Here is a 72,089-nt window from a genome sequence, read left to right as displayed (position 1 = left end):
TAATTATTTTCTGTGTTTGTGAATTGTGTGCGCTGTAGCCACACATGCATCAACAAAGTAGCGCCAAGCGTGCACCTGTGTCATAAGTAAAGCACCAGATTTCTCATCTGTTAAAGGGTGGTCTAACCCCCAAAGTGCACTCCAAAAAAATAAATAATTCTTTTCTATGTTTGTGAATTGTGTGCGCTGTAGCCACACGTGCATCAACAAAGTAGCTCCAAGCGTGCACCTGTGTCATAAATCAAGGGCCGGCTGGCTCATCTGTTAAAGGGTGGTGTAACCCCCAAAGTGCACTCCAAAAAAAAAATCTTCTTTTCTGTGTTTGTGAATTGTGTGCGCAGTTGCCGCACGTGTATTAACAAAGTAGCAGCGCCAAGCGTGCACCTGTGTCATAAATCAAGGGCCGGCTGGCTCGTCTGTTAAAGGCTGGTGTAACCACCAAAGTGCACTCCAAAAAAAATAAAAATATATTTTTTTCTGTGTTTGTGATTTGTGTACACTGTAGCCACACGTGCATCAACAAAGTAGCGCCAAGAGTGCGCCTGTGTCATAAATCAAGGTCCGGCTAGCTCATCTGTTAAAGGGTGGTGTAATCCCCAAAGTGCACTCCAACAAAAGAAAAAATTCTACTTTTCTGTGTTTGTGAATTGTGTGCGCTGTAGCCGCATGTGCATCAACAAAGTAGCAGCGCCAAGCGTGTGCATGTGTCATAATTAAAGGGCCGGCTGGCTCATCTGTTAAAGGGTGGTGTAACCCCCAAAGTGTGCTCCAAAAAAAGAACAAATTCTACTTTTCTGTGTTTGTGAATTGTGTGCGTAGTAGCCGCATGTGCATCAACAAAGTAGCAGCGCCAAGCGAGAGCCTGTGTCATAAATAAAGGGCCAGATGGCTCATCTGTTAAAGGGTGGTGTAACCCCCAAAGTGCATTCCAAAAAAAATAAAAAAATTCTTCTTTTCTATGTTTGTGAATTGTGGGCCTGATTCAGACCCGGTCACGAGTGCTGTGCGCTCGCAACCGGGTCGATGGTGGGCCAGTGCACATGCACACGACGGAGCTGGCTCCGTCATGCCCATGCGTGAGACCCGGATAGCGACGGGCACTCCGTCACTCCGGGTCTCGCAACAAAGGGGGCAAGCTGTCGATGTTGAGTGACAGCTCGCCCCCTTTGGTGGGCGGGCTAGGGGAAGTGGCTGCCCAAACGGAGGCGTTCCCATGTGAACGCCTCCATTTGGGGGCGGCCCGACTGACAACACGAGTGATGTCAGTTGGAGAGATGTCAGTGGGATGTCAGTGGGAGAGATTTCGGCTGTTAGAGCCGAAATCTCTCTGGAGCTTGCGGCAATGAGACCCTACCACAAGGGTCTCATCACAAGCCCGATGGTTGCGATGGTCTTGACTGTGAATTGTGGCCCTGATTCAGAGCCAGATGCTCTGATAGAGCGCTCGTTCTGAATGAGGGTGTTTTTTTGTGTTTTTTTTGTGCGGCCTCATGGCCGCTCGCATAGCTGTGGGTGACCACCCACAGCTATTGCGATCGGCCAGGATGATGGTCGTGATGGTCAAGACCATTGCAACCATTGGGCTTGCGACGAGACCCTTGTGGTAGGGTCTCGTGGCCACAAGCCCCAGAGAGCTTCTGTCTCTAATAGAGCCGGAAGCTCTTCCACTGACATCACTGGTGATGTCAGTGGGGCCGCCCACAAATGGCAGGAATTTGCATCCGGCTGTCGATTTTGATCGACAGCACGCCTCCGTTTGTGAAGCCACCCCCACGCCACGCCTCCAAAATGGTGCGAGCTGTCGATCAAAATCGACAGCCGTCCCCTTTTGGTGCGAGACCTGGAGCGACGGAGCGACCTTCGCTAGCTGGGTCTCGCACATGCGCACGTCGGAGCCAGCTCCGGCGTGCGCATGTGCAGTGGCCTAACATCGACCTGCTTGTGAGCGCATAGCACTTGCGAGCAGGTCTGAATCAGGCCCAGTGTGCGCCAAGCTTGCGCCTGTGTCATAAGTAAAGGGTCGGCTGGCTCATCTGTTGAAGGGTGGTGTAAACCCCAAAGTGCCGGTAAAGAGAAAAAATATATTTTCCTGTGTTTGTGTGCGCTTTAGCTGCACGTCCATCAATATCACATAACTGGAAGACAAAAATTTGTCTGATAAAAATAAAATAGGGAAAGATCAAGAACCACTTCCTCCTACTGCTTAAGCTGCTGCCACTAGTCATGACTTGGACGATGAAATGCCATCAATGTTGTCTGCTATGGGCGATGCCCAATGTCATATAAATCCCAAATGGCAAATAAAATCCCAAATGGCAAAGTTCAGGAAAATGACCTTAAAAAATAAATTAAAATCTTCTGAGGAGAAACGTAAACTTGCCAATATGCCATTTACGACACGGAGTGGCAAGGAACGGCTAAGGTCCTCCCCTATGTTCATGACTAGTGGTTCAGCTTCACATGACGATGGAAGCCCTCCTCCAGCTACAAAAATCAAATGAGTTAAGCTGGCAAAAGCACAGCAAAGAACTGTGCTTTCTAATTCTAATATCACAAATCCCCATTGAGAGTCCAAGTGTGGTGACGGTTGCAATGCCTGCCCTTCCCAACACTGGATGGGAAGAGGTGGCTCCTTCCACCATTTGCACACCCTCTGCAAGTGCTGGAAGGAGCACCCAGAGTCCACTTGCTGATATTCAAATTGAAGATATCACTGTTGAAGTACAACAAGTTGAGGATATTGGTGTAACTGGCACTGAGGAGGAAGTTGATGAGGAGGATTCTGATGGTGAGGTGGTTTGTTTAAATCAGGCACTGGGGGAGACAGTTGTTGTCCGTGGGATGAAAAAGCCCATCATGGTCATGCCTGGGCAGAAGACCAAACATTCCACCTCTTTGGTCTAGCAATATTTCTATCCAATTCCAGATAACAACTGTCTTGCCATATGTACCATATGTAAAGGTGGAATAATTAGGGGTAGGGAAGTTAACCACCTAGGAACATCCTCCCTTATACGTCACCTGCAGCGCGTTCATAAAAAGTTACTGTCAAGTTCAGAAACTGTGGCTAAGACCGTAAGCAGTCCAGGGACACCTAAATCCCTTTTCCCTGTTGTATCCAAGCGCCTGCAAAACACACCGTCAACTCCCTCCTTGTCAAATTCCTCCTCAGTCAGGATCGGAAGTAGTCCTGCAGGCCATGTCACTGGCATGACTGACTCTCCTATCCGGGATTCCTCGGGAGGATCCTGCATTGCTACGCCAACTGCTGCCACTGCTGCTGGGAGTCGTTTATCATCCCATAGAGGAAGTAGGAACACCACTACTTCTTTTACTAAGCAATTGAGCCTCCAACAGTCCTTAGCGAGGAGGATGAAGTACGACAGCAGTCATCCGGAAGCAAAGTGGATAACTGAGGCCTTGACAGCTATGTTGGTGTTACACGTGCATCCGGTATCCGCCATTATTGCAGTGGGAATTAGACAATTGATGGAGGTAGTGTGTCCCCGGTACCAAATCCCATCTAGATTCCACTTCACTAGGCAGGCGATACCAAGAATGTACAGAGACGTCAGAAAAAGTGTCCTCAGTGTCCTAAAAAATGCAGTTGTACCCGATGTCCACTTAACCACGGACATGTGGACAAGTGGAACAGGGCAGACTAAGGACTATATGACTGTGACAGCCCACTGGGTAGATATATCGCCTTATGCAGCAGCGTCACCAGTTGCAGCATCTCAGAAACGCCAGCTCGTTCCAAGGCAGGCTACGCTGTGTATCACCGGTTTCAGTAAGAGCCACACCGCCGACAACCTCTTAGAGAAACTGAGGGAAATCAGCGCCCAATGGCTTATCCCACTTGGACTCTCCTGGATATTTGTGATATCTGACAATTCCACCAATATTGTGTGGGCATTACATCTGGCTAAATTCCAGCACTTCCCATGTTTTGCTCATACAATAAATTTAGTGGTGCAGATTTTCTGAAAAACGACAGGGGCGTGCAGGAGATGTTTTGGGTGGCCCAAGAAATTTCTGGCCACTTTTGCCATTCAGCGACTGCATGCTGAAGGCTGGAGTGCCAGCAAACACTTTTACCTGCCCCACAATCACCTGAAGCAAGAGGTTGTGAAGTGGTGGAATTCAACCTTCTATATGCTTCAGAGGATGGAGGAGCAGCAAAAGGCAATTCAAGCCTATACATCCACCTATGACATAGGCAAAGGAGGGGGTATGCACCTGACTCAAGCGCAGTGGAGAATGATTTCTGTGTTGTGCAAGGTTCTCCAGCCCTTCGAACTTGCCACACATGAAGTGAGTTCAGACACTGCCAGCTTGAGTCAGGTCATTCCCCTCATCAGGCTTTTGCAGAAGCAGCTGGAGAAAGTGAAGGAGGAGCTAAGACGGAGTGATTCCGTTCGGCATGTGGGACTTGTGGATGAAGATCTTCATTCACTTTGCCAGGATTCGAGGGTGGTCAATCTGTTGAAATCAGACCACTACATTTTGGCCACCATGCTCGATCCTAGGTTTAAAGCCTACGTGGTGTCTCTCTTTCCAGCTGAAACAAGCCTGCAGAGGTGCAAAGACCTGCTGGTGAAAACACTGTCAGCTGAAGCGGAACGTGACATGTCAACACCTCCTTCTTCATTTTCTCCTGCAACTGGGGCTGCCAGGAATCAACTTAGGTATCCTAAGCAACCCACTGGCAGTGATGCAGGGCAGACAGGACCAAGTTTGGACATCTGGTCAGTACTGAAGGACCTGGCAACAATTTCTGACATGTCTACTGTCACTGCATATGATACTGTTGCCATTGACAGAATGGTGGAGGATTACATCGGTGACAGCATCCAAGTAGGCATGTCAGACAGTCCGTACCTCTACTGGCAGGAAAAAGAGGCAATTTGGAGGCCCCTGTACAAACTGGCTCTATTTTACTTAAGTTGCCCCTTCTCCAATGTGTACTCTGAAAGAGTGTTTAGTGCAGCCGGGAACCTTCTCTGCAATAGGCATAGGAGGTTGCTTCCACAAAATGTGGAGAAGATGATGTTCATCAAAATTAATTATCAATTCTTCCAGGGAGACCAGCCTCCAGACAGTACAGAGGGACCTGTGGTGGTGGATTCCAGCGGAGACGAATTAATACTCTGTGAGGATGAGGATGTACACAACATTGAAGAGGGTGAGGATTCGGTGGATGAGGAGGATGAGAATGACATCTTGCCCCCGTAGAGCCAGTTTGTGCAGGGACAGATTAATTGCCAGCTTGTTTTGTGGGGGCCCAAATGAACCAATAATTTCAGCCACAGTCGTGTGGCAGACCCTGGTGCTGAAATGATTGGTTTGTTAAAGTGTGCATGTCCTGTTTATACAACATAAGGGTGGGTGGGAGGGCCCAAGGACAATTCCATCTTGCACCTCTTTTTTTTCTTTGCATTATGTACTGTTTGGGGCCTAGTTTTTCAAACTGCCATCCTGTCTGCCACTGCAGTGTCACTCCTAGATGGACCACGTGTTTGCGCCGCCCACTTGTGTCGCTTAGCATAGTCATCCAGCTACCTCGGTGCAACCTTTTGGCCTAAAAACAATATTGTGAGGTGTTCAGAATAGACTGGAAATGAGTGGAAATTAATGTTATTGAGGTTAATAATAGCATAGGAACAGAAAAACTCACAAATTCTGTGACTTTAGCTGTTTTTATGCTTTTTTCCAAAAAAATATAGATCCAAAACACAAAACCCAGAACCCAAAACACGGAAGGGTGGTTTTGGCAAAACCAATCCAGATCCAAAATGCAAAGAAAGATCCAGTTCCAAAGCCAAAACACAAAACACGAAAAGTGGCCGGTGCACACCCCTATTTATTATATTCATATCTGACCTTAAACATTTAAACCCAGTAAGTAGACACAGACGTCAAGTATAACAAGCCAGCAGAGTGAACCTACTGTGTGATTTAGATAATGTGGATCCTTCCCTCTCCTATTTATGGCCGGCCAGCCCTAATTTCTTCCCTGTAATCAGATTTAGTGGAATTTGAGTAGGTGTTAATTATTGGATAGCATCAGAGGGATGTTTGTGGGGGGCCAGGCAGCCCTCCATACAAGAGAACAGGGATACCAACCCAGTGTGATAGCCACACAGCTGTACCACATCTAATTGAAGTCCCCAGCACTGTTGATTCTTTGTGAGCCTGGACCTTTATATATCTTTACCAGCTGGGCTTTATGCCAGTCTAAGTATATGTAGCTTTGGCCTGTCTGAATACAACTCCGATGACCACGGCCTAATACCCAGGATCACCTTTTTATCTAAAGAGGGACTCAGGCTTATGACCTGCCTACTTCAGCACAGTAGGGACCTGGGTCTAGTGTCCAGTCACTAGTTGTGTATCAATGAGCTGAGGCTTTAAGCCTGCCTACCGGTGGAATCACAAAAGTGACCTGGGCCTAATGCCAAATCACTATATATTTTTAGGGCTCAGGCTTTCGACATGCCTAGTGGTAGGGCACAGTAGTGACCAGGCCCTAATGCCCAGTCACTATATTTATTTAATACAGCCTCAGGCCGTTGGATGGCTACTGATGAGCCCACAGTGAGTGACATGGTCCTAATTTATAAAGAGTCACTTTATGAGAAGGGGGCTAAGGCCCTTGGGTCTATCTAATTAGGGCACATTAGTGACTTGGGTCTAATGTCCTGAGTCACTTTATGAAAATGTTTTTTCCTGATGCTTTCCGCAGTCTTCCGACCTTTTCAGCAGCCACTGGAACTCTTCTCCATTGTTCCTCTTCTTCACTGTCCCACTCAGCGGTATCTAATATAATACGCTGTGACTGGGTGGAGCTATGACATGGCGAGCCATTATTTGCTCGCCACTGCTACTCCTGACTGGATGATGGCCTGCGAGCCATGATTGGCTCAAGGACGGTGTCATAATTGGCTCAAGGGCGATGCCCCTTTGGACAAGCTTGAATCCTGGCAGACGTTTGCGCCTGCTCGATGCGCCACCTCTGAGAAGATGGCATCCCTCCACCGCATCTCACGATAGGCCATTGATATTTTTCAGCCAAAGTCCCATATGAATATTAATCCAGCCCTGGTCTGACCTCCTTTCTTTTTTTGCTACTTCATTCCTGCTGTTAAATACTGACTGTTATTTACTCGATTAATTTTTATTAGCTATATCCATACTTGCCTACTCTGTAAAAACATCAAGGAGGCTCCCAAATCTAAGGTAGCTCTCTGGTGGTCCATAAGCTTAAGATTTCCCATGTTGTACTTAGCAAGTTCCAGTCCATTAAACCATTTGTTGACTGGGTTCATTCAGGGTTAATTTTAACAATGCACAATGGCGCCAAAAGCAACCATAACAGGACGAAACTCACAGAGCACTTAGAAAAGAGGTTATGGAGATTTCCCAACCATGAATTGGGGAGGGTGAATGACCTGCATGGTAGGAATGTGCAAACAGTCTTTACTTTCTGGATTACCCTCGTATATCCATATCCATACACTTTGTCTACTATATACATGGGAGCTGAAAGTGGTTAGCTTTGAGGCCACACAGTAATGAGGTCATCAGGAATCTATGGACATACAGTATATTTCTAAGCACATTGGGGCTCATTCTGAGTAACTTTACACCTTGGTAAAACTATGTTGCAATGCACATAGGGTAGATTTAAAAAGTGCAGACAGATTTAGATTTGATGGTGCTGTGTCCGGTATGCAGTCGGGAAGCCGGTGGACGTAATCCCGACAGCTGGCTTTCCGACTGTCATATCCCGGGAAGGGTCTAAAAAAAGGCATCGATATGCCGACGTCTGTCATTAGACATACACCGGGAGCCCGACGCCCAGCATCCCGATCGAAGGGACACCGGGCACAGAGCGCGGATAGCCGCAGGGGGGGAGGGTTAGGTTTAGGGTTCCCGGGGGGGACTTAGGGTTAGGCACCCCCAACCCGGGAGGTTAGGTTTAGGCTAGGGGAAGGGGGGGTTAGCGTTAGGCACCCCTTGGGGGACTTATGTTTAGGCGTCGGGGAAGGGGGGGTTAGGTTTAGGCACTTAGAGGGGGTATTAGGGCTAGGCACTGGGGGGGAAAGGTTAGGGTTAGGCACCCGTAAGGGAGGGTTAGGGTTAGGGGGTAGAAATAGGTTAGTACATACTAATGTATCAAAATTACATCCCGATCGGGATTTCCTCCTCTGCCGGGATGCCGCTGCCGGGATTCCAACCACCGGGCAAGGATCCGGCGGTAAATCATACCGATTCCCTGTGTCCATACTCATATCTAAATTGTAGTGTAAACATAAAGCTGCCTAGCATTTGTGGACACCATGCAGAAAGCAGCCAGTATTTACCTTACATGCAAAAAAATAAATGTATCTGTACCCCTTGCATTGCAACATGGTTTGTTCCAGATGAAGAACTGAAGGCAGAATATTCAGGAAGTAGGCTGGCCCAAGTGTCAATCAAATATTGTGTGTCTTTGTCTTCTTTCCCTACTCGGAGCTCCCTGTCTGGCCGATATCGGTAGGGGAAGTGTTGGTTTTTATTAATTTTTCTTCACTAGATGGATGAATTTAGCTGTAAAGTACATCAGGATTTTTTTTTTGCTTTTTAACTCTCACTGAGTTCACTTTTCTGTTCCTTTGTCTGTCCATACCTCCCACCCCACCCGCCTGTTGTTAGTCTTTCCCCTTTTTGTATTTTGTCCTTGCTCTCTCCTTGTTTCTGCTTTTTGCTGGAGGCTTTTGTGTTCGGTATTCTTGTGTTTTTATGCTTTATCTCCTGTTTGGTCTCTATTTTCCTCCCCGTGGCTTGCAGTTTGGGTATTGGCCATTACTCTTTTTTTGGGGCACACTGTCTGAGGCAATGAAGTGTTCTGGCTTGTTTACTGGTCAAGGTAGTGTGCATTGATTTGGTTGGCTGTGGTTCCTGGGCTGTTGTGGTGGGATGCAAGAGATGTATTACTTAAGTTGACTTAAGTTGTTTCTTTGTTTCTATTTGGCCTATGATGGGTTTGCTCTTGCGCATCCCTTGGTACGCTTCCACTATACCTGTCTCTATGGGTCAAATGGCGTCCATTTTCATGATGTGATGTGCTGGTTTTTTGGGGGGTTTTGTTTCATGTTCTGGATGGTTTCGCTTGACGTGTGTCAGGGGTGTATTTAGGGATCTGAGCGCCCCTGGCAAGGTAATGGACTGGTGCCTCCCTCACCCCCATAATTTCAGGAAGTGCCCCAAGTAGTAGTCCCCCCAGTAGTATTCCCCTCTATGCAGTGCCCCCAGTAGTAGTCCCCTCTATGCAGTGCCCACAGTAGTAGTCCCCCTTATGCAATCCCCCCAGTAGTAGTCCACCTTATGCAATGCCCCCAGTAGTATTCCCCTCTATGCAGTGCCCCCAGTAGTAGTCTCCTCTATGCAGTGCCACCAGTAGTAATCCCCCTTATGCATTGCCCCCAGTAGTAGTCCCCCCTATGCAGTGCCCCAGTAGTAGTCTCCCTTATTCAGTGCCCACAGTAGTAGTCCCCCCTATGCAGTGCCCTCAGCATTAGTCCCCCCAGTAGTAGCCCCCCTATGCAGTACCCCAGTAGTAGTCCCCCCTATACAGTGCCCCCAGTAGTGGCCACCCCCCATAACGTACCCCAAGTTGCGGCCCACCCTATACAGTCCCCCCAGTAGTGGCCATCCTTTCCATAACATGCCCCCAGTAGCGGCCCCCTCTATACAGTGCCCCCAGTAGTGGCTACCCCCCCATAATGTGCCCCCAGTATCGGCCTCCCCTATACAGTGCCCTCAGTAGTGGCCTCCCCTATACAGTGCCCCCAGTAGCGGCCACCCCCCATAAAGTGCACCCAGTAGCGGCCACCCCTATTCAGTGCCCCTAGTAGCCACACTCCCCCCCGTGATGTGCCAGAAAAAAAAAACACACAGAAAAAATAAAGCAAAATACTGATCCCCGCTCCTGACGACGACCGCCGCTGTTCACTTCTCTGGGCCCGCTCTTGCTCTGCACTATGGGATGGGAGAGACGTCATGACGTCTATCCCATCACATGCTACGGGGGGAGCCGGAAGACGGAGCTCATGAGTGATCTCCAGCTGGCTTCCTCCTTGGACGACGCAGCAGCCAATGAGAGTCTGTCTGACTCTCACTGGCTGGCTGCTTTAACAAATACACAGCCGCCGCTGGTGGCTATCTGTTTGTTACTGCGTAGGGCAGACCATTCTCACTGCGGTCTGCCCTACACTTGTGGGGCCCGGGGGACTAGCGGGGCTAGTTCAAGCCCCTGGGCTAGTCCACCCATTGGCTGCTGGTGACACTGCCAGACAGCGCCCCCCCTTTGGCCGGCGCCCCTGGCGAATGCCATCCTGGCCAATGGGTAGGTATGCCCCTGACGTGTGTATGGCAGCGGTTCTGTAGCAGAACCCCACATTGGAGGGAAAGCACTGTAGAAGGTAGAACAGCAGACCATGGGGTCTATTCATCATCACTTATTTTTCATAAAAGCATGTGAAAATTACACATGCATGTACACCCAAGGGGGGAGGGGAGTGTCGGGATCGTACACCCGCGGGGCGGGCAGATTGTACACCGGGGTGGCAGTGAAGTCCACAGCCTGTCTTCAAGCTTGCACAACTTGAAGACAGGCAGTGAAAAGTTTCTCACTTACGAAAAACTGCTTCGTAGAAACAGCAGTTTTTCTGAAGTGATAGTTTAGGGCAGGAGGCATGATGAATACCTCCTAAACTGTGTTTGAACTCGCAGAAGTTCAAACCATAATTATCACATGTGATAACTATGTTTTGATAAATATGCCCCCATGTGTGAGTTTTGAGTTGTAAGTTCAAAGTTATATTTATTTTGGGGTTCACTCACCTTTGTGACTATTTTGTAGCTGCACCACCTTTATGGTGGCAGCAAACACCTCCCTTAGGGGAAGGTTAGTCAAGTTTAGAAGGGGGAGTTGAATATCCATGTTATGGTTGTGTTTTTGTGCACTTTGTTAGTTCTGGCTTACAATGCAGGTTCATTTACCTGCATTGTAAGTCAGTGCATTGTAGGTTTGAATTGTGTTCTTGCCTTTCCTCTCTTGGCCACAATACTTTCTTTAAGTACTCCCTAATATTTCATTTACTGATATTTAAATAATCAGGTGACCTAATTTGAATCCAACCTTTGTGTCTGGGTGTTTATTTGATAGTAAAGGTGCCCATCCACTAGCAGACATGAAAACGACTACACGATTACGACATTGTAATCTTGCAGTCGTTTGTCAGTCTGTGATGAGCCTGCACTGAACGAGCAGTCATTCAGTGCAGGCTCATAAGTCATCTGCAAACATGCTCAACCTGACGTTTTCGTCAGGTGGACCAGCATGTTTGCACGATGATAGATGTCAAAACAACTAGCGGGCACGCATATCGCAGGTCATTTTAGACATTTTTGCAAATGATTTGCAAACGATTTGCAAACAATTGAACGATTGAACGATCGTTATCGTTCAATCGCTCAACTTAATTGTATAGTGGATGAACACCTTAAGTTATATCAATGTTAGTGTTATTAATTATTTGATTGACATGAGAGACACTCCCATCAGACAATAGTAGGTGTACCAAAGTTACTTGGTTTTTTGCTTTTCTACCAATCCAGAATCATTGCATGCTATTCAACTGGGTGTACAAGACCTCTACTAAAGCACTGCAGTCATTGGTCCTCATCTGGAATCAGCATTCTAACTGTATTTGTGTGGTCTTGATGCTGTTACAGTGCTATACCTTTATTACGCCTATTCCCTTGCTTTTCAGAATTTCCCTTTTTTTGCATAGGGGTCAGTAGTAGGCTTACAATCTGAATTAAATTTTCCTTAAAATGTTATTAAAGTGGGAATGATGCCTATATATCGAGATGTGAAAGGTTCATTTCCTCACATTTTCAGGACAGCAAAGCTTTAGGCAGTTTGCTATTTGCATGGTTTCCTGTCCCACTTATAATTTAATATCTATATAACAAGTGAGAAAGTGTGTCTGTCTGTTTGTACTTTATGCACGGCCAGAGATTTGAACATAGATCCACCAAATTTGGCAGGGTGGTGTAGTTTGATCAGAATTAGGTGTTTGCCTAGGTTTGAACATTGTCTGGGCCACACACTGCCACACAAACCCTAAAAATAGGGACACTCAAATTACACAGGTTCCGGGGCTGGCTCAAGTAGAAGTTGGTAGTCTGCCAAAAACCTGTGTAAGCTACAAAAGTATCCTTTTAACCTCACAGTCTGAGCAAGTGTCAACTTTATGACTAATGTGAGTTCATTAAATACAGAATTAGTCCTTTTTAAAGTGACCGTATATATTAGTCAGCCCTCTGTCTTTGCATGCAAGGTTGTAACTAGGACTTTGTGGACCACATAGCAAGCTTGTAAAAGGTCCCCCCCAGAGGTAAAAATAACACAGACATTTGCTCCCACACAGAGCCAATTCAGGTTATGCCACACAGTAGTACCCCTTACACTACACAGTAATGTCCCTTACACATTATATCACACAGTAATAACCTTTACAGTTTATGCCACACAGTAATAGTGCCTCATATAGCACATTATTCCACACAATAGTTGTGTTCCTCACACATTATGCCACACAGTAATGCACCTTATAACACATTATTCCACATAATAGTAGTGTGCCTCACACATTATGCCACACAGTAATGCACCTCCCTGTGCCCCTTCAGCAGCCTCTCGCCTCTCCCTGTGTGCCATCTGCTGACACCCAGGGCCCCCTCGGGGGCCCTGACTGGACCAGCCTTCTTGTGTGCATGACTGGGTGCAGGGGGAGCGGCGGGCCACAGAGGCAGCTCGGGCACCATAGCAGCCACACCTCTTTGACCCACGGTAGTTACACCACTGTTTGTATTCATGTTAGAAAACAGTGGGGTCCTTTTCAGGATCAATGTAATGGGGTTATAGGCGAGGACAATGTAAACAAATAAAGGCTGCAGGTGTACTTCAGGGTCCAATCTTCAACCTGGGCAAGGCCAAGTATCCCAGCTAGTACAAAATACAAGTAATAGTTGTTTAATCTTGGTGACAGCACTATAAGTCCCTGATTTACCAATTTGTTGTACCTCTTATGTCAAATTGAGCTTTGCATTTTGCCCTAATTTTGCCTCTGCATCCATTTGTTTAATTTCTCTGCTAACTCTCCTGGAGCATCAATTATCTGGTTTAGAAATTCCCACAGTGGGTTAGCCCCTGTTGTACTACACACACTATTTATTCTGGTCACAACTTTGCGGGTTTTTTAGATGCATCATAATAATATTATTTATCCAATTTGTGTGTTCTTGCCAACTGCCAAGTGCCATTTTGCCTTAAGTCTGATAGCTAGCGATATTGCATGCTCCACGGTAATTGTTGGCTGTGGTTCCTGTCCTATGCTATACCCATTCAATACTAAAATACATTATGAAATCATGTACCATCGAATGAGTTACATTGGCTCTGCTTCTCTTTCACTGATGCTTTGAAGGTCCTACACTTAAGTCCCTTATTATTATTTAGCTTTTCTTTAGTTTCATTTTGTGGTTTAATATTTCCCACTTGGGGTGGTTTATTTGGTTTATATTATGTTTTTTTATTTTTGCTATCCTTCTGGCCTCATATTTCTGGTCTAACAAGTGGTGTGAAAGGTTTTTTCTTTGCAGCACTCCCAGGCCTACATAAGTCTTAAGCAACCGGCTTCCAGTAGCACTTTCTGCCATTTAGTTTAGGACTTCTTGCTTTCTGAGGTACTGGTGTTGCTTAATTATGTAAACGCTTAATCTAGAGGGATATTTCTTGCTGCTTCCCTGGGTTATTTAACTCAGGGATTAGCCTTTTGCAGAGCCGTAAGAAGAAGGGCCATGGCCTCATTGGGAAAGGCCAGGGAAGAGATAGGGGAGACCAGGAGCTCCTGGGCATAAAAGAAGAGGAAGCTACAAGTGAGAATGAAAAAAAACTGAAAATTGACAGCGGTGCCCTGTGCCATGACAAAAATTGCACTACCCTAGTTACGGCCATTGGCCTTTTGTCACTGCTTCGGTGGGTGCCCTCTTGGGATTTTGCCCTGATTTTGCTTGACTGGGAGCCTAAAGAAAGAAGGTAAAAATAGAATTTAAAAATAAAAAATGGCATCCCTGCAGGTTTTATCTGGTTTTTAACTTGGCCCAAGTTACTCACCCCATCTGTGTTACCTCTCCCTTCCTACACTCCATGCCTTTTTTCATCTTCCTGATTTCCTGTAAATTTCTTTAGTGGGCTTTGCTTCTGTGTGTATGTTATCATTTGGTGTCTTATCCTTTGAGTTAATATGCTCTTGGCGGTTCCATTGCTTTATCTTGGGAGGCTGGATTCGGTTTAGCAGACCTATTTATGTGTATATTATTATCCATTTCTTTAGATGGTTGTTTGGTGTGCATGATTAGAGGTCTTCGTGTATGACTGTTACCATGTTCTGTACTATTGTCATTGCGGTAACGTGTGCTTACCGCATTCTTCTGCCCTTCATATTATATACTATCAAAGTTTTTTGTTAAAAAAAAAGATTCCACATTTTTGAAATCCCGCAAGTCTCTTCCCTTAGCCGGCTGTGGTGATTTCCACCTTGTTAAATATACCAGCGTTGCCTACCCTCCCGATTTGGCCGGGAGCCTCCCGATAATCGGGTGCAGCTCCCGGTCCCCCGGAAAGGCAGGCAAGCCTCCCGGGGGCCGCCGTTCCACCGAGAGTACTGCAGAGTCAGAGCCAGCTCGTGTGCCGTTCCTGTGGAGAGTATGAATGGGGGAGCAACAGCATAGGGGCACAGTGTGGTCACCGGGACCCGGGACCATCATGGCTGAGCCTGCCATTATGCAAATGTCTGGCCCAGGTGGCTCAGATGTGGAGGCGGCGTGATGTCAAAGGTCACACAGCCGCACAGTCAGATGCAACTAGTGACTGATCACTGAGGCTGCTACTGCAAGTCAGTGAGCTGGAGGCAAGGGAGGGACCGGATGACTGGTACAAATAGAGCTCCTCCTACAACTTTCTATGCAGTTCACACACAGGTGAGGTCACTCAGTTTTCTGGTGGGGGCTGAAGGGGCAATGATTTAATGTCTGTGTATTTTTTTTTTACCATGTGGCAGACATTGTGTGTGTTTTTCTTGTGCCGGACAATGTGTGTGGTTGTTTTCCAGTGCCGGACAATGTGTTTTTTTTTCCTGTGATGAACAAGGTGTGGGGGTTTTTTTCTGTGGCCGACAATGTGTGTGTTTTTCCTGTGGCAGTTTGTGTGTTTTTCCTGTGCCGAACAATGTGTGTGTTTTTTTTTCCTGTGGCGGACAATTTGTATGTGTGTGTTTCCTGTGGTGGACAGTGTGTGTTTTTTTCCTGTGGCAGACAATGTGTGTGTTTTTCCTGTGCAGGACAACATGTGTGTTTTTCCTGTGGCAGACAATGTGTGTGTTTTTTTTCCTGTGGTGGACAAGGTATGGGGTTTTTCCTGTGGCGGACAATGTGTGTGTTTTTTTTTCCAGTGGCGGGCAATTTGTGTGTGTTTTTCCTATGACGGACAATGTGTGTATTTTTTTCCTTGTGGCGGACAATTTCTGTGTGTGTTTTTCCTGCACCAGACAATGTGTGTGTGTTTCCTGTGGTGGACAATGTGTGTTTTGTTCTCCCTGTGGTGGACAGTGTGTGTGGTTTTTTTTTCTTCCTGTGGTGGACAATGTGTCTTGAAGACACTGTACTTTTTATTTGTCTGAGGAATAATTTGTTCAATTAAGAACTAGGAAATATTTTTGGATTTTGGGGAGAGCTCCAAATTTTCTTGCACAAGGTGCTAGTAGACCTGATTCCTGCCCTGTGCAGTGAAGAGTGCTGAAGATTGCCAGGAAATAGGTAAGACTTTTTTTTTATAGCAGTGGCAGGGAGGGATCTAATATATGGAGCAGGGTCTGGATTTATAAAGCCAAGCAACCCTGGAATTATATTAGCCCATTCACTGCCAAATGTGCGCATTTATTAGGCAAGGACCGCCAGGAACCCTGTCCATATCTTTTCATTGCACAAGCTGAAAGGACATGTGTGCAGTATGTTAGCTGTTGTGCGCATCTTCTTTGGGATTATGTGCCTAAAACCATGCCCCAGTGGTGGTGTCATTAAATGGTGGCAGAACAAGAAGCACTCAGGACCTTATTCAGAGGCGGCCGTACGGTCTACGACCGCACAGCCGCCTCGATGTTTGGCCAGTGCGCATGCACACGAGGGAGCCGGCTCCCTCGTGCGCATGCGTGAGACCTGCTACGACCGACAGCGCCGGTCGTAGCGGGTCTCTTTCCAAAAGGGGCGAGCTGTCGATGTTGAGTGACAGCTCGCCCCGTTTGGAAGGCGGGCCGGGGGGGTGGCAGCCCAAACGGAGGCATTCCCATGGGAACGCCTACCGTTTGGGGGAGGCCCCACTAACATCACAAGTGATGTCAGTGGAGAGCTTCCGGCTCTGACAGAGCCAGAAGCTCTCCGGGGCTTACGACAAGTGAGACCCTACCCTAGGGTCTCGTCGTAAGCCCCGATGGTCGCGATGGTCTCTGACCATCGCAACCATCACCCGAGCGGTCGTTAGAGCTGTGGGTGTAAACCCACAGCCTAACGACCAAAACAGAGGCGGGCGGTCAGGATGCATCCTCCGACTGCCTCTGAATGAGGGCCTCAGTCCTTCACACCATGCATAAGTCATTTTGTATTCCACAGTTTCAACTATCATGTGTGATTGCTACTGTCATTATGACTAGAGATGTGCGCCGATCCCCGTGTTTTGGTTTTGGTTTTGGATCTGGATCTCCTCTGATTTTGGATCTGGATCTGGTTTTGGATCTTTTTCCTTGGTGTTTTGTTTTTCAGTATTGGTTTTGGTTTTAGATCTGTATTTTTTCCAACAAAATATATAAACAGCTAAAACCACATAATTTGGGCCTATTTTTGTTCCTACAGTATTATTAACCTTAATAACAATAATTTTCAGGCATTTCCATGCATTTTTAACCATCTCACAGCTCACAATATTGATTTCACTATTTTTTACCAATATAGGCCAAAGGCTGCAGCGAGCTGGCTGGCTAAAGTAAGCAACAGAGCAGTGGCACAAACGCACAACAGTTTAAAAAATATAGGACATCTATGAAACATTGCCACACAGCAGTGGCAGATAGGATGGCAGTTTAATAAACTATTATAATATCAGTCGGCAATGCCCCAAATTGTGTCAAATGTAAAGAAAAGAGGTGCAAGATGGAATTGTCCATCCCACCTACTCTTACGTGGGATATTAAAAAGGAAAAGCACAGTTTAACAAACCAAGCACTTTAGCCACTAGGACTGACACTTTTGTGGCTGAACTCTTTGGTTTGTTTGGGCCCCCACAAAACATTTTTTGGAAGGACTACCTTCAATCATTGGTGGAGATTGTATGTGCTGGTCCAATCTGCTGGTAGCTGATACTGGACTGCTTGTTATTAATTTACAAATTATTAGAATTTTGTTAAACGAATTGCATGAACTCGCTGTAAATGACGTAACAGGGAGGAGGTACCTAGATGGTTAACATCCCTTTCTCTGCTAACTTTGGCTTTACAAATGGAACAGATGCCTTCACAACTGTTGTCAGAATTAAGATTAAAATAATTCCACACCCAAGATGTGGCTTTTCTGGCTTTTTTATCATGAGCAAGAACTGCTGCCACTGGTTGCTGATTTACGCAAACCACATCCTCATCATCAACATCCACATTAGCGTCAGATAGGACACAAATTTCCCCCTCATCTTCCTTTTGCACTTCCTCCACACTGTCATCCTCATTTTTTATTATTTCACCAGCTAATACTAGCACAGCCATCATGGCTTCAGAGATCCGCTGTGAAACTGTGTGACAGCTGTTATACTTACTTCCTCTATCAAAGGATTGTTTAATAGTCAATTGTTTTTTAAAATTACTAGTAGTAGTTTTCTTGGTCCCTTTCTGGGATGAAGAACCACCCCCAGGAGCAGCAACAGGCGTAGCACTCAAGGATCCTTCGGAGGAATCAAGGATAGGTGAGGAGTCAGTCATGCTTATGAAATTGGATGCGGGACTACTTCTGATCACGAGTGAGGATGTTGATGAAAATGCCGGTGTTGGTGGTGGAGATTGCAGGTGCTTGGATCCAGATAGAAGGGAGCAGCTAGGTGACACTGGACTGATTGTTGTTCGTTTTTTGTCTCCAAAGTTTTAGAATTTGAAATACCCTATCCAATTTGATGAATGAGCTGCATGTGATGTAACAGGGAGGAAGTTCCAAGATGGTTAAGGTCCTTGCCTCTACTCACTGTTACTTGGCAATGGTTACAAATGGCTTGGCAAAGGTTGTCCAGATTCGGGTGGAAATAATTCCACACAATGGAAGTGGATTTTTTTTGGTCCTTTGCCCAGGCATGGCAACAATGGGATTTTTCCCACAATGGGCAACAACTCGCCATCAACATCCTTATCATCATCAACATCCTCATGAACCTTGTTGTTATCGCCAACTAGATAAATATCCTCCTCATCCTCCTCGTGCAATTCCACAGAAGCATCCTCAATTTCTACTTCAGAAGGCACACAAATGGTGGAAGGAGGATCCTCTTCAAGTACAGTATTACTAGAAAGGTCAGGCTCACACATGGCAACAGCGCACAGTTGGTTCTGGTGTCTTACTTGTCTTAACAATTTTTATTTTTTGTACCTCTCCTACAAGTAGAAGGGCTTAAATTATCAGTAGAACCATCAGTCATAAATACAGGCCAATGCCTTATCCTTTCCTTGCCACTTCGTGTAGTGAAAGGCATATTGCCAATTTTTTGTTTCTCTAAAGCTGACATAGGTTTACATTTTTTTGCTTTAACAGGGTAAAAGTAAATTTTTTTAGCCTGACTTTTTGGCCTGACTTAAGCCCTGGTACATCAGCCTTCATAGATGACGTTGACGGCCTTGCATCATCATCATGATGTCATTTTTTTTTTTTGGCCAGCAGCCCCTTGACAGACAGCAGCACAGCACCCCTGAGCACCTACACCGATGACAGGTGTGGCTAACACACACAAAAAAAACTTGGGATGAAGCCCTGAAAGAGGCAGCAGCCCCTTAACAGACAGCAGCACAGCACCACTGCGCAGATGACAAGTGTGGCTAACACACAATTTTTTTTATTATTTTTTTCACACTGGGGGTGGGTGAAGAGCACCCCTGAAGGACAGAGCACCCCCTGGACAACACAGCACTACAGCCAGCCCCTATGGACAGGACAACAGCCAGCCAGCCCCTATGGACAGGACAACAGCCAGTCAGCCCCTCTATAGACAACAGCTATCCAGCCCCTCTATATACAACAGCCAGCCCTTATGGACAGGACAACAGCCAGTCCTTATGGACAGGACAACAGCCAGCCCTTATATGGACAACAGTAGCCAACCCCTATGCACAGCGTCAGTGCGCAACAGCAACAGCACGGATCACAGATCCCAACTCCCTCCCTCCTCCCTCTTCACTCTCCACAGCCGGAATGAAAAATTACGGCGATCGCGGGGACCTTTATAGAATCCAAAACAGTGGGATGATGTCTCGTTTTCAGATCCGAGTCAGGTGGGAAAACCCGAGTCGACTCAGCTCTGCCTCAGATCCCTGTAGTTCTGGTGGGTTCGGTTCTCAGGGAACCAAACCCGCTCATCCCTAATTATAACATGGGTAACTGTATATACAGTATGCATTACTCTGACCTAGTGATATGCTTAGGGTAGCAAGTGTTTCATGTAATGAGGAGCACTCTTTCACAGTGTAATAAATTGTTTTCTGCACTCTTTACCCAGTATATGAATTCTCCATCTCTGAGTGTACAGGTGCACTCACTGAGTGAGCTTGTCTTATATCATCACTTAGTACGAATACTATACTTTATATATCTCAGAGAGTGAATTAGGGGCAAAAGTATCACAATCTGCATTTTTAAAGCAGATGTGATATTTATTGCATAAATTCACAACGTGCAAATTAATATTTTCATGCAAATGTACCATTTTGCTTTTGCCAGGAGATGGGCTCCAACAAGCACCCATCTTGGTGGAGAGTTGGAAGCAGCGTGATAGCGTAACTCTATCACATTGCTTCCTGGTTCGGGTCCACCGCAGTCAATGCACATACACGGCCGTCGCCTGCGTATGCGTCACAGTAGCTCATTAGCTATAAGAGGCGCACACCATCTGGAGATGGCGTTACCTATCAGGGGTAAATCCGACTGCATAGCAGCCCCATAGGAACATATGAGGACTACATTTGTGGTCGGAAATCAGAGATATCTGCTGAAATCCCTCCGTGGTACGTCTGGGGAATGCTAAATATTTGCAGGTACCTTACCAAAATGATAAATAGGCCCCTTAGTGTAAACAAAGAAAGAACTATTAAGGTACTTACCTTTGCACCTGTCCTGCCCCCAGGACCTGTTGCCGATCGTGGGAACTATTTAAGCACCAAATAGATGAGCCTAGGAGGAGAAAGTTAAGTGACTGGAAGCCTTTTCCCATCAAAAGTCAGAACATAAGGGGGTGCACTCTACTAAGATGAGTCAATAGTCATTACTGGCAAAAGCACTTCAGCCACCTATAGCGTGCTCATATGCTCAGGCAATGGTATTTGTGCTTGTGCCAATGCATGGTTGAAACAGTACAACAGAGTGAATACTCACTGGTCAGCTTCTTGTTGCCTTGCTCATTGCACCTGTACAAAATAACAAACACTGCCCATCCATATAACTATTCTATGCTTCCTAACCTATTGCAATCGGACATTGATGCTGTGCAACATTTTGGTGTTGTAATAGTTAATGCAGGCATTACTGCTGTTCTGTTTGCCTGCTACAGCACACAGACTGAGGAGCAGAGAAAGTCCACCCAGCAGGAGCGTTTCTAAAGAGGAGGGGGCCCGTGTGCAGCCTCCTCTCTGTCCAGCGGCCTGCAGCGCACTGAGCTGTGCGTGGCCAGCGCCGGAGTTATAGACTCTGGGCACTAGAGTGTGCCCACAGTCTATAGAGTATGCACTGGTCACCGGGAAAATGGTCGCTGTGGTCATTTTCCCTGACTGTGCATGCGCAAACGATGGGAAAATGGTTGTGGCGGCCATTTTCCAGTAGTATTTACAGCGCCGGACCCCCGCGCCGACGTGGGACTCAGGGGAGGTAAGTAATACTATGGGTGCATGGTGTGCGGTACGGGGCCCCCCTGGAGCCAATGGCCGTGTTCCCCGCACACCCTGCACCCATTATAGATACACCCCTGCCCCCCCCAGTGCTTACACAGATGCACTGCTGAGTCAACAGCAGAGCTCATCCACCAATCAGATAGCGCAGCAGAAAGAGAACAGTGTACTCTCCCTCCTTCTGCCATTTGCATGGGCTCCAGTCCAGTCACCAGCAGCAGTAATCGTAAGTGGAAGAGGATTTGCAAATATTTCAAAGCCCACAATTTCAATTAAATTTCTAATTACTTTTAAAGGGCATTGTGGGGTCTGATGGCATGTGTGGGGGAATCTGATGGCATGTGGTACCCAGTGGAAGCCTAATGACATGTTGGGGATCTGATGTTATGTTCAGGAGTCTGATTGCATGGGAAGAAAGTGCCATGGCATGCAAGAGGCTCTAATGGAATGTGGGTTGATGTTGATCTGATGGGCATGTAAGGGGCATTGTGGGTATTTGTTGATTTTTAGGACTTAGTGCATATTTACTAGATGATTGTTATTTATATCCTGATATGTAAAAGATCTAGATATTTCCTATCTGCAGATTGTGAATAACTAACCTTCCTAAGCAACATCTGCAACCAAGGAAACAAACTGAACTGCTTATGAAGGATTGTAATTGAAAATTCATCTGTCAAATGGCAGAAACAGTATATGTCTGAGTTTTAATTAGAAAATGTCAGGTCCAAGTCATAATCCCCAGCATAATGATTTTAATTAGGTAATATATTTAAATATTATTATCCTTTAAATTACATGCTCAAGTTTTCTTAAATTTCTCTTTTATTTAACATATTATGCTTTTATTTTCTGGTACTACAAATGTACATGGTGTTTATTATTTTTCTTTTATGTCTTAGGCAGGGCCATCTTTAGAGAGGAGGGGGCCCGTGTGCTTTCCCTGTTCGGGGCCCCCTCCTCTCTTCCCGGCAGCCGGCAGCTGGCAGCCGACTAACGTGGCTGGCCAGCCACCGGAGCATTAGTAGACTCCGGGCACTAGAGTGTGCCCGGAGTCAACTGCGCATGCGCAAAACACTGGAAAAATGGCCACGGCGGCCATTTTTTTGGCTTTTTCTACAGCGCTGACACTCAGCGCGGGACCTCGGAGAGGTAAGCTTTAAGTAATATGGGTGCAGGGTGTGCGGTGCGGGCCCCCCTGGACCCGGGGGCCCTTGTGTACTGCACACCCCGCACCCATTATAGATACGCCCCTGGTCTTAGGCACATTCTCTTTGATTAGGTGCAATGATTTGGTGGAATCTAAGTATGTAATTAATGCAGAAAGATGCAACTGAATAATTTTGTTTACCAAATTCCTTTCTGTCTGAAAGTGCAGAGAAAGAGGCACAAATTACCTGGCATGCTGCTTTCTTTGGATTACACTATTCATATACCCCAAGGGAAGTGGTTGTGGAATAAAATGTAGAAAGTGGTTATAAAAATGTGTGGTTTTATCATAACCTTAAAAACATCTCAGGTTATTGGGATTAGCCATTGCCGCTTTCCTGCATGCCTTCAATTAGCTGCATAAAAGAAAAACCCACAGCTTTAGGACTGAAATAGATGGACTGAAGTGACGCAGATTCCATTAGATGAAAGAGCAGATTCCAGAAGTCTAATTAAAAGCAACTGAGAAACTAGTATTCGATACAGCGCTTACTCACCTGAACAAATAAACTGAGAACTGAAACAGGACTTCAACACAGAAATGTGGGAAGGAGGCAAAAGGTTTTGCTCAGGTCACAGGAAGGCCCAACTATGCAAGAACACTAAATCTGTATGTTTTTTCACTGCTTGGAGTCAATGGCAGTTCAGCCAGTGAGATGAGGCCAACAGGGTTATTCTATAAAAGTGGAATTGCTAATGTATGGTCTTAAACTGTTTACAGTATTCATTTTTAATGTTTTACTTAAGACTTTTCACATACTGGGGCTGATGCAGGGTTGGTAGTAAAAGTGGGAGTAAATTACTCAAAAGAAAAGTACACAGAAAAATAGCTTATTTCTGCATATTTGCCTGCAGCAGCACACTGCTAAGAAAGAAGCCCCCACCCACAGGGATCATGGGGTGAGCGTGTGTCTGACAGCGTAATGGGTGCAGGTGGCCTGGCCTCAGAGGTGGCCCGGGCCCCATAACAGCCACACCCCCTGCACCTACTGTAACGACACCTATGCTCCTCTGCATCAGCAGCATTTGCGCCATCGTTGTCTGTGTATACTTGCACCTGCCTTAGAGTAGGATTAAATGATTTGCCTCCTAACAGGTGTAATGTGTTCATGTTCTGGTTTTAAAGTTTGATGTGCAATATGTGCATGGAGATGCCTACGCTAACTTAACTGATGTGCAGTGCAAACTAAATAAAGGTATGCTATGCAAATGGGCATATGTTCAACTCTGCATCAGCCTCAAAATGTAATCAGGGGAAAATATTCCAGTATATGTATTCATTGGACCCTGAAAACACAAATTATGGTGAAAAAGAAAATAATAACAGATAAGAAAAAGCTACATAAAGCAGCATAGTGTCTAAGAGGTCTTCTGCTATTATGGTTGTGCGAAATCTTGCCCCAACACTCTTCCACTGCATTCATAGCACAGAGGTAAAGCTGACATCCCATCCTTTGTGTGCATATTGTATATTTTGCACCAAGACATGGACACTGGTACTTCTGGTTTGTACTGGCAATAGATAGTTTGGCACCATACAGAGGGGCTTATTTATCAATTATTATTTGCATGATATTTTTGAAATATAGCAACTGTAGCTGTGTTCCCTGGCTACATACATTCAGGGGATAATTATTATTTGTGAGTATCCTTCAAAAACACCAATTTTCTGTGATTACCCAAAATAATAATTATCTCTTGAATGTAAGTAGCCAGAGACCGTAGCTAGGGTTGCTACAGTATATTTCAAAAATAAAAAACCAGGACACATTCGCACCGCACCCTATTACATAAACTCTATAATATGGGAATGGATCCCTGTGCACTGCCGCTGACATCGGAGTGTGACAGTGGACTTGTTGGAATTGATTTAAATCATAATGGCACAGCTGCGCGAGTGCATGAATCATGCTCGCTGTTTATACTTATTGATGTGTATTTTGTATACTGGATTCTTCTGTTGCTTAGTAACCGGATAGCATGATGACGCGACTTCCGGTTCCTGTCAGCGTCAGCAGCTGCATTCCAGCATGGTGATTAGACGGCATGTGGCATATGTGTACAGGTAACTGAGGTATAAATGAGATTTTCTTTTTGCACTGTTGTACACTGCCTGGTTCCATGAAATGATTATACAAAGACGACGTTTAGGCTGTGATGTTGGAGTCTTGAGGAAGGTCCTCTGGGACTGAAACTTCGACATAATCTTTAAACCCTGGCTTTGAAAAATTAAATAGCTTGAGTTTTACCTCTGGTGAGTGCCCTCTAATTTTTTCATACCTGAGAAATATAATTGGATTTATAATTGGACCATATTTTTGTTTTTTAGGATAAGTACCCCATCCATAAGTATACGGACTATGATGTGAGTGCAGGCTACAGATTGACTTTATATATACATTTATATACATTGTGATAGGATCACTGGTAAAGTGGTCTGTGACAGCGACATTTATCCCAGATTCCTGTCTTATGTGTTTTAAATCCCCAGGAGAAAGTCTGCAGTGTAGCAGGCTTGAGTCTCGGTTTTTTGAAAAGCCGGTTTGGGACCTGGGGGTTGTGGGTGAGAGGAGAGGGAGGGCTCCACCCACGGCCACTCCAGGTTTTGGTTCTCGCAGCCTGGTAACAGGTTGTTAGGGTTTCCACCTGAGAGTGGCCAATATAAGCCTAGTGTGTTGAGGGCTGATTGTCTCACCTGGGAGAGCAGACAGGGAGTTTGCTCAGAGACACTTGAAAATCTAACTGTAAGTGTTGTGCTGTGCTTTTGTTGCTGGTGAGGGCATTAGGCCCTGCCAGGTTCTGGTAGTGAGGGAACTACCTGTGAAGTTAGTGCCCCGACAGGGCTAGGATTTACGTTTATGTTTTCTTTGTGTTATTTCTGACATTGCACAATAAAGACTGGCGCCGACCAGCTTGTACTAGCATCCAGTCTGGCGTACTGTTTCCCAGCTGCTGTGTGTGAAAGGAAGGAGTCATCTACCCAGTAGAGGGACCCCCTAACCTAACTGTGTCACAATATGGTGGAGAATGCGGGCACCCACACACTGAAGTTGCAGCGAGAGGAAAACTTTCCGTTTAAAAATTAAAGGGACAGACACCCAATTTGTGAGTGTGGAAATAACACTGTGTCCTTGAAGTCCCATAGAGGAGGCGTCAGCCAATGCTCAGAGAGGCAAGGTTCAGCTTCCAACCAACAACCCAGAACAAAATGGAGGAAATTATTAAGTCCTTGCTCCAAGCTACAGGAGCTCAGCAGTAGACGAACAAACTTCAGCAGGAGACGAACCAACTTCAGCAGGAATCTACCAGGGCTCAGCAGGCAGCTACAGCAGCTCGGCAGGAATCTACCAGGGCTTAGCAGGAATCCACCAGGGTGCAACTGTTGGCCTTGGAGACAGCCCAGAGGCAACAACAGGTCGCCATCGAGGAAACCCGCCAGGCCTTAGCGGAAAACAGCCAGGCCATAAGAGACGTGGTACAGCACCTGGTCGCCCTGCCCAGAGATGTTACTACTGGTCCTCCCACCACCACTGACTCCGTACGAGCCAGTCACTTCCTCCAAAAGATGACTTCGGGCGATGATGTGGAGGCCTATCTCGCCGCATTTGAAAGAATGGCTGAAAGGGAGAGTTGGCCCAAGGAACAGTGGGCAAGTCTGGTGGCACCTTTTTTGTCTGGGGAGCCACAAAAGGCCTCTTTCGACTTATGCCTGGCTGATGCCAAGGACTATAAAAAACTAAAACAGGAGATCCTAACTTGCTTGGGAGTCACCTCCTTTGTTCGTGCCCAACGGGTCCACCACTGGGAGTTACATATGGACAAGCCTCCACGTTCACAGATGCATGACCTCGTCCATCTGTCCTCAAAATGGCTACAGCCCGAGACGCTGACGGGACCACAGATCGTGGAAAGGGTCGTGATGGACCGGTACCTGCGAACGTTACCTGCGACTCTGTGCAAGTGGGTGAGCCATGCAGACCCTAAGTCCGCGGACCAGTTGGTCGAGCTGGTGGAGAGGTACGTGGCGGCTGAGGAGCTGAGGAGTATGCCCCACCAAGCCCCGATGGCGCACCGGCAAACTCCCACAGACACTGGTAAGACTGTTCCAGGGGAGAAGGGTGCTGGGCGGTGGGATGTACCTAAGACTGAGGGTGTAGAACCTGGAGACAGGCCTGCTAGGCCAGGAAGGTTCTTGCCCCGTAAACGACTAGACATTAATATGATTCAGTGTTTCCGGTGTGGTGACTTCGGCCATATATCCGCTAATTGTTCACTTACAACTGAACCTATGCAATGTGATACTGCTCATGTCTACCGCAGGGGGTCTTTCTTTGCACAGACAGCCTGTACGGCTGACCGGCAGGCTGAGACTGATAAGCACATGTGTGTACTCACTGTAGATGGCAACCGAGTGGAGGCACTGTTACACTCTGGTAGCTTGGTGACACTTATAAAAGCTGAGCTGGTGAACCCCTCGAGGCATAAGGGGAAAACTGTTGATGTGACCTGCATACATGGGGATAATCGATATTATGTTACTGCCGAGGTGAACATCGAGACACCATGTGGCTCTGCTATAGTTTCTGTGGGTTTGGTGCCTGGTCTGATGTACGATGCAATATTGGGGAGAGACTTTGCTCACTTCTGGAAATTGTGGGAAAGCCGTTTTGTTTCAGAAGTGAACAACCCCGGTCCACTTGAGAAGGTTGTCGATATAGTGGAGGAGGGAGTTTCTTCTGAGTCAGAGTTATTCCCTTTTCCTACTATGGTTGGCGAACTAGAGAATGCGGAGCGTGACGGTGGCCCGCCAACTGATGTGCCTCCCATTGAGGTGGGAAGTGTTGTAGGGCCAGTTGATCGTCTGCCTGACTTAGAGGTCAGAAGAGAGGTCTTTGCCATGGAGCAGTTGAATGACCCTACTTTGGTAAAAGCCAGGGAGAATGTAAAAGTAGTTGATGGTAAACCGTTAGACCCTGATAGTCCTTTGTCCTATCCCCACATGGTAATGTGTCAGGATTTGTTATATCAGGTGACTAAGAAGGGGGAAGATATTGTGGAACAACTAATAGTTCCCAAAGCCTACAGAAGAACAGTGTTGGATCTGGCCCATGGTCATATAACGGCAGGCCATCTAGGGGTAGAGAAAACCACTGAGCGAATAATGCAGAGGTTTTTCTGGCCCAGGCTTCATAAAGAGGTATCTGACTTTTGCGCATCCTGCCCTGAGTGTCAGTATCATGCTCCCAGACCACATTTTAAGGGTCCACTAGTTCCATTGCCTATTATAGAGGTGCAGATAGTGAGAGAGCACCTGGAACAGGCTCAACAGGCACAGCAGAGGGTATACAACTGCAATGCTCGGTTACGCAGCTTTGCTCCTGGGGACAGAGTGTTAGTGTTGGTTCCCACTGTGGAAAATAAACTTTTGGCTAAATGGCAAGGCCCCTTTGAAATCTTAGAAAGAGTGGGACAGGTCAATTACAAAGTTTACCAGCCGGGGAAAAGAAAGCCGGAACAGATATACCATATAAATCTGTTAAAGCCCTGGAAAGATAGAATGGTACTGTCGGCCGTCCGAGCCCCTCCAGTAAAACCAGGGCCCTTAGTTCCCGAAGTGACAGTGGCAAAAACCCTGTCGGCAATTCAACAACAAGAGGTCAAGGAGTTTCTGGTCAGAAATAGGGTGCTGTTCTCTGACGTACCTGGGAAAACCTCGGTCGTTAAACATGACATCATCACTGACCCAGGGGTTAAAGTTAATCTAAAGCCCTATAGGTTACCAGAAGCACCAAGAGCATCGGTGTCGAAGGAAATTAAAAATATGCTAGAGTTAGGGGTTATTGAAGTATCACATAGTGAATGGTCAAGTCCCATTGTGTTGATTCCAAAGCCCGACGGGAGTGTGCGTTTCTGCAATGACTTCCGAAAGTTGAACAGTGTTTCAAAATTCGATGCCTACCCGGTGCCACAGTGGAGAAGGAGGCGTTGGCCATAAAGTGGGCGTTAGAGGCTCTCAGGTACTACTTGGTTGGAAGAAACTTCAAATTGATCACTGATCATGCCCCTTTGAAGTGGATGTCCGAAAATAAGGACAGTAATGCGAGAATTACGAGATGGTTCTTGGCGTTACAAACTTTTAAATTTTCAGTGGAACACAGGCCAGGGGGCCTGTTGTCTAAAGCAGACGCGTTGTCACGCGTTCATTGTTTGGGGGCTTCAGTTGTTCCGCCCCATAGGTCGAAACAAAGAGGGGGATATGTGATAGGATCACTGGTAAAGTGGTCTGTGACAGGGACATTTATCCCAGATTCCTGTCTTATGTGTTTTAAATCCCCAGGAGAAAGTCTGCAGTGTAGCAGGCTTGAGTCTCGGTTTTTTGAAAAGCCGGTTTGGGACCTGGGGGTTGTGGGTGAGAGGAGAGGGAGGGCTCCACCCACGGCCACTCCAGGCTGGTTCTCACAGCTTGGTAACAGGTTGTTAGGGTTTCCACCTGAGAGTGGCCAATATAAGCCTAGTGTGTTGTGGGCTGATTGTCTCACCTGGGAGAGCAGACAGGGAGTTTGCTCAGAGACACTTGAAAACCTAACTGTAAGTGTTGTGCTGTGCTTTTGTTGCTGGTGAGGGCATTAGGCCCTGCCAGGTTCTGGTAGTGAGGGAACTACCTGTGAAGTTAGTGCCCCGACAGGGCTAGGATTTACGTTTATGTTTTCTTTGTGTTATTTCTGACATTGCACAATAAAGACTGGCGCCGACCAGCTTGTACTTGCATCCAGTCTGGCGTACTGTTTCCCAGCTGCTGTGTGTGAAAGGAAGGAGTCCTCTACCCAGGAGAGGGACCCCCTAACCTAACTGTGTCACAATATATATATATATATATATATATATATACAGAGACAATATGGACCGGCACTTCAATTTGAAAAGAACAGCTACTTGGTTGCCCTCAGTGTCACACAAACAAATAGCAAAATGATCTGCGGCACTCCAAGATTGATGATAAAAGGCAATTTGTATTGAAAAAAATGTGAAACATACACCAACGTTTCAAAGCCTCCAGGCTTCTTTGTCAAGGTCAATTCACATAACATACAAGAATTCAAATGCATTCGCTTACCTTAAATAGGCAGAAGCACACGCTGAACTGCTGCAGACCGGGGAGGGGGGACGCTCTGCGTGTTCCTGGACGGCCCCAGATGACATCATCACCGCGCTGCCGGGTTACCAAGGCAACCGGCCAAATGCCAGAAATAGTCTCCCCGGTCTGCAGAAGCAAGAACAGGACAAAAAATAATCTTATATCGTGGTGCAAAAAATGCATTAAAGTAAATAAAGTATTATGACACCACATAGCATCACACATAGAGTGTCTACCATTTAATTAAATAAATATTAATCAATGCACTCACGAAAATATGAGCAAAATCCCACAAGGTGGAAAAGGACCCACATCGTAATAATGAAATCATGGAACTAGACCTATATTATCTGACCATATATACAAATGAAGACATAACTGCACCCTTAGGTCAAATCAAATCTCTTGTAGATACATCACGATCTTAGAGAGTTCCAATTGATTTTTTCATTCAATCCTAAAGGAGCAATAGTGCTGAGTTGATGGATCCATCTGGTCTCCAGTGTTAGTAGTTTTCCTGCTCGATCACCGCCGCGCAATGAGGCTGGAACATGATCTATAACCATGTGTTTTAATGAGGTTGGTGGGTGGCCTAATAGTAAAAAATGTCGTGCTACCGGCTGGTCTGTAGATTTTTTTAGCAATGCTGATTTGATTGCTGGGCGATGAACAGCCATCCGTTCTCTTACTGTACGTGTGGTTTGGCCCACGTAGTACAGTCCACATGGACAAATAATGATGTATACAATAAAGGTGGATAAACAATTCAACACATTGTTGATACTATAGCGTTTATCTATCTTATCTATCTTTTCAATACAAATTGCCTTTTATCATCAATCTTGGAGTGCCGCAGATCATTTTGCTATTTGTTTGTGTGACACTGAGGGCAACCAAGTAGCTGTTCTTTTCAAATTGAAGTGCCGGTCCATATTGTCTCTGTGCATGTTTTGGAACCAAGGTTCCTCTCGGGACAAGGCACTCACTATATCTACACGTTGCACCAGAGTGCACACGCGGATATCGGGACTTTTTACAGCATGGAGCATACCGCATCAGCATCTACATCTGAGGATCCGATGGGCTGTAGAGGGTTCTTCACTACCAAGGGCTCTTTACATAGCTTCACGGAAGAGGAAGCCAACAATATCTTATTCAAAGAATCATGGCCAGCATTAGATAAAGTAGATGGACTTGAGGACACATACCATCAATTAATCAAGCTTAAGAAAAGGGAGATTGACTACCTACTTCACGGCATCTCACTCTCCGAGTAGTACCGTGATCAGATGATCCCACGGGGATTCAGAGTTCGCAATTCACCCACCATTGGCCGTTATAATCCGGACTTTTGCCGCAAGTGGGTGGGAGTGCTAAACAAGTGTAGCATGGATCTCATGCTCCTTGTTATCGAAGAATCAGGCCGAGAGCTTAATTTGACCAGAAGTAAAATAGAGCCATTAGAAAATAAATTCTAAATAGATTTGGAACATGATCGCCAAAAGGATTGGTGGAATAAATTACAATCCCTGTGTGAGGACCATCGTAAAGAACTAATTAAATTTAAAAAGAACAAACGTATGACTGTACTCAATGACTATGAAGACAACAAAGTCTACAGGTGGTTGACACGGACCGATCCACGGTTACCACAACAGGGCACCTTTAAACCCCGCCAGGGATGGCGCCAGAGACGTGAAAACAGAACAAGAGAGGTTTATACCTCTAACAGCGACAGCGAATTCGCTACACGAGGATCAGATGAGGCCTTAGAAACCCAAGCGGTCCCTTTGGGGGGACGCCAACAACATTATCATGGATCCCGTAACAAAAGGACGCCCACCCATCGGGGCCAACAAAATGCCAGGACGAAGAGGTCCCAGCTCCCGCAAGAAAATTTAATTTACAACCTTTCATCTCGAATACTCACTCCTGAGGAGACGCAAGTCCTTAATAAGGGGTTAACATTTGTACCTTCCAAACCGTTCAACGACTTCATATGGAGTATTGATTTACATCGATTTTCTAGAAAACTGCGATTACAGGAATTTTTTCAGTCTCATCCTATATCTTCTGATCAAGGGCCTCATGACACCTTTTTGTCAGCCAGAAGCGAAAGTACTTTCGACCCTCAGTCATCTAATGCTTCTTTGAAAACTTTCACAAGACTTATTGACGACTCAGTGCATAGATATATTCAAACTCCTATTCGGCAACCACCCAATTTATCCAAAGCAGAAAGAACGGCACTTAAGGATCTTAGTTCTTATAATGATATCATCATCCGCCCTGCGGACAAAGGTGGAGCAATTGTGGTGCAGGATGTGGAACAATATCGTCATGAACTTGAAAGACAACTTGCTGACACTAACACGTACAAGAGTCTACGTTTTGATCCTACTCAACAATATAAGAAAGAGCTTGACTCCATTTTGGCCACAGCCAAGCTGGAGGGTCTCATTTCTGATAAATTATTTAAGGCGCTTAGTGAGGACTTTCCGGTGGTCCCCATCATTTATACTGTGCTGAAGATTCATAAGGATTTAATTTCTCCTCCCGGTAGACCTATCATATCAGCAAGAGGTTCATTATACCAACCGATTTCCAAATTCCTGGACTCCATTCTTCAACCGATTGTGACACAACAACCTACGTTTATTAAAGATACGACTAGTTTCTTAACTTTATTGAATACCATCAGTGTTGTGCCAGCCAATACACTTATATGTACCATGGACATCAGTAGCCTACCATCTGTTTTGACATGGAGTTATTTATGAAATTACTAGAATTAACTCTAATCAGAAATTACTTTATGTATAATGGGGCCTTTTATCAACAACTGTCTGGTTGCGCAATGGGGAGTAATGTCGCCCCCTCTTACGCTAATGTGTATATGCTTCAAGAAGAAAAGAAATTGTTCTTTTCAAATCCATCCATCTTGCAACATATTTTACTATTCTCACGCTACATAGGAGCTTTTTGTTCACTTTATGTCTGAGGTCAACGCAGCAGATTCACCTATCAAATTCACATTTCAATGTAGTTTCTCCTCGTTGAACTATCTTGATGTACAAGTGTCCATCATTGATGGCAAGATTTCTACAGGTGTATACTGCAAACCTACAGACAAGAACACGTTACTTTTGGCTAACAGTAATCACCCAAAGCCTCTTAAATATGGTGTACCTAAATCGCAAATGATGAGGGTGGCACGTATTACAAGTGACCTGCATCAAACCAAGGTAGAAATCAACAAGATCATTGATAAATTTTTGGCGAGGGGATACAATTTACTACTTCTTAATAGAGCCAAAGACGAGGTTTTGAAAATGCCACGAGAAACGTTATTAAGTCCGGTTATCAAAGACAAGAAAAATGTCATCCCATGGAAGATGGAGTTTCAACTCAGCAGCCCAGTGGTTCAGAGAGCCACTAAGGTCCTGTGGCCCATCATCAAAACAGATAAAGATCTTCCTAGTTTGAAATATAAAGTACCTATGGTATGTTACACCAGAGGTCGGAGCATTCGGGACCTAGTAGTCCACACTGACATAACTGATCTTACATCTAAAGCACATACTAAATCGACATCATTCTTACATAGATCCCCTGGCTGTTATAAATGTCTTCACTGCACCACTTGTTCCCACATGATCATCGGTGATTCTTTCAAGCATCCACATAAAGATAAACGCTATAGTATCAACTATGTGTTGAATTGTTTATCCACCTTTATTGTATACATCATTATTTGTCCATGTGGACTGTATTACGTGGGCCAAACCACACGTACAGTAAGAGAACGGATGGCTGTTCATCGCTCAGCAATCAAATCAGCATTGCTAAAAAAATCTACAGACCAGCCGGTAGCACGACATTTTTTACTATTAGGCCACCCACTAACCTCATTAAAACACATGGTTATAGATCATGTTCCAGCCTCATTGCGCGGCGGTGATCGAGCAGGAAAACTACTAACACTGGAGACCAGATGGATCCATCAACTCAGCACTATTGCCCCTTTAGGATTGAATGAAAAAATCAATTGGAACTCTCTAAGATCATGATGTATCTACAAGAGATTTGATTTGACCTAAGGGTGCAGTTATGTCTTCATTTGTATATATGGTCACATAATAAAGGTCTAGCTCCATGATTTCATTATTACGATGTGGGTCCTTTTCCACCTTGTGGGATTTTGCTCATATTTTCGTGAGTGCATTGATTAATATTTATTTAATTATATGGTAGACACTCTATGTGTGATGCTATGTGGTGTCATAATACTTTATTTACTTTAATGCATTTTTTGCACCACGATATAAGATTATTTTTTGTCCTGTTCTTGCTTCTGCAGACCGGGGAGACTATTTCTGGCATTTGGCCGGTTGCCTTGGTAATCTGGCAGCGCTGTGATGATGTCATCTGGGGCCGTCCAGGAACACGTGGAGCGTCCCCCCTCCCCGGTCTGCAGCAGTTCAGCGTGTGCTTCTGCCTATTTAAGGTAAGCGAATGCATTTGAATTCTTGTATGTTATGTGAATTGACCTTGACAAAGAAGCCTGGAGGCTTTGAAACGTTGGTGTATGTTTCACATTTTTTTCAATACAAATTGCCTTTTATCATCAATCTTGGAGTGCCGCAGATCATTTTGCTATTTATATATATATATATATATATTTATTTTTTAAACTCACATTATGATGTAGATGATGAAGTTCTCTTGCTGTCATTTTGAGAATAAGAGACTCTTTATTCGCTTTGACAGTTGTAAAAAAAACAAACAACTGGTCATCTTCCCGGGAACTTAAAGATGCCTGAGATGAAAATTGTTGTTTCTTTGATTTAATATGGACCGCAATGTCAGATCTCCCACCATGGCCAATTGAAAACACATCACAGCACATTGAGCATAACATAGTTTCAGGAAAGTCATTACGCAATTTATCAGTTAACTGACATTTTCTCTTTGATAGTGGCATTCTTAATTAATTATAAATTAGAACTATAAGCTTAAATGCAAAAAAAGATTTACTATAAATGATGGGAGACAGTCTTTTGAGTCAAAAGACCCAAGAAGACCCAAGACCAAGTTGAAATACAAAATATACATATTTGTATCCCTTATTGCAGGGTAATAGTGTAGTTCATATTTTACTAGCGTATGGATTCTTTTGCTGCTTTGTACAACAATTAGTAGTATAAAAATGATTTGACAGAGTAAAAGCTCGTAAATATCGGAATAAAGAGTGGGGGAAGGGATCACCGCACTGATCTAGAAGTACATCAATTTGGTAAGGAAAGTCAGTAATACTATCCCATTTAAATCAATAAATGTATTGGTAATTTAGTATTAATCTCAGGGATTGTGGTGGTAACAAGGAAAGGTTCTGGGGAGACCAGAAAGGACTCTATTGGGGAACACTCTAATAGCAAATTAGTACAGGTTCAGTTAAAACATAACTTTTATTATAAACTGCCAGAAAATAAATAAAATGGACTCACAGAAACAAATATGCACAATATAGGAAGGTGATTAGGTGTTGATATAAACAAATGATCAACAGTGAAGGAGGCATTTGGATAATATCTGTTATGATAGAAGATGAACTCCTGCACTGTCAAATCCTAAACAAAGTGCCCTACACCAATAACAACCGCCTTTCCTGGAACACACACTTGTTCGTAGGTGCTCAGCTTCCGCCTGGACTTTGCATTTAAAGTCATAGCAGTGCAGGAAGCACAGGTATCAAAATATAAACATAGGAATGTGACACTCAAAGAACTCTGTCTAAAGCTAATTGATGTAGTAATACAAATAGCACACCTAAAGAGTGATTACGAAAATACTATCCTGCAGTTAATGTCACTGCAAGCTAGTACCAAACAAGGTTTCAATTTAGCTACTATAATTAGACAGCTAACAAGAGGGTATGCAGTTATAAGTTCTATATACTAATAATATATACATTCTTAAGCAATAGTAATAATTCCAGAATGATAATTCAAGAAACCTGAGAGTAACTGCAAAACTCAGTAATTTCTTTAGATATACAGCAACTACAGCATAAGACATTTCAAAACACATGGATTATCCAGAGTAGAATAATAGCCAGGTGTACATCTGCTAGAAATAATATGTAATAGAATTTATCCAGGACACTTAGCAGATGAAGAAGCCTGCAATCCTTCCTAGACAGCTTGCAAACAGCTAGAATCAGTGACCAGGCAAGACATGGAATCAAGTGGGAGACTTAGCCAGAACAGAACAACCCACACAGGCCCAAGAGCTAGCACCTGATTAAAACTGCTGGCAAACCGATCACAGTCGACCAGGCCAATGCCCAGGTTGACATCATAACAACAGGTGAACAAGTCAGCAACCATTCCAATGATTCAGTCTAGACTCGACCAGCTGAGTACAGATATAACAGTATCCTTGGTCCCCTTGGGGGTGGCAAAGTATTACAAGACAATATTACAATCATATAAATAGTCAGGGATGTGAAGAACTGTATTACAAAAGGTTCTGCTGCCCCTTATCTTGCCAATGGTATCGGAGAGGAAGTGAGAGACCCCTGTTTATCAGCAACCCCTAGAAACTAGAGCTGATATACGTTCCTGTGTGAAGCTGTTCGTTTCTGCTTTCAACTGTCATGCCCAAAGGTATAGGACAGTTGATGAGAGAACTAATTGGGTGCAGTGGGAGCTGATAGGAAACAGAGAAAGTTGTGACAACCAGGTGGAGTGTCCAATAAATCGACAAGTATAATATATATTACATATCAACACCAAGTGGTTGTTGTTATTCTAGGAATAAAATCAGATAAAATGAAATGGAAACAATGATAATAACTCAATTAGTCTGGGAGGTACTAAAGGAAAAATGCATTTTCATATGTACTAAGCAGAGGGCAACGCCAGGTTTTTCTGGCATTATCCTATAGAAGCCTATGGGATTCTTACCGCATCCTGCTCCCCGACACTTCGCCTTGCCACCCTGCAGTCACCCAGCACCTCTCACTACCAGTCCCACTTACCTCAGCCTCCTGCGTGCTCCTCCTGGGTCCCTCGCATCCTTCTCCTCCTATTCTTCTTCCGTGTGCAGAGAGGAGGAGGAGGAGGAGCCTGGGACTTCCTGCAGAGGTCACCAGCAAGAAGCTCTCGGGGCTAGGAGGGGGAGGAGACCCACGGAGACCCCCTCACCCGGCGTTGGCTGCTTCGCAAAGGGCAGCTCTTATCGCAAGAGCTGTCCTTTGCGATACTAATCGCTTTTGTAAGTACATATGCGAAAAGTAATTTTGCAGTGACTGGTGGGATGTACACCGCAAGGTTAGTACATCCCGGCCTTAGCACCATATATAATATTCTTGTTATATAGAATCTTATTCATATACTGTCTGAATCATTAATAATGTAGTACATATAAAGTGCAAGGTGTGTAGTAGCAAGATAAACATGTGTAGATAATCTTCAATAATTTGCTTCAAATTAGTATAGCAAAATGAGACAATGTCCATATCATATATTGATTGAACCATATGGTTCAATCAATGAATTGCTCACCCTATTGTATTATACAGATTGTTATGTAAACCTCCACAACCAATTTTTTCCAGATATGGCACTCGGCACATTATGGAAATTGTAATATTTTGCCGTCCCCCAAGGATACCAGCCAGATGACTCCTACACTGTTTTTCGGTTGTTTATGTAAACACCTAATCACCTTCCTATATTGTGCATATTTGTTTCTGTTAGTCAATTTTATTTATATTTCAGCAGTTTACAATAAAAGTTATGTTTTAACTGAACCTGTACTAATTTGCTAAAGTGCTTCCCAATAGAGACCCTTTCCTTGTAAAAGCATGTAAAGCCATGTACAACTTGAAATAAAAAAATATATATTTTTTATCCCTTATTGTAGGGTAATAGTGCAATTTATATTTACTAATATATGGAGTCTTTTAGCTGCTTTGCACAACAATTAGTAGTGTGAAAATGATTTGCCAGACTCAGAGTAATGCTGGGTACACACGGAAAGATCTGTACCACCAACGACTTGAAAGATATCTTTCAGTGAGTCATCCTGCCACATCTCTGAACAGGCAAAGTTGACGATATCGTCCAGATTGGACTGCATGTGCCTACGATCATAGATATCGTTGCCATTAATGCGGGAATGCGCATCATTGGTCGTTCACTGCAAAAAAATGAATGATATGAACGATATATCGTTGAATGATATCATTATCGTTCATAGATATTGTACCGTGTGTACGCACCTTAAAAGTATGTAAAGCCAAATACAACTTGAAATACAAAAAACCCTACTTTTTGTCCCTGGTGCACAGTCAGCAGCCTCAGCAGTGCAGCCTCTCTATTAATCTATGCTATCTGTCTCTCTCTATCAATGCTCTCTGTCACAGGGGCCTATTCATCATCACTTATTATTCACAAAAGCATGTGAAAATTAACATTTTCACATGCTTTTTTGCGAAAAGTAAGTGTCGGGGATATTCATCAAGGTCCGAAAAAGCATTTTTTTCGGAACTTGATGGTGTTACTGAACTCCACTTTCAGGTGGCGTTCAGCCCCCGATAACCTTCACACGGCAGCCTGTGAAGATTACCATGGCAGCCACACAGCACAGGGATCTGTTCAGATCCTTTCCTGTGGTGTCTACACTGCCAAGATGTGGCCCGGCTCATAGAAAGAAAGAAGACAGGTGAGCCGGGCTAAGGATAAGGAGGGGGGGCGGCCGCCCGCGAATGGGGGGGGTCGGACACCCGCAGCGAGGGGGGCTGAATCGTGCAACCCGCGGGGGGGCGTGGGGGGGGGCAGTGAAGTCTGCAGTTAAGTCTGCAGCCTGTCTTCAAGCTGTGCATGCGCATTGAAGACAGGCAGTGGAAAGTTTCACACTTCCAAAAAACTGCTTCGTAGAAACAGCAGTTTTTCGGAGGTAAAAGTTTAGAACAGGCGGTATGATGAATGCCTCCTAAACTGTGTTTGAACTCGCAGCGAGTTCAAACCATAATTATCACATGTGATAATTATGTTTTGATGAGTAGGCCCCTCACTCTCTATTCTCTCCCTGGGTCGCTCTCTGTGGACAATGGTACATGGTCTGGGAAGGGATGATCTTTCCAGATCAACACGTAAATCCGGATTGCCCGTGATGTGCAGGAAGAAAAAGATGGCTAGCCACTGCTGATGTCATGATGTAATAAAATATAGCCAGCCACCGTGGACCACTGCTACTTCACCAGACCATGCAGGATCATCCTACGCGCCGATTTCTCTTCTGCCCACCGCCTTCGGACTATTCCGCCCTCCAGGAACCAGGACATTTGTTCATCCTAAAGACAGTTATCAGGACGCCAGGAGATAAGGCTGAAAATGGGGATGGTCCCAGGAAATCCAGGATGCATAGCATCCCTAACTGCAGCAATTATTAGAGATAAGTTACTATAGGGGCTGCTTTTTAGCTGCAAGAATTCAACCAGAACTGGGATTCCAGGCGTGGGCTGGTTGACATTATGGCATAATTAATACATTTAATGTGATTAAATTATTACTGAGCTCACATCTACAGTAGTCCAATCTTAAACAAATTTAAACATCAAACACTTTTTCCTTTTGTGACATTCTTCTCCTCATCGTGCTGAGATGGGAGCAAAGCAAAACAGAAAGTCTCATTGGCAAACATATGGAAAAAATATTGGCAAACCATATTGAACTGCAGGTAGGGAAGATTTAAAATGTGCAGAGATATTCAGATTTGGGGGGGGTCCAAACTCAAATCTACATATCAGTGTAAACATAAAAGCTGTCCAGTATTTGAAGGCTTACATGCACCCCATGCATTAGAACATGGGGCCTAATTCAGAGTTGGGAATAGAGTAAGATATAGCAAGTAACTGTGCACCTGGACAAACCATGTTACAATGCAAGGGGTGCAAATACATAACTTTTTTTTGCATGCAGGGTAAATACCAGCTGCTTTTGCATGAAGCCCACAAATGATGGACAGTTTTATTTTTACACTGCAATTTAGATGCCAGTTTGGACACACCCCTCCCAAATCTAAATCTCTCTGCACATTTTACATCTGCCCCACCTGCAGTGCAGCATGTCTTTACCAAGATGATCAGTTACCTGCTCTATCTTACTATATTCCCAAATCTGAATCAGGCCCATGGTTTGTTCCAGATACAGTAACTTGTTTTTTTGCTTTGCTCCAAATAGAATCGGCCCCCAAATGTTCCCATTAATAGGGAGAGGACATAGTACCTCATTCAGAGGTGCTCGCAAAATGCGAGCTCTCGCTCTGAATGAGGGCGGCCGCATCTATTTTCCGGGCCGGCCTCCTGGCCACTCGCTAGGCTGTGGTTGGCCAGGTTGATGGACGCGATGGTCAAGACCATAAGCGATTTTTAGACATTAAGCATACGCAAAGGCACACAAGCAAAAATTGGTTTGTCATTACGCTCGCACAGAGGATTCACTCACACAGTGAGTGACTAAGCGTTTGGGGGAGGTAACAGGGGGTGGCTAGGGAGATGCATATGTTTCGGGACTGTTTCAATGCTGTTTAATGGGTGTGTATAAAATATAAATTAGCTCTCAGCGTGTCACGAGAGATGCAGTGTTTGAGACAAGTCAGACTTCACTCAGAAGCTGCGTGGCTGGCCGATCTGCATCATGTTCCCGATGTTTACACTGAGAAAGCAGCAGTGGACATCCCTCAGTTCAGGTGAGCTTTGGAACACATTTGTATATATTTGCAATTGCGATCCGTAAAAGTTTGCAGTTACGAATGCATTAGCCTAAATCTTGGAAACAGGCCCTATGTCCACAGTGAATTACCCCTCCACCCCACATGCTGGACAAGACACCCATGTTGGCTCCCACTTAACAATGGAATCCTCAACTAGCTGAACTATGTTTTCCCATTTTAGCCCTCTAACACCTAACTACCTCACGTGACAACTGTCCAATAAGGTAGTCGTCTTTGTGGCAAATTGTGAACAGGCCACTCAGTAAATAATGGAATGACCCACAATTCAGATTTTGGAAGCATTCCGGGGGACATCTGTAACAGATAACCTGACACAGGAATAACAATGCACTCAAACTCAATGAATACCCATACTACAGTACATAAAACATATAATACAAATAAAAGGTGGAAATAGGGAGAAGGATGGGAAGGTGTGAGCGTAAAAAGATGGATAACCCAAATTAAGGTAAAAACCTGCAAGCAAAAAAAACGTTTGGGATGCTCAGCTAGTCCAGTTCCATGTAAGGGTTAAGAATTTCAGGTCAAATCCCTTCACATTCCCTCAACAGTGGCGAGTCCTGCATTAATCCCGCAAGGAGCGCATTGCAAGCCGAACGCTGTGTTGGTAGTGAATATACTTACATGCAGCAGGCTTCCGTCTAACAAAAGCATGAATGGCAGGATCCTGCCTCTGCTACGCATGTAAATTAGAGATGAGCGGGTTCAGATCTCAGAGATCCGAACCCACCCGAATTTTGCAGATCCGAGTCGGTTCCAAGCCGGCTCAAGTTTTCCCTCCTGACTTGGATCTCAAAGCAAGGCAAAACGTCATCATCCCGCTGTCAGATTCTCACGGATTTTCGATTGTATAAAAGGTTCCGTGCTCGCTGCCATTTTCATTCAGGCTGTGGAGAGTGAAGAGGAAGCAAGGGAGGGGCTGTGCTCTTGGTGTCCATAGAGGTGTGCTGTGCTGGTGCTGACTTGCTGTGCATAGGGGCTGCCTGCTGTTGTCACTTGTCATAGGGGCTGGCTGTTGTCCATAGGGGCTGGCTGTATTCCATAGGGGCTGGATGGGTTCAGGGCTGTGCTGTGCTGTTGTCCATAAGGGCTGTGCTGTTGCCCACTCTGTACTCTATAGGAGCTGTGCTGCAGACAGAAGAGGGGAGCTTCAGTGGCTCCTGTGTCACTGCAGTCCATAAAGGGGTGCTGCTGTGTTGTCTAGGGGGTGCTCTGTACATCAGAGGTGCTCTCTTCCCTAGTGTAAAAGAAAAAAAAAATAATCAAAGTGTTTTTTTTCTGTGTGTGTGTGCGCATTAGCCACACTTATCAACAACGTAGCTGTGCAGGGGTACTGTGTGTATTGTTTATCATGGGGGTGTTGCCTTGTTCAGGGGTGGTCTCCCCCCCAGTGTAAAAATAATTAATCAAAGGGTTTTTGTCTGTGTCTGTGTGTGCTCGTTAGCTGCACTTATCAACAATGTAGCTGCGCAGGGGTGCTGCCTGTGGCTGCACCAATTATCAAGTATCAACTATTCTCACTTCAGCCAGTGGCTGCGCCAACTATCAATTCTTACTTCAGCCAGTGGCTGCACCAATTATCAGGTATCAACTATTTTTACTTCAGCCAGTGGCTGCGCCAACTATCAATTCTTACTTCAGCCAGTGGCTGCACCAATTATCAAGTGTCAACTATTCTTACTTCAGCCAGTGGCTGCGCCAACTATCAATTCTTACTTCAGCCAGTGGCTGCACCAATTATCAGGTATCAACTATTTTTACTTCAGCCAGTGGCTGCGCCAACTATCAATTCTTACTTCAGCCAGTGGCTGCACCAATTATCAAGTGTCAACTATTCTTACTTCAGCCAGTGGCTGCGCCAAATATCAACTATCAATTCTTACTTCAGCCAGTGGCTGCACCAATTATCAATTGTCAACTATTCTTACTTCAGCCAGTGGCTGCGCCAACTATCAACTATAAGTTCTTATTCCAGTGGCTGCACCAATTATCAAGTGACAACTATTCTTACTTCAGCCAGTGGCTGCGCCAACTATCAACTATCAATTCTTACTTCAGCCAGTGGCTGCACCAATTATCAAGGATCAACTATTCTTACTTCAGCCAGTGGCTGCGCCAACTATCAACTATCAATTCTTACTTCAGCCAGTGGCTGCACCAATTATCAAGTGTCAACTATTTTTACTTCAGCCAGTGGCTGCGCCAAATATCAACTATCAATTCTTACTTCAGCCAGTGGCTGCGCCAAATATCAACTATCAATTCTTACTTCAGCCAGTGGCTGCACCAATTATCAAGGATCAACTATTCTTACTTCAGCCAGTGGCTGCACCAATTATCAAGTGTCAGCTATTCTTACTTCAGTCAGTGGCTGCGCCAACTATCAACTATCAATTCTTACTTCTGCCAGTGGCTGCACCAATTATCAAGGATCAACTATTCTTACTTCAGCCAGTGGCTGCACCAATTATCAAGTGTCAGCTATTCTTACTTCAGCCAGTGGCTGCGCCAACTATCAATTCTTACTTCAGTTAGTGGCTGCACCAATTATCAAGGATCAACTATTCTTACTTCAGCCAGTGGCTGTGCCAACTATCAATTATCAATTCTTACTTCAGCCAGTGGCTGCACCAATTATCAAGTGTCAACTATTCTTACTTCAGCCAGTGGCTGCGCCAACTATCAACTATCAATTCTTACTTCAGCCAGTGGCTGCACCAATTATCAAGTATCAACTATTCTTACTTCAGCCAGTGGCTGCGCCTACTATCAATTATCAATTCTTACTTCAGCCAGTGGCTGCACCAATTATCAAGTATCAACTGATCTTACTTCAGCCAGTGGCTGCACCAATTATCAAGTATCAACTATTCTTACTTCAGCCAGTGGCTGCACCAATTATCAACTATCAATTCCACCTTCAGTCAGTGACTGTATCAGTTATCAACTATCAATTCTTCAATCCTCAAGGGGTACCACAACTATCATCTTTGCACATTCCTCAACTCTATCACTCAGTTTTGATTCCGCCTAGGAATCGTGACAGCCAGCTAGCTGGATGCAACCTTTTGGCCCTTAACTAGATGAAAAAAAATCAATATTGTGAGCTGTGAGGTGGACAAATTGACTGGAAACGAGTGGAAATAAATGTTATTGAGGTAAATAATACTGTAGGAACAAAAACAGACCAATTTTATGTGATTTTAGCTGTTTTTATGAATTTTTTTAGAAAAAATCCAGATCTAAAATCAAAAAACAAAACACGGAAGGGTGGTTTTGGCAAAACCAATCCAGATCCAAAACCAGAGGAGATACATATCCAAAACCAAAACACGGGGGTCGGTGCACATCTCTAATGTAATTGTCCATATGCAAATGGAATGTGTTACCAAGATGTGTCTAAACCTAGAGCCAATATTCAATGCTTATTTTGTGCTAAAGTTACGGGACAGACATCAACTATGACCTGGGCAGGTACTACTCTTTACCCAACTAATCCATTTTGGATTGATAAATCTTGCAAATAAGGGCCCCATTCTTTGCCAGGAGTTCTGAAAATGAATCCCTGTCATAGAGAATACCAGCTTACACAATTTTGTTTCAAACTCATTTAAAGCCAACCATGGCAAGCAATAAATAAGTAGACCACCTCCTTTCTTCCTTGACCTAGGCCAACTCTTTATAGATTCATAGTCAAACCTGCAAGTGCCAAGTCTGTGACTGCGACTCAGCACACCATCTAAATATGCTCCAAAACCAACGAAGCCCAATGCGTTTGTATATAACTGCAAAATAGGGCGCTCCATACTGTAGGTGGGCTCTACTAAATACTAACCCCAGTATAATCCTTCAAGAATGACAATGCATAGTCAGATCATGCTTGAATTTCCTAGACAACCTGCGGTGAAGTGCAGTAGCTGTGACTCTTTCAAGCTGCAGAAAACTTTCCTTATAGATATAACCCTACATGAGCAATACAGTAAACCTAAAAGAGATTGTACTTCCTCCAACTCTACCTTGTTAGCCGGCAAGCAACTAACAATCAGGGGAATTAAAAGGGAAAGAGGCCACAGAGGTAACCGAAAGCTGTGCCTGTGATCTGACATGCTGCCGGACAGCTGAAAGGAGGAGAGTAAAATAAGGCAGTTGGCTGGCGGAAAGCAGAGCACTGCAGGAAAACGGGTGACTTACTGTAATTAGTATCTCAGTCAGTCTGATTTATCCTTCTGGGATCAAGCATGGATAGCCTTAAAACCTAGAATCTGTAATGGCAGAGTTTGGAAACCTCTACCATAGTGTGCTCAGCCTTCCCAGAAATTGTCTCTCCTTCCCAGAAATTGTTGCTACTGTACATTCTCAGAGAACAAGCCGCAAAGCATTGCAGCAAATGTCGCAAATATGGTAGTGACATTTCCATCCATTGCTGTTGTAAACAGTATTGTAGTTTTCATCAGTGGAACACTGGCCATCTACTGTAGCACTTAGGCTGTTTATTGCATGGCATGGAGCGTCTCATGTCTTATTGCGCAGACCTGAGGTTTTGTCGCAGGTTTTACATGCCGCGGCAAGATCGCCCGTTTGGCACGACTTGAGCAACGTTGACTTAGGATACATCAGTACATAAACGTCATGTCATATCAATGAAGCATTGAAAGTAGAAAAGACTTATCCATGGTTCCCTGCTCACTCCTTCAGCATCGGTCACAGTGCAGATAGTGCCTAATTCAGACCCGCTCACGAGCGCTGAGCACTCGCAAGCGGGTCGATGTTGGCCCAGTGCGCATGCGCACGAGGGAGCCGGCTCCATCGTGTGCATGCGCGAGACCCGGATAGCGACGGGCAAGCCGTCGCTATGGGTCTTGCTACAAAGGGGGCGTGCTGTCAATGGTGAGTGACAGCACGCCCCCTTTGGTGGGCGTGCTGGGGGCGTGGCTGCCCAGACGGAGGCATTCCCATGGGAACGCCTACCGTCTGGGGCTGGCCCCACTGACATCACTGATAGAGCCGAAAGCACTCCAGGGCTTGCGGCAACGAGACCCTACCACAAGGGTCTCATCACAAGCCCGATGGTCACGATGGTCTTGACCATCGCGACCATCTTTTTGGCCTCTAGCTATAGCTGTGGGTGGTCACCCACAGCTATACGAGCGGCCAGGAGGCCGCTCTAAAAACTAAGAGGGACGGCCCTGATTCAGAGTGAGCGCTCTGTCAGAGCATCCGGCTCTGAATCAGGGTCATAGTGCATTGTTGGGAAGTATGCCTGGTAAAGTGACTCATTCACAAAGGAGCTGTCTGAGCATGCGCCAGATCCAAAACACACCCAATTCGTTTTGTCATGCAAGACCAAGTCAGGGGTGGACAAAGTCCTGGATTAAAAAATGCATTTGTAAGTACACTTTGTGCAATGGTCCCTGCTCCACATGTCTTTCCACATGTTTCTTAGAGCCTCTGCAATCATTTTATTTCAATTTTCAACAATACTGCCCATTTTGGTTCAACCCAACCAGCCAGTCATTTGCACTTTGAGATTTTTATCTATTTTGGATTAACCCCTTCATGTCCATTATTTAACATATATAGCTCCTCTGCAGATTTCTGTTTTTTAACATATCCATGTCCCCAATTATATATACATTTACATAGGAACTTTACTTATTTGCACATGTCTAGCACACCATTATATACAGCATAATGTGTATAGTAGACTAACCCCCATACAAAAGGCATTTCTAACAGACTGCACCAGACCCTGCCATAAACATGTTGAAGTGACTGGGGGCCTGATTCTGCAAGGATCGCAACACAGTCTCACTGTGATGATATGCTAATCCATTGCGATCGCTATGCCGTCGCAGCACAACATAAGGACGCCCAACTTACCTTACACACATCCGTAATACTTAGTAAGACTGCAAAACCATCAGTAACATCGAGTACAATTGCAGCCTCACGCACACTTGCAAAAGGTCTGACCTTACTCAGAAATTACTAATCTTCCTGTACGCAGTAAGAGCTCAGGCTGAGTATGGCATTGCAGTGCCTAATTTATGCACGCCCCTGTAATGGCGTTCAAACGCACTGGCATGCCTGCATTTCACTGACCATCCCCCTTCACCTCCATCAAATGGTACTTCCTGTCAATCACTCTGCGATGGGTCTGCGTAGTCACTGCGATCGCAGTCCTGATCACAGTGGCTGGTTAGCGCACGCGCACTGTGATGCATACGCATGCGCAGAACGCACCAATCGGCCGATAGCCTGTGTAATCGCAGTGCGATCCTTGCTGAATCAGGCCCTGTGATCGATGCCTTGTTACTATGTTTCCACCCTGTTTAACAGCCACATTCAGTGCTTTATGAGGCAGCAATCTCCATGCATTTAGCCAGAATATGCATTTCTTGTAATATGTCTAAATGGGACATATGTCAAAAATTACCTCTCCAAAATATTGTTCTTGACTCCATGGTAGTGCAGATGAGTTTTTACCTCCCCCTCTCCTTTTTACCATGAGGAGTAGTTACCTTCTACCATTAATGAATACGTAGTGTCAGGGATCTGGCTTTTGTGGACAGTGGACAGGAACCGCTGGGCTGGTCTGGCTGGTGGTGGAGTATATGAAGTTAGGTGATCTGAGAATGATCCACCTCATTCAGTAGTTACTATAAGGAACTTGACAAATAGGTGTGCTGTCGTGCAGTATTAGCTGGTGAATGGCACTGCAGGTTGGCACAGTAACCAATAGGAGTAGCAGGAATTATACACTACAAAAGGAATGCTGACGCCTGCTGGAGCAGCTAAGTAGTACTGTACACACAAAAGATGGAGAGCTGGTATTCACACAGTTGAGAGATGGTGATTGAAATGAGAGTGAAAAGCAGGTAGATTGCTTCACATAAGCAGTGGTGTTCTTTGGAGAAAGCGCACAATAGATGGAATTCTGGTGCTTGCTGAATGTTACACAGAAGAAAAGGTATTCTCTGAAGAGAGCGCACAGCAGATAAGATGCTGGTACATGCTGAATGCTACACAGAAACATGGGTGTTCTTTGGAGATAGCACACTAGGAGAATGCTGGTGCTTGCTTATTGCTGCACAGGAGTACAGGTGTTATCAGAAGTGCTTAGTGTGTGGAATGCTGATGCTTGCAGATTGCTGCACAATAGCACTGGACACACAGGGAGCACAAAAAGCTTTGGAAGTTGCTGAGACTGTTACCAGGTAACCGGTCACAAGTTAAGTTGTTCTAGCAATGTACTGCTGCACCACAGAATTTTTAGTAGGATGCCCAGGATCTCCAAATGTTTTGAGGTTACACCAAGGTTTAAAGTCAGGATTTTTTAAACCTAAAATAGAGGAACTGTGGGTATATTTACTAAAGTGCAGGTTTTTATAAGTGGAGATGTTGCCCATAGCAACCAGTGTGCCTCTGATGGTTTTAAATAGGGATCCAGCATTCTGTATAGCAAAGCCACAGGTAAGACCTTTATGCATTTACAACTATATAGCAAGTCAGTTGTGGGGTGAACTTTGGGGCGTGGAGCCCCTTGAACTGCTCTGGCTGGACTTCTTTGGGGCATCACCACTTAACACTTATTTTTAACACTTTATATCACTTTATGTTTGTTTATGTTACATTTTCACACATTTATTTTTCATTTTTCTAACACTCACAAAAGAAAACATATATGTACATTGATAAACAAATACACACGTGTACATATACACCTGTACATATATATAGGACTACGCCAAGGTGGTGAATATATGTATCAAAAAATTTTTTGCGTGGATGTAAAGGTATTGGTTGACTGATAGCAACTTAATATAACATGGCTTCTCTCAAAAAAATAATAATATAATTAATATCAACATAAAACACATAAAAAACACACACATAAAAAACACACACAAAAAAACAAACAATACAATACAATTTTTAAATATATGCAATGAGATAAAAATTATTGCTGGTTCCACTTGTGGTTCAGTGTGTATAAATGGAATGATAATCCTTATTAGTCCAAGAAACCTTTGATCCTTAAAAGTGTTGAGGGTCTATCATAATAAAAGATATAAAGGTATCACAAAGTTTCCAATCTGCTCATCGGCCGAGGTAGCCAAACAGTGTTGTTCTCTTATCCGTAAGTATACTTGTAAATCAGCATATGCTGTTGTGGGCTGAGACAGCCTGTGTGTACTCCGCACTGGGTAACCTGAGCTGGCTTTATACCATATGCTCTGTGCTCCCGTGGGCTGTTCGTCCTCTGGCAATGTGGAAAACTCCGGGATGCAATGTAGGTAGCGACCGCTACAGAATGGGTGTCAACTTGATTACCGGGTACACTGATCTAGGTACACTGTGCTCTGCACGCAGGGTCGGACTGGCCCACAGGGGTACAGGGGAAACCCCCGGTGGGCCCCACTGCCTGAGGGCCCACCCCCTCCTCTAGGGATCAGGTTCCAGACTGTGCACTTGTATTATATTGCACAGGACTTTGGTGTATTTTCTACAATGTATTGCTATTATTAGTTAGGTACATTATTATGCATTCACTAGCAATATTTACCATATCTATATATTTTAAGGGACCCGGACCCAATTTGCAGGCTGGTCACACCCCAAAGTATGGGCCCCAATCACTGCATTCCCCTGGTGGGCCCTTCACGCCCCAGTCCAACACTGTCTGCATGAGTAATGAGTGTCCTTGTAATTAGGCAGATCAGTGGCACAGATCGGTAACTGAACAGAAGGTCTTGGACTCACACAAGTGGTTAGGTAGCCCCAATATCTACATGTTTCACTCCAAACCTGGAGCTTTTTCAAGACGGGAATGTTATTTCAGTGCTCCCTTATAAAGAGGTTCTGCATTTTTTAATTAACCACAGTGGTTCTTAATCATAAGGTCAGCTGGTAACTGGACTTTCAGCAACCTAGGTAGGTGAGCCTAGCACAGGGACAGTAGTCGTTCGACACTAACGACTACATCTATACATTTTTTTTATTTTTCTAACACTTCCAACACTAAGCAGCCACTTTCCCTTACCTAACACTTCAACACTTCACTGCTATTTTTTTATTTGTGTTGTGCTTGGGGTGGTTTGGCTGGGATGGTTTGGGGGTGCCCCACGCCCCAGACATGACCACCCATAATGTTAGGGACTTACCCGATGATGTTACCTTGACATTGGTGGGTAAGCTCATAACTTTTTCCAAGTTAATGCCAAAAACCTTGTATATGGTTGTATGGTGCATCTGCTCTCCCCCCTTTTTTCTATGTTGAAGTACTAACTCTCAGCTAGGTAGCACATCTCACTAGAAAGAGCTAGGGTGTGCAGTCCAGGCCCTCTTCCGCCAAAATATTTTCCATTCCTGTCCTACTCTGGTCCAAGTCAGTTTACCTAACTTTGTCTTCTCCAGTCTGGCTGCGGTCATAGTCCTGGGTCCATGACAAATTCAGGAATTTTACACATAGCATATATTAACCTCGGAGAGCCAGGCGTGCAGGCACTGAAGGGTATGGACACAACATTGGGGCAAGTTTATGCAAAGCCCTTGTGAAAGAGTTGTAAATATAAGGCAACCTGCCTTGGTCCCGAGGAGGAAGACAGAGTAATCAGCATGGAGCCCAGGGGGAAAGCTTCAGAGGGACAAGGTAAGTCCACATAACACTAGGTGTTGTGCCGGAGTACTAAAGCTGAATGTCAAGTGGTCACTGAAATGCCAGAATGGGCCTTAGAGTCCAGACACCATAGGAGTGAGGAAGCAGAGGGTCCGTGGGTGCAGCAGGCCATGAAGAGAGCCAGTTGATCACCCTTGCCTGCAGCAAAGTTAGACCCTGCTCCCACTGCGGTGCAGATCCGGGCTATTCCCGGGTCGGCGCCAGTCACACTGCACACAGGTGCAGTGGAGCTATTCTTCTTGTGCTTGGAGATGACATCATCTCCAAGCGCAGAAAAATCAGGAAGTTCCTATGCTGTAAACGGGACCCGAGTCGGAAGACCTGGGTTACTCATTTACACTGTAGGGTTACACTGCATATTCCCATGTTAAACTCTGCAAGCTACCTGGGTTGGATTGCCGGGTCATTCAACCCGGGAATCCAACCCTTTCCCCTTTCACACCTAGCAGCAACCTGGGTTAACCCTGCAGTAAACCGGAATTTTCCTGCTAGTCTGAGGGGTATTAGAGAAGGTGCTCTGTAGCAGAGCCAGAGCTGTAAGAGCAGGTCTCGGCTCAGAGAGATGGAGCAATAGCAGGTAGCACCGGGACACTCCGCCATAGGGATATTCATCAGCAGCCGATCAGTGCAGAAGGCAGTGGGAGCCAGAGCATCAGGACTGGAGCAGGACTCCAGGGTTCCAGGGTAGCTATCTACCTCCAGAGAGATGCCAGCAGCAAGTCTCCTGCAGGGGGCAGCTGCAGCAGGATCAAACTCGACCAGGTCCAAAGATGGTGGCAGCCTACACACGTACAAATGAAGGGCACAGCAAGTTGGTGGGCAGAGGCAGCAGAGGGAGTTCTGGGGAGAGCCACAACAGCAGTAGATTTTGGACGCAAAAGGAGAGTATCAGTGGATGGCACCAGGACACTTTGAAAGAGGATGTGGAAAAGGGCCCTAGACTGCACACCCTGAATATATATATAATGGGTGGTGCTACCTGTTGAGACTATTGTTGCAAACACAAAAAGAAAAATCACAAGTGCACAACTCCAACATTACTAATTATATATAATACATTTTGCAATAAATAAATAAAGGTTTTAGCATAATCATGGGCATGGTTATGGGCCTACCCACCGCGGCCAGGTAACCTCTGAGGGTAGGTCCCTAACATACTGGGGTTGAAATCCGGAGCGCAGGACACCCCCAAACAGGCCCAGCTGAGCCACCCCAGGGCATAACTCTAATGAGGAAAGGTGAAGTGTAAAAAGGGGTTAGATAGATATGAGCAGCTACTGCTGCATATATTAGAAGGAAGGTGAAAAACAGAGATGTGAAAATAATACATATATAATAAAACAAACAATAGAGGTGCTAAAAGTGCAAAAAAGGAAAAATGTGTTTATAATGCGATGCCCTGAAGCAGCCCAACCCAAGCAATCCAGGCTTTCAACCCCAGTATGTTAGGGACCTACCCTCAGAGGTTATCTGGATGTGGTTGGTAGGCCCATAGCCATGGCCATGATTATGCTAAAATCTCTATTTATTTATTGCAAAATTCTATTGCAAAATTTATTATATATGATTAGTAATGTTGGAGTTGTGCACTTGTGATTTTTCTTTTTTTCACTTTAAAAGAGGAAAACCTATCAGCTATCGATCAAGGCAGAAAGCAGGAGGGAGCCACAATACTGGGACCGGAAGCTGAAGTCCAGGGGCCCAGAATAGCTATCCCTCCTACTGAGACAGGCTAATGGTAAGTCTCTTGTAGGAGAATGCCACAGCAGGCTCCACCACGTGCTGATTGCCTCCATGTGGACAGAAGCATAGGATACACTCCAGGGTGCAGAGCCTGTCCCAAGGCACCCCAACACAGCTCAGCAAGTAGACGAAGGGCACAGCCAGCAGATGGCGGGTAAGCCACCTGGGAACTCGCTGGCTGAAATTAGAAGTCTGCAAAGCACGGTGTGGGAGCCAGCCTTAATCGCGTCTGCCATCACAGACTACCAAGCCCTGCCCCCCAGCCATCTGTGTTCTTGTTACATTGTAACTCTTATGTTACAGTCTTTTATTAAACTAGCTTAATACATCCTGGACTTTTTAAACAAAAGTCATTGCCAGGATCCTGACAAATCATTTACTCAGTCAGTCATTTGTGGTTCTGCAACCACTATGAATCTAGCATCCTAGTCATTTGTAGTTTCACCATATCATGTTGCCTAAATGTGATTCATATACAGTAGCACTGTTTATTTACCCTTACTATACAATCTGTGGGGCTCTAGTAGTTGTGGATGCAGGGAATTATTTCCACAACATTTGGAGAGCCATAAGTTGATGCATTGTAATGGATGTAGCACTGCCTCTGCCTTAGATGTATTGTATATTACAGTTAAGCAAATTATTTTCGAGCATGCTGAGACAGTAGCAGGAGAAACAACAGTTGCCTCTGTGCTATACCATGCTTTCTAAGCTGTAAATGAAGTGCTGGACTGTACCAGATCAAAAACAGAAGTCTTTTTTTATAATATGGATGTTTTTCAATTAAGTCAACTGAGAGTTTGCTGATTTCATATTTTACCAGTTATTTAATTAGTGCACACGTATTCCGCAGTGCTTTACAGAGAATATTTGGCCATTCACATCAGTCCCTGCCCCAGTGGAGCTTACAATCTATATTCCCTACCACAGGTACACACGGGTAAATTTATTGTTGGGAGCCAATTAACCTATATTTTGTGGGAGGAAACCAGAGTACCCAGACAAGCATGGGGAGAATAAACAAACGCCACACAGTTAGGGCCGTGGAAATCTAACTCATGGCCTCAGTGCTGTGAGGCAGTAATACTTAGATATAATTGACATCCCAGCGGTCAGGATGCGGGCACTCAGAATACTGGTGCCAGAATCCCAACAGCAGTCGGAATCTGGCACCAAAATCCCGACTGCCGCCATCCCGACGGTAAGTATTAGGATTAGCGGGAGGGTTAGGTTAAGGGTTAGGTGTTAGGGTTCGGTACTATGGGGAGGGTTAGGGCTAGACTTCAGTGGGGGGAAGGTTAGGGTTAGTATCAAAGGGGGGAGGTTAGGGTTAGGCTGGGGGAGGGAAGGGTTAGGGTAAGGCTGCGGGAAAGGTAGGTCAGGGTTAGGGTTAGGCTTCTTATCTTTGGGTGTTGGGATTCTATCAGGATGCCGTACCCAAACCGTATTGCTAACCATTGCACCATTAATTAAAATGTGAGCATGTGAGGGTCTCCTGCATTCTCACTGATGCCTCAAATGGGAAATCACTGTGCAATCAGAGATTGCGGAGCAGCAGCCGCTGCTGATTGGCTGCCGATCTGCGAGCTCCGATTGGCTGGTAACTGACACTACATTAGAATGACAGCAGCAGGGCCTCTCAAGGGCTGTGGGCAGCTTACTGCCAGAGCAGGCGTGTGGCTCCAAATACACAGCTGCTGATACCAGAACCCCCTCTGTGGCACACCCCCCTAAAATCCAGTGCCTGGGGTATGTGACCAGGGCCATCTCTTCCATTCGGCTTGTTGGGCAGTTGCCCAAGGGCCCGAAGCTTGTAGGGGCCCGCCAGCCCATCCCCCTGCAGCCGTGGCCAGTTGGTAAATTTTTTATATTTTTATAAGCCGGCCGCCAGTGCACTGTATTCTGATTTAACCTTCCCCATCCCATACCAAACCCCTCCCCCCCCTGGTGACGAGTACTCACCTCAGTCCCAGTTTCACATCATCCGCCGACCAGTCTCTCTGCATGTGTGGGTAGGGGCCCAAGTGTATTGCTTTGCCCAGGGCCCACACTGCTGTTAAGACAACCCTATATATGACCCATCTAGCCCTCCCCTGGTTGTGGCCCTGGAGAGGCCTATGTTGCCACTCTGGAGGTCTCATTCAATCATTACCCAGTTCTCCACTGCAAAAGAGCATTTTTCAGTATTAGCTAGTAACCTTAAACAGAAATACCAGTCATGTACTCGCCAGCCTCTGAGCTTGTTATCATTGTAATTCATGTTGTTTGACTGATCGTTGGGAATGTCCGTATCAGGTGTTGCTGACGAGTACCACATCATTGAAGGTGGCCGAGAGAGATACCTTAGATTCGTCTTTTTTCAGGCTAATAACTTTATAATCATGTGGCATTTTAGTTAAGCCTTTTAGAAAGCAAATGTACAACTATTAGTCATGTGATCGGGTATTAGTGTTCCACATGATCACGTGTCATCAGAATAACTTTATAGACAGTTGGACACGATAAGAAGATGGCGCCCGCACTGAATATATTGTGTTTTTTCCATCTTAGCACAGGATATGTTTGTGCTTTATATCAGCCCTTATTAGGATACCCGATCACTAGCGCTCAGACAATTCGCTGATCGCTTTATCTACATTGTGTACAATCTGGAGGATAAGAGGACATATTTGTCAGATGCACACTTTCGGTTTTTACACTTCTGGCACGGCGGTATTTAAATCCTGCCTTTTCACTTATTCACTCCACCTTGAGAAAGACACACATTTGTGTTGAAACATGTCGGGAGGAGTGCTAGGGGAATAATTTCACCTTTGCCAGCACTATTGGATCCAGGAATTGATGCAGCTAATAGAAGTACCCAGGCTCCTTTGCTGTTGTTGCTGTTCATGTAGATTCAGTTATTCCATCATCTGGTACGGAGGTGATCTACCCCCCCTTTTTTATGTAAATTTCTTTGTTTATTAAAGTGTTATATTTTTTATCAAATCTGCACCATGAGGATTATTTTATGTTTTTTTTGCATGAGTAACTTGCGACTTTGGACTGATTGGGAGATTCCTAAGAAACCTTGATATGAGTATAAACAGAAGTATCTATGTAAGATATAGTGTGAGCATTCACTTCATTCATTTACATATGATAGTCGTTTTGTATCATTGGTGGAGGTACACAGAGTGAAAGAAACCCGTATAGGAGTGTCACCATATACTCTAATGTAAGCTTTAATGTAAGCACTATTCCTTATAAGTTTTGCACTTAGAGTGAAGTTTGGGTGCTATTCATGCATGCAGGTTACGGTCATTGAACAGAACTTGTTTTGGCCAATAATTTCTTACATAAATTTGGTATATCCACATTGTGCTAAAACTGTGTTTTTTATAATTTTATTTTGAAATTCATTGGTATCAAGGGATACATTATTGTTAGAAGAACGCTACAACCAATGAGGCACAGAAATTGACATCTGGAACAGGATTGGCGCAGAGAGTTTTAACCTCTATTGGTGTATATTGTTAATAGATCTTGTCTAGTTATAAGCATAACCTGGGCTTTATGTTGTGCTAACAATTTGCTATCATATCCCCTTTGGGTAAATTTCTCCACAATCTTGTCAAGTTGGTCTTCATTCTGATCAGGTTCGCTAGTGATGCGTGCTACAACCAATGAGGCACAGAAGTTGACATCTGGAACAGGATTGGCGCAGAGAGTTTTAACCTCTATTGGTGTATATTGTATGTTCTACGAGTTTGGTGACTTGTTTTTGAGGTTTTTTCTGCTGACTTTCTTATTGTAGTGCCTTGAGTGACTTTTTATTTTTTTTGTATAAGATCTATTAACATCCAAGATACACACTAGAATGGATGAACAAATCCCATTTGTGACTGAATAGACCCTAGCTAGTCCAGTGATATCCAAATCAGTAAAAGCTTTATGGCCGATAATAGCCACAGATAAGGATCTCCCCTCGTTACAAAGTAAAAAACCGCTCAGTTATAAAAGGGGAAGAAATCTAAGAGATTTATTGGTGAAAATCGATGTTGGTCCTTTATCACAACAACCAAGTCACATCTCCTATAAGAAAAATGGCTGTTATCGTAGTGTTTCTTGGGTCACATGTGAATACTTGGAAACAGGACCCACCTTTAATCATCCACATACGGGAAAGAAGATACATGCACTAGTAAAAATGTCGTCTATCTCCGTGTGGACTCAGTTATGTTGGACAAACGAGTACTCACATGTTTAAAGAACGTATGGCCACCCATCGTTCATCCATCAAGTTGGCATTGGCCGGAAGAGAATCAGACCAACCAATGGCCCATCATTTCAAAGAGCACAATCACCAATTATCCTCTTTGCGATACAAGATTATCGATGACATCCCTCCATTAAGTAGAGGTGGAGATAGGGTTTAAAAACTCCTGCAGATAGAATCTAAGTGGATTTTTCGCTTGAACACTCTACATCCACTTTTATTTACACTGTTTTCCCATGCACACAAGATTTCTATGTATTTTTATACATTCTTACATGTTCATCTTATACACTGATATGTAATATTTCATAAACATATTTCCTTTCTTGTATCACCCAACACGTTCATCTGATCACTCTCCCCCGTCCCTGTATGAATAAAGGGCTGGCAGTTTTGTTACACAGTCTCCATGACTACAATCCAGGAGTGTCTCTGTAACGGAATTGGTATGAAATACCGCCGGCCGCATGACGATTCCCGTCAGCGGTAGCACGACAGGAGCAGAGTGTGACGCAGCGGAAGCCCGACAGCGCTGGAAATCCCGATCGTGGATAGGTAAGTATTTACTAACCTAACCCCCCTAACCCTCCTTAGGGGTGGCTAACCCTAATTTACCCCAAGTGCCTAACCCTAATCCCCCCTCTAAGTGCCTAAACCCTAACCATCCCCTTCCCCGCTGCCTAAACCTAAGTCCCCCGGGGGGGTGCCTAACCCTAAGTCCCCCCTGGGGGTGCCTAACCCTAACCCTCCCTCCCCCTAGCCTAACCCTAACCCTCCCGGGGGGGTGCCTAACCCTAAGTCCCCCCCGGGAGCCCTAAACCTAACCTTCCCCCCCGCGGCTGTCAGCTCGCGGCGCCCGGCATCCCTACGATTGGGATGCCGGGCGCCGGTCTCCTGGGGAACATCTAGACGCCCGGCATTTCACCCTTGCCAGGAAATGACAGTCGGGAAGCAGGCTGCCGGTATTTAGGCAGTCGGCTTCCCGATTGCCTCCCTCTGTAACTATGGTTACGCCGTCCGACAAGCGGGCACGCTGTCTGACTTCTTTAGATGATGTCTCGCCCCCTGCAACACCCATTGCACACGAAATGTATTTAAGGTATGTTTTTACTCTTATTAACTGTTTGTACCCTGAAGAAAAGGCTTATGAGCCTTGAAACATCGGCCTAAATAAACCACGTTTGCAATTCTTCAAGTCCGGATGAGTGCTGCCTGGTCTATTGTTTTTACTTAGACACCCTTTCATATATATATATATATGAAAGGATACATATATTATATATATGTATCCAGGTACGGTACTCAGCGGACTTAAAAAAAACTCCACACCCCCTTGGTAGCAACGTTTCAGGCTTTATTGCCCTTCGTCAGGCTGCACAAATATCACCAAAATGTAGTAACCATCTTACCTTAAATGCCCACTCTTGTCCTCTGGCACACGCCGGGTCCCACCGGTCACTTCCCGTCCCGTGTGCAGGGCTTCCGGTAAAACCGGATGCACATCATCACATCATCGACGTCATCATCACCATGGAAACCCGATGCATGCCAGAAAACAAGCCCAACCACGTGATAACATCTATCAAAACAAGACAATATTACAAAAAATACTAACACACATATAGATTAAAAAAGAAGTTAACGATACATATAACATGGAATTCACTGTGGAGTGAAAAAAGAGATCAAAAAAGACATGATGGAGAAACGTCATACATTGCATATCAAATACTAAACCCCATTGAGACAATATTATTGATATATTAACATAGCTACACAACTAGGAAAAAGATTAATCCTTAAATCAAAGGTTTTATAAGAAGATATTATAATTAAGCTTAGGTCTGACCGTATCAAGATAATGTATCCATTTCGCCTCCAACATCTGCAGTCTCTTATTCCTATCTCCTCGTCTCCCGTCATCCTGGACCTGATCTATAATTATATGCTTCAGGCTAGAGAGGGCTTCCATAAAATGCCGGGCGACCGGTTGCTCTGATCCTTTGCCATTGATGGCAGATCTAATAGCCAATCTATGTAGGGCCATGCGCTCTTTGAATGAGCGCATGGTTTTTCCCACATAGCAAAGTCTACAAGGACATTTAATTAGGTACACTACATAAGTACTGGAGCAAGTTAAGCGATATCTCTTACCTCGTATTTATGTCCAGAATGTGTGTGATAAAAGAACTTGCCCATCAACATATGACCACACGTGGTGCATCCCAAACATTTGTAGCATCCGTTGGTGGCTCTGCATACCAGTTGAGACTCTTTGTTGTGTTCAGTGATATCAGAACGGACCACTCAATCTTTGATATTTTTACCTCTTTTGTGGCATGGTCTAATTCTTGTTCTCTTAAGTGACGGTAAATCTCGATCATTCTTGACAATAGGCCTTAATTGTTTACTTGCATTGTTAATATCACCATGGACTGTACTATAAGTATATACCCAATTCAGGACCTCTTCTGTTTTCTCTTTGTCCTTATGTCTCAAAGTGTCTTCCCTAGACAATGAGTCCACTTTAGTCTGTGCTGCTTGCAAAGTACTTTCTGCATATCCTCTAGCCCTAAACTTATCTAGCATTTTATCTATTTCGTCATCAAGTATGGCGGGATCGCTGGTGATTCACTTAACCCTCAATAGTTGAGAATACGGCACACTATTGGATGAAAGCGATCTCCTCTAAACAGAGTGTTCCTGTCTTTTGGCTTTGAAAAGATCTTTGTTGATATTATATTCTCATTTACATAATTGTGACATCCCAAAAATTGATCTCCTCCAAGTTCATACTGTACGTGAACTTGATTGGATGATCCAACGCATTAATCTTTTCAATTACATCTATGAGGTCATTGCATTCACCTCTCCAGAACAGGATCACATCATCTATATATCTCCTATAAAAGAAGACTTTATCTTGTATATCTCTATTGAAGAAAAAATTCCTTTCTACATTGGCCATGTATGCATTGGCATATGTCGGTGCCACATGCGACCCTATGGCACAGCCGCTCTTTTGGATATAATACTGGCCATCAAAATAGAAATAGTTCCTTCTCAAGGTCATATCCAACAATGTTAGAAAAAAATCTATTTGAGGACCCTGATATAAATCATTATTGATTATCAATTCTTTCACAGCCTCTACACCCCCTATATGGGGAATATTTGCTACCAAGGTGGTGTGGAGTTGTTTTTTATGTCCGCTGAGTGCCGTACCTGGATACATATATGCTTTAATGTAACGGGCACCACGGCAGCTATAACATAATGGATGGAGTGTGCCATACCTATCGATAGATTATATATATATACACCTAATAGACGGGCAGCACTCCGTGGATTTGTAAATATCCTTTAAGACTTCACATTCTGCAACGTTTCAGATTTATTAAAATCTTTCGTCAAGCCACATAATAGTTACAGCTCTTACCTTAAGTACTTTCAACACCGAAGTGCAGATTGTGCCGGGTGGGCATCCCTCCCCATCCGCCAGCGTGCGGTATGACATCACATGCCACATGTCAGATGGCATATCAAGAGATAGCCGCGGGCTGTAGCAATAGTGAATACGATCCATCACAATAGTGACAAAAAATAAATAACAGCAAAACTCTGGCTCCACAAACACTTAACACATAACGCTAGATGAATAAAGGCATTAACCTAAACAGCTATGTTACTCCAATTCCTCAGTAAGTATATTGAATGGGTTATATATAAAAATACTTGTAAATAAAGAAATGCATCCATAACAATAAATCTAAACTTATATTGCAATATAGACCCATTTGACTATGCAGACTAATACAGTCCAATGTTTATTAGCTATGATATAATTAGTGCCAATTACGGTAATAGGTAACAAGAACCCAAATGTAACTTGTTATAAAAAGCAAGATAAATTAAGTTGTTAGTTTAGACCCAGCAGGGCCACAGTATTCAATCGATGGATCCAAGAAGCCTCTAACCTCAACAGGCAGGGGCGTATCTATAATGGGTGCAGGGTGTGCGGGGAACACAGGCCCCTGGGTCCAGGGGGGCCCTGTCCGGCGCTGTAAAATGTCTGGAAAATGGCCACGACAGCCATTTTCCCGTCGTTTGCGCATGCGCAGTACAGGGAAAATGGCCACCACGGCCATTTTCCCGGTGACCTGTGCACTGTACATTATAGACTTTGGGCACACTCTAGTGCCCAGAGTCTATAACTCCGGCGCTGGCCACGCACAGCTCAGTGCACTGCTGGCCACCGGGCGGAGAGGAGGGGGCCCGTGTCGGAGACTGAACACGGCCCAGTCCTCTCTAGAAACGCCCCTGTCAACAGGGTTTTGGCTGTCTCCCCACTGACTGACTGTGGTACATGATCAATTAATTTATGTCTTAAGGTCGCTAGACTGTATTTGGCCATTACAAAATGCCTTTATTCATCTAGTGTTATGATAAGTGTTTGTGGAGCCAGAGTTTTGTTGTTATTTATTTTTTGTCACTATAGTATTCACTATTGCAACAGCCCGCAGCTATCACCTGATCTGCCGTCTGACGTGTTGCGTGTGACGTCATGCCGCACGACGGCGGAGGGGCAGGGATGTCTGCCGGCACAATCTGAACTTAGGTTTTGAAAGTACTTAATGTAAGAGCTGTAACTTTTATGTGGCTTGACAAAAGATTTTAGTAAATTATCTGAAACGTTGCACAATGTGAAGACTTAAAGGATATTTACAGATCCGTGGAGTGCGGCCCATCTATTAGGTATTTACAAACAGACTGCCTCTGCCTCCTGTTTATGGCTCTAGCACCCTGGTTGTTGGTGTAGTCTAAAACAAGTGCCGATGCCTGTGTCTGTATATACATATACTATATATAAATAAATACACACTCACTGTATATATATATATATGGAGAGAGTATGTGACAGCACTCAAACAAATTTCAGCAAGAGGGTGCTAGATCCTAAAAAAATGGTCATATAAACACTCACTTTCCCAGCAAGGACAAGTAAAAAAAGAACCAGCACTCACGTTTAGATGAACAAAGATAGGCCCCTAAGGAAGACTGAGAAGCAACAGTTGAAACGGACGTCGGGCTGCTGGAGCTGCTGCTGTTTTCTGTTTCTTTGGACCATGTGAATAAACCTATCTTTGGTCATCTAAACGTGAGTGCTGCTTCTTTTTTTACTTGCCCTTGCTGGGAAAGTGAGTGTTTATATACATATATAAATTAGGGGTGTGCACCGGCCACTTTTCGTGTATTGTGTTTTGGTTTTGGATCTGAATCTTTCTTCGTGTTTTGGATCTGGATTCGTTTTGCCAAAACCACCCTTCCGTGTTTTGGGTTCTGGGTTTTGTGTTTTGGATCTGTATTTTTTTGAAAAAAATCATAAAAACAGCTAAAATCAAAGAATTTGTGGGTTTTTCTGCTCCTATGCTATTATTAACCTCAGTAACATTAATTTCCACTCATTTCCAGTCTATTCTGAACAGCTCACACCTCACAATATTGTTTTTAGTCCAAAAGGATGCACCAAGGTAGCTGGATGACTATGCTAAGTGACACAAGTGGGCGGCACAAACACGTGGCCCATCTAGGAGTGACACTGCAGTGGCAGACAGGATGGCAGTTTGAAAAACTAGGCCCCAAAGAGTACATAATGCAAAGAAAAAAAAGAGGTGCAATATGGAATTGTCCTTGGGCCCTCCGACCCACCCTTATGTTGTATAAACAGGACATGCACACTTTAACAAACCAATCATTTCAGCGCCAGGGTCTGCCACACGACTGTGGCTGAAATGATTGGTTCATTTGGGCCCCCACAAAACAAGCTGGCAATTAATCTGTCCCTGCACAAAGTGGCTCTGCAGTGGCAAGATGTCGTCCTCATCCTCCTCATCCATCGATTCCTCACCCTCTTCAGTGTTGTGTACATCCTCATCCTCACAGAGTATTAATTCATCCCTGCTTGAATCCACCACCACAGGTCCCTCTGTACGATCTGGAGGCTGGTCTCCCTGGAAGAATTGATAATTCATTTTGATGAACATCATCTTTTCCACATTTTGTGGAAACAACCTCCTACGCCTTTTGCTGACAAGGTTCCCGGCTGCACTAAACACTCTTTCAGAGTACACATTGGAGGGGGGGCAACTTAGGTAAAATAGAGCCAGTTTGTACAGGGGCCTCCAAATTGCCTCTTTTTTCTCCAGTACAGGCACGGACTGTCTGACATACCTACTTGGATGCTGTCACCAAAGTAATCCTCCACCATTCTGTCAATGGTGACAGTATCATATGCAGTGACAGTAGACATGTCAGAAATTGTTGCCAGGTCCTTCAGTCCGGATCAGATGTCGAAACTTGGTCCTGCCTGCCCAGCATAATGCCAGCGAGTTGCTTAGGATACCTAAGTTGTTTCCTGGCAGCCCCAGTTGCGGGAGAAAATGAAGAAGGAGCTGTTGATGTGTCACGTTCCACTTCAGCTGACAGTGTTTTCACCAGCAGGTCTTTGCACCTCTGCAGGCTTGTGTCAGCCTGAAAGAGAGACACCACAAAGGCTTAAACTTAGGATCGAGCACTATGGCCAAAATGTAGTGGTCTGATTTCAACAGATTGACCACCCTCAAATCCTGGTAAAGCGAATGAAGGGCTTCATCCACAAATCCCACATGCCGAGCAGAATCGCTCCATCTTAGCTCCTCCTTCACTTTCTCCAGCTGCTTCTGCAAAAGCCTGATGAGGGGAATGACTTGACTCGAGCTGGCAGTGTCTGAACTGACTTCACATGTGGCAAGTTCGAAAGGCTGGAGAACTTTGCACAACATGGAAATCATTCTCCACTGCGCTTGAGTCAGCTGCATACCCCCTCCTTTGCCTATGTCATAGGTGGATGTATAGGCTTGAATGGCCTTTTGCTGCTCCTCCATCCTCTGAAGCATATAGAGGGTTGAGTTCCACCGCGTCACAACCTCTTGCTTCAGGTGATGGTGGGGCAGGTTCAAAAGTGTTTGCTGGTGCTCCAGTCTTCAGCACGCAGTCGCTGAATGACGAAAGTGGCCAGAAATTTTTCGGACCCACCCAAAGCATCTCCTGCATGCCCCTGTCGTTTTTCAGAAAATTCTGCACCACCAAATTTATTGTGTGAGAAAAGCATGGGATGTGCTGGAATTTGCCCAGATGTAATGCCCGCACAATATTGGTGGCGTTGTCAGATATCACAAATCCCCAGGAGAGTCTAAGTGGGGTAGGCCACTGGGCGATGATTTCCCTCAGTTTTTCTAAGAGGTTGTCAGCGGTGTGCCTCTTACTGAAACCGGTGATACACAGCGTAGCCTGCCTTGGAACGAGCTGGCGTTTCTGAGCTGCTGCTACTGGTGACGCTGCTGTTGTTGCTGCATAAGGCGATACATCTACCCAGTGGGCTGTCACAGTCATATAGTCCTTAGTCTGCCCTGTTCCACTTGTCCACATGTCCGTGGTTAAGTGGACATTGGGTACAACCGCATTTTTTAGGACACTGAGGACACTTTTTCTGACGTCTCTGTACATTCTTGGTATCGTCTGCCTAGTGAAGTGGAATCTAGATGGGATTTGGTACCGGGGACACACTACCTCCATCAATTGTCTAAATCCCACTGCACTAATGGCGGATACCGGACGCACGTCTAACACCAACATAGCTGTCAAGGCCTCAGTTATCCACTTTGCTTCCGGATGACTGCTGTCGTACTTCATCCTCCTCGCTAAGGACTGTCGGAGGCTCAATTGCTTAGTAAAAGATGTAGTGGTGTTCCTACTTCCTCTATGGGATGATGAACGACTCCCAGCAGCAACAGCAGCAGTGGCAGCAGTTGGCGTAGCAATGCAGGATCCTCCCGAGGAATCCCGGATAGGAGAGTCAGTCATGCCAGTGACATGGCCTGCAGGACTACTTCCGATCCTGACTGAGGAGGAAATTGACAAGGAGGGAGTTGACGGTGTGGTTTGCAGGCGCTTGGATACAACAGGACAAAGGGATTTAGGTGTCCCTGGAAAGCTTACGGTCTTAGCCAAAGTTTCTGAACTTGACAGTAACTTTTTATGAACATGCTGCAGGTGACGTATAAGGGAGGATGTTCCTAGGTGGTTAACGTCCCTACCCCTACTTATTTCACATTTACATATGGTACATATGGCAAGACAGTTGTCCGGATTTGGATAGAAATATTGCCAGACCAAAGAGGTGGAATGTTTGGTCTTCTGCCCAGGCATGACCGTGATGGGCTTTTTCGTCCCACAGACAACAACTGTCTCCCCCGGAGCCTGATTTAAACAAACCACATCACCATCAGAATCCTCCTCGTCAACTTCCTCCTCAGCGCCAGCTACACCAGTATCCTCATCCTGTTGTACTTCAACAGTGACATCTTCAATTTGAATATCAGCAAGTAGACTGTGGGTGCTCCTTCCAGCACTTGCAGAGGGCATGCAAATGGTGGAAAGAGCCACCTCTTCCTGTCCAGTGTTTCTAAGGTCAGGCATCGCAACCGCCGCCACACTTGGACTCTCCTTGGGGATTTGTGATATCTTCTTAGAACGCATAGGTATTTGCTGTGCTTTTGCTAGCTTAACTTGTTTGATTTTTGTAGCGGGAGGAGGGCTTCCATCGTCATGTGAAGCTGAACCACTAGTCATGAACATAGGGAAAGACCTTAGCCGTTCTTTGCCACTCCGTGTTGTAAATGGCATATTGGCAAGTTTACGTTTCTCAGATGATTTAAATGGTTTTTTTAAGGTCATTTTCCTGAACTTTGTCATTTGGGATTTTATATGCCCTCTACTATGACATTGGGCATCGGCCTTGGCAGACGATGTTGATGGCATTTTATCGGCTATGTCATGACTAGTGGCAGCAGCTTCAGCACTAGGAGGAAGTGGTTCTTGATCTTTCCCTATTTTATTTTTATCGGACAAAGTTTGGTCCTCCATTTCTGTTATATTGATATATTCGTGCGGTTAAGGCGCACACAAACACAGAAAAGAAGAATTTTTTATTTTTTTGGAGTGCACTTTGGGGGTTACACCACCCTTTAAGAGATGAGCCAGCTGGCCCTTTACTTATGACACAGGCGCACGCTTGGCGCTACTTTGTTGATGCACTTGCTGCTACAGCGCACACAATTCACAACACGGAAAAGAAGAATTTTTTTATTTTTGCAGTGCACTTTGGGGGTTACACCACCCTTTAACAGATGAGTCAGCCGGCCCTTTACTTATGAGACAGGCAAACTCTTGGCCCTGCTACTTTGTTGATGTACATGCGGCTACAGCCCACACAATTCACAAACATAGAAAAGAAGAATTTTTTATTTTTCTGGAGTGCACTTCGGGGGTTACACCACCCTTTAATAGATGAGCCAGCTGGCCCTTAACTTATGACACAGGCGCACGCTTGGCGCTGCTACTTTGTTGATGCATGTACGGCTACAGCGCACACTGGGCTTGATTCAGACCCGCTCGTGAGCGCTGAGTGCTTGGAAGTAGGTCGATGTTGGCCCAGTGTGCATGCACACGATGGAGCCGGCTACGTCGTGTGCATGCGCGAGTCCCGGATAGTGATGGGCAAACCGTTGCTCCAGGTCTCGTATCAAAGGGGGCGTGCTGTTGATGTTGAGTGACAGCACGCCCCCTTTGGTGGGCGTGCCGGGGGCATGGCTGCCCAGACGGAGGCGTTCCCATGGGAAAATCAAGAAGGACGGCCCTCATTCAGAGCGAGCGCTCTGTCAGAGCGTCCGGCTCTGAATCAGGGCCACAATTCACAAACACAGAAAAGAAGAATTTTTTTTTTTTTGGAGTGCACTTTGGGGGTTACACCACCCTTTAATAGACGAACCAGCCAGCCCTTTACTTATGACACAGGCGCACGCTTGGCGCTGCTACTTTGTGATGCACGTGCGGCTACTGCACACACACTTCACAAACACAGAAAAAAAATTTTTTTATTTTTTTTGGAGTGCACTTTGGGGGTTACAGCACCCTTTAACGGATGAGCCAGCTGGCCCTTGATTTATGACACAGGCGCACGCTTGGCGGCTACTGCGCACACAATTTACAAACAGAAAATAATAATTGTTTTTTTGCACTTGGGGGGAGCACCCCTGATGGATAGATCACCCCCTGGACAACACTACAGCACCCCTTTAGGACTACAGTCTTTATGGGATACTGCACAACACAGCCCAGCCAGCCCCTATGGACTTTGGAGTGGACACAGCCCCTATGGACAACTGACTGCACAACACAGCCCAGCCAGCCACTATGGACAGCAGCAGCCCAGCCCAGCAAGCCCCTATGGACAACTGCAGCACAACACAGCCCAGCCAGCCCCCATGGACAACACCAGCACAACACAGCCCAGCCAGCCCCTATGGACTGAGTGGACACAGCCCCTATGGACAACGGCAGCACAACAGAGCCCAGCCACCCCTAACTCCCACCCTCCATCTTCACTGTCCACAGCCGGAGTGAAAACTGGCGCCGAAGCGGGGACCTTTTATAGAATCCAAAACCCGCGAGATCCGACAGCGGGATGATAACGTTTTGCCTTGATTTCAGATCCGAGTCCGGTGGGAAAACCCATGCCGGACTCGGTTCCCGGCTCGGATCGGGGAGGCTCGGGGAGGTTTGGATATCAGAAATCCGAACCCGCTCAACACTAACATATATATACAGTATATATATATATATATATACACACACTGTATATATATATTATACAGAGCCGTGACTAGACTTTTTGGTGCCCTTGGCCAGAAAGAGCATTGCCCCCCCCTTCATTTTTAAAATATGGACATAAAATGCTTGCACAAAAAAGAGCTGTGGCCTCATGGGCACAGGGCATAACTAATCTGATTTGTCCCGTATGATAATGATGGGGTACAAATTAAGTTGCACCACTCTTATCCAGGTTCCACTGCTAAACAATGTGAATCTAATGGCTGCAGTGATGACACACAATAATAATGCAGTATAACTCACCAGCTCTGGATGTATGAGAGCGATGGTGAAGTTGCACCTGCAGCAGGATTTGTCTATAAGAACAGCTGTGCACAAGCCTTCAGCCAGTAGTGTAGATCACCGACTGAAGATATAGAAAGAGTGCTGCTAGTAGTGTATATGCAGCAAATATTTACCCTTCTGCTGGCAGCTGAACTCAGTGGCAAAGGTACCCAAGGTGTGCTGGTAACACTTGACTGCCATCTGAGAGTTCATAGGTTTGAGTCCAGGGTGTGACAGTATTTTGAAATGTGTGTGTTAAATAAAAGACAATGTGACTGAAGGTGCTTTTGAGATGTGACAAGATGGAGGGAGAGCCCGCCAGGGAGGAGATAGAGACAGCCAGATGCCGTAGATAAAAGAAAAGAAAGCTATAAGTGAGAATGATTATAAACAGAAAATTTTAAATTGACAGCCCGAGCAGCTCCCCCTGCCCTGCGGTGCCCTGTGTGGTGGCACATGTTGCACCACCCTAGTTACGGCCCTGCATATGCAGTATATATACAGTATATCTATATACTGTAAGAAATCTGCTTACAAAGAATAACTCTTGACATTGTTTCCACAGTCAGGTGGCTTCTTTTACTACTTCCAATATCACATCACATTTAGATACATCAGATGGCTTCCTAAAGGTGTGTATCCACAAGGCGATTAAACAGGCCGATTGAACGATAACGTCATTATTGTTCAAACGCTTGCTAATCATCGGCAAATTGGCCATGTAAATGTCAAAACCAACCAGCGATCACGCGTGCCTACTGGTTGTTTATGACATATATCCTCACCTGTACATGCTAGTCAACCTAACGTTCACTTCAGGTTCAGCATGTACGGGGATGATGGATGTGCCTAGAATGAACGACTGAACGCTCAGTGTAGGTAGATCACAGACTGTGAAACGACAGCATGATTATAATGTTGTAATCGTGCTCTTGTTTCACAGTCGGGAAGTGGATCCGCAGCTTAACACTAGCAATACACACCAGCCCCTACTCTATCATCCGGCTGCTAATCAGCACCAGAAAGCCCAACCCCCTTGGTCGCACAATCTTTTATACCTTCCACACACTAAATCAGTCACACCCAGGTAGGGCAGCTGTGTGTGAAACCTTTCTTATAGCAATCATCAGGATTCTCAACCCTATCTGCCCCTTTCTGGGAGACTGAATTTTGTACTGGACATCAGAACTTGGCAAAGTACTCTCTTTGGATAGATAGATAGATAGATAGATAGATAGATAGATAGATAGATAGATAGGTAGGTAGATAGATAGATAGATAGATAGATAGATAGATAGATAGATAGATAGATAGATAGATAGATACTGTATATATATATGGGTTGGGTTTGGGATCCTGTTAGTCGTGATGCCAGCAGTCAGAAAATGGGCAGCAGCATCCCGATAGTCAGGACAGGTGGCAGGTACGTACCCTAACTCCTAACCATCCCCCTGACCCACCTTTCCCGCAGCCTAACCCTATCCCTCCCCTCCCCCGCAACCTAGCTCTAATCCTCCCCCTAGTGCTTAACCCCAACCTCTAACCCCTGCCCTCACCCCAAGCCTAATACTTACCATCGGGATGTCCTCAGCTGGGATTTTGGTACTGGGATTCTGTCTACTGTCGAGATTCCGGTGCAGGGATTCTGACTGCTGGCATTCTGACTGTCGGGATGCCAACTACATACCAATCAAGTAATACAGTGCCCCATGCTTTGTACTATAATGAAATACCCTCAGTGCACAACTAACTATCAAATATATTATACATTATTATATTCTCTCAGCAATCCCCCCACATTCCCCTCTCTCAACAATCCCCCCACACATTCTCTTCTCTCTTCTCAGGAATCTCACCACATTCCCCTGTCTCAGTGACACCCTTCACATTCCTCTCTCTCTCAGCGATCTCCTCTACATTCCCCTCTCTCTATCAGCGATCCCCTCTACATACCCCTCTCTCTATCAGCGATCCCCTCTACACACCCCTCTCTCTTTAATCCCCCCCACTTCCCTTTCTCAATGATCCTCCCCCACACATTCCCCTCTCTCTATGACCCCACCACATTACCCCATGCCTCAGTGACATCCCCACATTCTCCTCTTTCTCTCAGTGATCCCTTCCACATTCCTCTCTCTCTCAACAATCCACCCACATTTGCCCCTCTCAATGATCCCCCCACATTCTTCTTTTGCTCAGCGATCCCCTCCACATTCCTCTCTCTATATCAGCAATCCACCACCCATGTTCACCTCCCCACATTCTCCTGTCTGCCAGTGACCCCCCCCCCCCCCCACATTCCCCTCTAGGTCTCATTGATACCCCCGCACATTGCTCTCTGTCTCTCTGTGTTCTCCCCACACACACATTCACCTCTGCTTCTCAGTACCCCCACACACATTCCCTTCTGTCTCTCTGTTACACCTCCTCCCACATTCCCCTCTGTGTGTCACTGATCCCTCCCACATTCCCCTTTCTCCCTCAGTGATTCCTCCCCCCACAAAATTCCAGGTAAAATGTTAAGGGGACTATTTATTACAAGACATTTGCAGGATATCCACCAAAAAAGTTTTTGGGTGATATTCACAAATTTCGAGAATCCCCAGGATGTGTCTAGGATATATGGAGCTACTAAATTGTGACAATGTGAGATTTGCAATAAATGAAAAACAACCACACAAGTTAATGAACTGCTCTTCAATTTATTAATATCTTACTCATTTGTCACATACTGAAGAGGTGCTACCCACTATAGTTGATTACCGAACATCAAAAGAAAAAGATAGTGATATGGTTGGTGCACAAGTCACATAGATAAGTAAATTAATAAATTACTTTTATTTGTTTTATTTAAAAATTCAATTAGGACACACAATGTACCAAAGTGGTGAAATATTTTAAAATGTAAATTTGTGTCAGGGACAGTTTAAAAGTAAACCACGGGGTTCAGAAAATATGCTTTAAAGGTGTCATATGTACTCAACTAATATACACTTTATCTGTTGTCTGTTTGTTCTAGTAGTCACACCATATTGTCTTCATAACTGGCAACTGTTTCAAAATACTGCAGAAGAATTATACAATGTTGCAAAGTCTTACTGCTATTTTTACTTTGTCTTTTCTAAAATGAAATCCAGTTAGTGTTGTTCACAGTGTTTTAACACCTCTATTCATTGTTGTATTTAATTATCCTTACTCCTATGTTGTCATTCAACTGCATAAATTATGTGCACTTTATTTTCTATACCGTTAACAATAAGATCATATATTGATATATATATATATATATATATATATATATATATCTATATATATATATAGTCTGTTTCATGTATTTGTGTGGAGACAATTTATAAGGTGATCATTTCTCAATAATTTTACTCCAGTATCCTGCTAAGGTTCTATTCTTTCTAAAAAAAAAAAGTTAATTACTGACAGCTCCAGGTATAAGTCCAGTTCAAAAATGCAGTGGTTTAAATTGTATCATGTTCATTCAGTAAGTGTCCAAAAAACTGCTGACCTGATTGTAGCCCAAAAATAACCTGTCTCAGATATATATTGATCATCTATTGTTTAGAGCTATGTTATGGGCATTTGCTGGATACTAAAGGACCAAGGGCATATATAAAATAAGCAGTCTCAAATATCCATTAATTATGATAGCCGCAAGCTCATTTGTCCGTTTTGTATAGCCTACTGAAATTCATTATATAAATATGTTTTTTCACAAAATAGTCCACAAATAGCTGCGGACAAATGATTATCCAAATATGAGCAGCTCTAGAAATAGATTATATTATTTCAATTTGCTGCTGGCTAATAATCAGCCAATATTTTGTGGTGTGAGAGTGTTATCACAAGCTATGTTACAAACATTCACTAAATGCTAGATGACTGCGGGAATGCATTGTACCTCAGAATAAGCAGTCTTGAATGTTCAAATGATAGCTGCAAAGTTATAATTAGCAGCAAGGGAACACATTCATCCGTTACATACAGTATATTCTATATATTCCTTGAGGTGTAGTTTTTTTTTCCAAAGGTAGTCTAAGATGGCTGCGGACAAATAATCATCTAATAATAAGTAGTTTTATATGTAGATTTGGTATATTTACATTTGCCGCAGGCTGATACTCAGACAGTATTAAGCGGCATAAATTGAATAAATAATGACAGAGATTCCTACCTAAATAGGGCAACAAATGATGGTTGATGGAATTTCACAAATGTTCCTTGAGCTGCAAGCGTATAATTAGTTTTAAACTAATCAGATTATTCAGTTATATCAGTGTTAATGTTGCTGTACTGTAACTAGAGTCACAGTTCACACTTATAACGTATTAGTTTCTCTTATTCTTTTAAGGTGTGAGTGTCCAAATTATCTGTGCCTTGTAATTTTGATTTATTGCTATTTTATTAATTGCCACTGCTAACCTAGACACCCTTCTATAGCACTAAAGGAGAACATATATACTGAATATCGTTATTTTTGTACTTTAACATGTGATTAAGAACTGCTAGTCATCTTTGCACGATAATAGTGTAAATAAATTGCAGACATGTTATCAGTTCAGTTAGATATATTCAACAGTTAATGTGATCACTCTTTATGAAATGTCAGTGATTCTGCTTTGAAATCTTATAACAGGTACTGTAGATCTTATCCTCTCTAGTTGTTGGTATAGCTAGCTAGTTATAGTACACTAGTGGAATTAATTCTGAACACTTTTAGGAAATTTTTTTGCATTTTGCATTTAGGCCCTCATTCAGAGCCGTACGCTCTGAGCAGAGCGCACGCTCTGAATGAGGGCCGGGCTCCATTTTCATGGAGCGTCCTCCTGGATGCTCGTATAGCTGTGGGTCACCACCCACAGGCTATACGAGCGTGCTTTTTGATGGCCGCGATGGTCGAGACCATCGCGACCATCGAAATTGCGA

This window comes from Taudactylus pleione, unplaced genomic scaffold (assembly GCF_031769625.1).
Source record: "Taudactylus pleione unplaced genomic scaffold, aTauple2 ptg000116l, whole genome shotgun sequence".
Classification (NCBI taxonomy): domain Eukaryota; kingdom Metazoa; phylum Chordata; class Amphibia; order Anura; family Myobatrachidae; genus Taudactylus; species Taudactylus pleione.
The sequence above is the reverse complement of the archived record's forward strand: the minus strand, read 5'-3'. Positions refer to the sequence as shown.